We start from the raw sequence: 72,089 nt of genomic DNA, 5'->3' as shown, positions 1-72,089 counted from the left end.
ATTGCGCTCATGTGGAAATGAGCCCTTTGACTGTTTTCCAAACTGGCACGCTGCACACACTTTATCCATACCATCCACCTTGAATTTGGGCAAACCTTTTACAATCTGTTTTGATTGCATGCTGCGCAATCTCTGCTCATTGACATGGCCAATGCGTTTGTGCCAAATGTCAACATCAGCCACAACACCTGTGCCCTGTGCAAATAATGCAGCTTTTACCTCAGGCATGTCTACATTCAGCGTAAACATTCTGCCCACACATTTGCCCTCTGTGATCAGCTTACAGCCATTCTGGAAATCTTCTACATAATAGCCATTTGGATTGAAGCGAACCTGCAAACCGTGCTCAACCATTTGTCCAAGAGAAACAAGATTCTTTGTAATGTTTGGGACATGAAGTACATCTGCTAAGTACTTTGATTTCCCACTCTTCGTATTTAGAGGTATGTCCCCTACATGAGCAATGGGGTGAGTTGTGTCATCTCCTGTCTACACATAGCCTGACACATCTGGTTTGCGCATATCTCTAAACCACTCTCCACGAGACGTCATGTGATTAGAGGCACCTGAATCCACATACCAAACATCATCTTGGGTGGAATTCTCTGCAGTCATTGTATTCATTACATGCTGTATAACAAACATACGCTCGTTTTTGTTGTCATCTGCATCTCTGCTAGTAGATGCATAGTTGCCATGTTCTCTCTTTCCACTTGCTTTTCCCTTTGGACAGTCACGTGACATGTGACCTCTTTCACCACAAGTCCAACATTCTCTGCTATCTGGAGTATGTTGCTGCCTGCTTGATCCTGCACCACGACCTCTTTGACTCCCCCTGCCTTGAGACTGGTTTCCCCTGCCACCTGTATTGTTTTGATTTGATTGACCTTCCAGAAATTGGCCCCTGCAACCCCTTGGGCCTCGACCACGACCTCTACCTCTACCTCTGTTGGAGTTAGAATAGAAGGCCTGTTCAGAATTATTTCTGCCATGAGAAGAAGATGTGTCAAGGTTCTTCTCCTCAAGAATAAGCATAGAAATCAAATCTTGGAACACGGGGATGTCGTCTCTTGTATTCATGGAAGACCTAAAATGTACATACTCATCTCCTAGACCATCCAAGCATGCACGTACAATGTCATCGTCTTCCACTGAGACTTTAATAGATCCAAGAGCCTCAATGATACTCTTGATCTTCAAGGCATAATCATTGATTGAGAGGTTGTTCCTCTTAACCTGATTTAGCTCCGACTTTAGTTAAAGCTTCCTGGCCTTGGTGTTCACCTCGAACACTCTGCCTAAGTTTCTGCATGCAATGGCGGGGGTTTCAGCATCCTGTAGATAGCCCATCATGCCATCTGTGATGCTCATAGAAAGCCAATACATCACTTTGCTCTGGCCTTGTTGCCAGTCCCTCAAAGCTTTCCTTTGTTCTGCTGTAGCATTTGCCTCGGGAATCTCTGGTTCCTTTTCATTGTCTCCTTCTACATAGTCCCAATAACCTTTTCCTTTTAGGAAATTTGTTATTCTGAACTTCCATGCAGGGTAGTTATTTTTCTCAAGCTTCTCAGTAACAATCTGACTGAAACCGTCAGACATCTTGAAGCACTAAGACAAAATAGCTGCAATCTGCAAAAACCTGCAAATCTGCTGAACCTGCTATAGTGGTACCTGTAACGCTTTCTACACTCAACGAGTGTCCACGATCAAGCATACATACAACCATTGTACTTGTACAGTAAATCTTTGTATACTGCACTTTGGAGACCTGTTCAGAAACTTGTGCGAAAAACCCCTAAAAAAAATTTCACTGGGCGAGGCGCCTTCGGCATCTGGTCGTGGATTGCGAACGAAGGGATTGTGATGCTCTTGCTCTCTAAGCCTCTCTTGCCTGCACCAGGCTCTGATACCATGTAAAGAATGAGGATGCAAGAGAGTTACACAAGACAAGCACAAAGCACACAGAGATGGAAAGCTTCTTCTTCTTCTTCACAGAAAAGAGAGTACAAAATGACTAACTGCTAAAGCTGAAAAGTAGCACATATGTACATGCGGTCACTAAGTGTGAACTCGCTAGAAGCGTACTAGGCTGGCACTATAAGTGTAGTCCAGCTGTAGAATCACTGGAAGAGATCCTCCGTGTCGGTCACCTAACGCGCCAGTGAGTAAATGTCGTAAGCGGCCAAGACCCGTAGTGGATGCCAGCTCAAGGTGTAGAGCTCGACATCTCAACAGTCATAACTTTCAATTTTAACACTTAACTCTCCCTACAAGCATCAAAACATGTTGAGAACTATGAAGGCCTAACCTCTAGCCATCTAAACCTCACAAACATGAAGTTTAGAGTGGTAAAGTTGCCAAAATTTGAAAAAAAAGCTAAAGACAGGACCCGTTTTTTCACACAGTTTAGGTTCAAAAATGTTGTGCAAGAGTAAGGTTAATGGTGAGATCGATACTCAAAAAAAACTGCTAAGTTTTTTTCAGCTCATAGGGCAACTTTGTGGATATATAGCACCTAGAAATTCATTTTCATACTCTTCAAATACTTCAAGCAAAATGGTCACTTAACAAGACACAAAAGTGTCCAAGGACATAAAAGTGTCCTGTTACCATTCTAGTGTTAAAACAATCAATGAGATGGCCTATCAACTCAAGTTTCCCAACCATTGGCTCATTCACAGTGCTTTTCATGTGAGCCTACTTAAGCCAAGAACCAATCATTGAGGATCGACCCGAGATCGAAGATCAAGGAGAGTTGCTTCAGCCCGAAACGATTCTTTGACATGAAGACAAGGTATTAAGACATGGTAAGATTATCCGACGGTATCTTATTAAGCTCAAAAATTATCCTTTTGAAGATGCTAGATGGATGCCAGGAACACAGGTTAAGGATAGTATGAACCTTGTCAATACTTCCAGTAGAGTAAGCAAATGTAAATACTTTTTAACTGAAAAATGTTTTTGTCTTACAAGACTAGTTATCTTTTTATTGTAGACAAATTTAAGTAGTATGCATGTTTAGAATCATCTTTGTGATGCAGACGTCTCTCAAACACCAATAGAATTTGTCACTCTACTTTGGGAGTATGATATGGACTCAAGAGCAGACATGCTTGCGGCAGCTAAGTCTCCCAAGTCAAAAGAGGATTACTCATCCATTTTGGAATGATGTCATGTGATAAAATGGGATCCTCTACCCATTAAGAAACATAGACTAATGACTAAGGCTTTATCTTCTCTACCTCATAGTTGAGGACGACCATGATTTCAAGAGAGAGGTAATGTCATAAAATCTAATATCTAGCTAACCCAAATGATTTTCTCATATTAAATTGATCATTTGATGTGGGAGAATAAATGAGAACAAGAGTGAGAATATAGACATGTGCTTTTATATTTATCTCAGCACGGGACCAAAGGCAATGGGTCCAAATGGGAGATGGTCTAGCAAAGAGCAATGCCACCTAATGAAGCTTAAAAGACCTTAGGGTTAGCTTCATTAAAGACCTCCAAAGGTTAATGTTAAAAGTCACTAGACCTAGGACCTTAGTCAAGCTAGGGCTGAGATTGAGGTGGTAACCCGGCCAAAGCTTGAGGGTGCTTGTCGTGTTGCTGACTAAGGTGCTTAAGGTGCTTGTCATGCTTGCAGACTAAGGTGCTTGAGGTGCTTGTTATGCTTGATGATTAAGGTGCTTAAGGTACTTGGGGGCCAAGGTGCTTGAGGGTCTTGAAGTCAAAGCATTCCTACAAAGTAGGGGGCGAGCCATGCACGTAGGAGATGAGAGAGAATGACCTTCCCCTCACCCAAGGGACACCCCTTTCTCAAAGAGGCATATGGGACACATGTCAAGCTCCTAGCTAGGTTTTCCCCATAGTGTGCCTAAAGCCTATTGGATGGCCTTGAGGGAGGTCCAATGAGCATTTAGTTTAATTAAACAATTATCTGGTATATCAAGCCCTCTCTCTCAAAGGGGTAAGGAGGACACTTGTCCAAACACTACCCATGTTGCTTGAAATGCATTGTGCATGTGATTGGCTAGGCTTAGAGGGGTCCAATGAGCTTCAAGCTTGAGCTACAAGGAGGGGTCGACCAAAGCAAGCAAGGGGGGTGTTTGGGGTGTATACTCCCTCTCACACACACACACACTTTCTCTCATTCTCACTTTGTGAAAGTGCAAGAGTTCATCTCCTTCTCCAAGCTTGAGAAGTTGCGAGCCTACACCAACACTCTTGGCTATGGAATGCAAATCCAACCAAGAGCCATGCTTCAGTGCTATGCTAGCCATCTTCTTCATTTCCATTACTATGCTACTATGCTATGCTAAAGCTACAAGAGTAATACAAGTGAGGAGTCTATTTCTTTCTTGTATGATACTTCTTCTTCCTCTTCCCTTCCCTCACTCCCTGCTAGCTCCCTCCACCTTTGAAGGTGTTTGAGGTCTTGGGATTGAGGTCGGGGATATGTTAATGCTTTTGCAAGTTAATTAAGGGCATAATTTTGTTGTATGAAGTCTACCATCCTCATTGCACCAACGAGGTCTCAAGGAACACAATCTTGTATTGTACCAAGTCTATCTTTATGGGGGAAGCTATAATCCAAAAGCCTTTTGGAGGGGAGACCGGATCCACATAAATCTGGTCCTCAACTGTTGTCAATCTCTCTAACTTTTTCTCTCTCTCTTTTACAAGTATTGTTCATGCCAAACTAATTAGGTGTAATGTTCATTTTTCTACCTTTGATCCATTACTCTTCTTATGCTCTTTAAGAATTCTCTTAAAGGAAATGACATAATTCCAATTCCGCTAAAGTCAATGTTATATACATATTCCATTACATTGGTATCACAGCTATTAGTTTATCTTTTCTTGCTTAAGAAGAGAGGTCCTTAAGTTTTCCATGAAAGGTTGGACTTGTATATTGCAAGAGGGTAAGTGGGACAAGGGTCTGTTATCTTGGTTGAAAAGGACTTAGTTTGAGATACAATGTTGGGAACTGTAGACGTAATAATGGAGTCTTTCGGGGCTTGCCTTTGGCTGAACCATTGTTGAGCTACTAGCAAGCCCAACAGGAACCATAATCAAGCAAGTTACTCTTTGCAATCAACAGTCTCTAAACCACGGATGTGGCTGCTTGAGAGCTAATTTTCAAAGGTAAAGAAGAGTAGAAACTAAGGTTTTTGAGGGTACCAAAGCACACAGTAGTATATACATAAGTTTAGTTAGCATGTTTGACAATAATAAAGAGAGTCAAATGAATATTGACGAGTTTGATTTTGCAAATGAAGGTGCTATTGATGATGCCCCAATGTTTGAACTATCTTGTTACTAGGTTGCAACAAGCTATGTGCAACCCTTCCTTGCAAGCCGAAGTTACTCAACAACTTCGGGCTTATGGGATTTCCCTCTCTCTCCAAGAAGAGAGAGAGATTAGGAAGCCTCTTGTTGAGACTTCCAAAAGAAGACTCTCTCCGACAAGAGAAGAGGAGGAATCCAATGAAAGAGAAAGAAGTGAATCTCTGAATTCCTCTGAAGATGTGGCTCCACAAAGACGGCGGTCTCGACGATCCCCAAGTCCTCCCAAGAGGAAAATATCATCCTATAGTCCTTCTCCTCGTCACTCTAAAAGGAAAGAGAGGAAACAAAGGAAGAAAATGCGAGAAAGAGGTCACCCTCTTCTCCTTCCTCATCACCTTCCTCCTCTTTCCATGAAAGCAGCGGCTATTCTCCTAGAGAATACAAGAGGAGTGGACATCGCAAATCCTATTCTGCTTGGAAAAAGTCCCACAAGCTTAAGAAGTTCAAAGAGGGAGTAAAGAGTATCTCGTTTCTCACCTATGATGGAACCTTTGGTGCTACTGACAAAGTATTGGCCTTCATCCAGTAGTTTAATGCGGCCTTTGGAGATGAGGGCTTCACAGAGTCCTCCAAGCTATGTCATGTAGCTATGCACTTTCGAAAATCTACTCAACAATGGTGGGCTAGCCGTCGTGGCAATGACAAAGCTCCAAGTACATGGAAAACTCTACGAGTTTGAAACTACTCTCCAATGACTATCCACAAATATGTAAGCAAGTTTTGGGATTTACGTCTCAAAGCTATAGTCTTTCAGAAAATAGACTTTGCCGAGCAAAAGAAACAATTTTATGCAGGATTACCTGAAGAAATGGTCGAGTATGTCAACTCACAACGGCTTGGCTCTATCACCAAAGTCATCTATCATGCTATGGTTGCTTCTCGTATTAATTTCCAACAAGGGGCTAAAAGGAATGCCAAGCCCATGGAAAACAAAGATTGGAATGATTCGAGAGGGAAGAACAATACTCAAAGTTCTTCCCAAGGCAATTCCAACAACAGCAACAACAAGACCAAGGAGAAAGGAGTTTTCAAAGGTAAAAATAAACTCTCTCCTGAAGAGCTAGAAGCCTTTCGCAAAGACCATAAGTGCTTCAAGTGTGGGAGCAAGGGCATGGTTATCATTCTTGCCCCAAAAGAAATGCACGCAATGAGACTCCTAGACTTGGCACCTAAAATATGTTTTATAATAAAATTTATTACTTATCTCCACCAAGTGGTGTCGCGGAGTTTGGGGGCTAGGGATGCCAATTGTGTGCAAGATTCTTCTCTCTTACTCTTATGCTAAGTGTCTGTGCAAAAATCATGTCTACATCTCTCTCTTACATGCTTTCACTATCTAGTCTATTCTGTGTGGTGTGTGTGTGCGTGTGTGTGTGTGTGTGTGTGTGTGTGTGTGTGTGTGTGTGTGTGTGTGTGTGTGTGTGTGTTACAAGAGACCAAGGCTCTTCATGTAGACAACGTATGGAAAAATAATACCATTTCTAGTTTAGGGAAGAAAAAGCTTTAAATATTGATCATGATACATAGGTATGCCATCAACAAACCATAGAGAAATCACTTTGCAGAAGCATTTAGGGTAAGGTTTTCCTCTATACATGTCACCATCACAACCAACAAATGAAAAGCATGTTAGTAAGTGGAAGACAGGTGTCACAAAAGAAGCCCACATGTTATAGATGTCAAATTTAGAGCATTATTAATATGGGATTATAAGGAAGAAGACCATAAACATTTTATTATAATTAATGAGAAAAGAAATGGTTCTCAAGGAGATAGTAGGATAGACTTGGACAAGCTTTCAAGCCTTTCAGGTAAGCTCTGAGACATGTGCCTGGCACCAAGATTTAATAACTTTACAAGAAACCCTCTTTCTCTCTTATCTATGATTTCTTTGATGGTACTCTCTTTTATGGGTTGTGCCTTTAAGTCTTCAAAAGCCGCACTCAAAACCTTGGCATCACCCTGTGATCAGTAGTGCAAGGAACTATAGCTCTAGAAATAAAATAAAGAACGTCCATCATCCAGTCCAAAACAAAGAACATTTTTGAAAAGAAAAAAAGCTTTATTTAGACAAAAGGCATGCATGTTTGATGGCACCAGTTGATGGTGTCAGCCCACTGAGGGCAATGGCCTTCTCACAATCATTAACGCCTACCAATCATGAGAATGGAAAACACTTTGCATCACCATGCACCCCTAAGTTTGTACTAATCACATAGGTATGCCTAAGCAAGGATAGTACACTCACAGTCAGGACATACAAACTACTTTGTCTGGACTCTGCATGTCATTTTTGTAGGCACGACACCCTATGCAGATTAGCATCAACACATAGAACTTTGAAAATTGGAATTAAACTGGATTATTTATTTTCACTCAACATACAATACGTAGAATAGGCTAGGATAGGCCGCTTCAAAAAACTCGCACACTGCTAGTTCTTATGGTGTTGAAAAATGCAACCCATGCATGATGTACAAAAGGTCTAACTTAGAGCGATGTCCACAAAAACATGCGGCTTAACCTTTTTTTTGTTTACGCTTCATAAAGCCCTCCAAAAGCGATAGCAAGTCTGTTTTACTAAAACAATTTGGAAAAAAGATATATTCTATAAAATATTTATTTTTTATTTTTATTTTTTTAAATCACCATGTTTCATAAGGCTACCTTCCCACCTATATATATATGTATTTTTTTTTTGTATGCCATTAACAATGACTCAGTTTGTTATTACTAGAGTCAAACTACTTGCAATTCTTCATACTTCCGAGCCTTTTGAAGGAGATTCATGCACAATGAAAACTCGACATTAGTTTTAAAGGAAGAATTCACTACAAGAGGTTATGTGCACTTGAGACGCTTTTAGCGACGGAAATACATTGGGTTTTTTTACTCCTCGGCGTCGCTACCACCGTCGATAAGAGCGTCGCTACGGGAATGTAACTATAGGTGTCGCTAAATGTATCGCTAAATAGCGACTCCTATAGCAACGATTGCAGTTCTTCTTTAGCAACGCTCATAGCGACGTTGCAGAACCTTATATAGAGACGCTTATAGCGACGCTCGAGAGTAGAAAAATTTGGGTGGCAGAGCATTGAATGCCCTGCCACCCATCAACCATATTGAATGTTTCCAAGATAAAGTATACCTAAATGACTCCAAGATAAGCACAGATTCACCTTAAAAGAAAGTGCAAGGTATAGACCCAAAGTAATCACCCACAAGAAAATATAACCATTAACTCCATCATGCATAGTATTGTTTGCAGAATAAAGATACAAAACTAACAAAAGTAATTGGACGAAAGTGAATTGACGAAAGTAAATCAATGACAAAATTATACATATCATATGCAAAATCACTTGATGGTTAAGCTTTGCAAATGTAATAGTTACAACACAATTGTCATTGATTTGAGACAATACACCGTTTTTCAATAGTTACAAAAAGATGTATACACGTCATCTCATTATACATGCTAAGAAAAAAGAAAACTAGTGCTATTTGGCTACAGCTAGATTGACGTCGTCTAATCAGACGTCTCATCGCGCCCAAGCGGTGTATCTGTCGAATTCTGCAGAAAAAAACAATAAGACTTCTGTAAGTATAAACATATAATTACAAAACAATTTATTTTCTTAGCTTATCATTAAAATACAACAAATTTAAAAGAGTAAAGTGAAATATTAACCATGCTGCAGCGAGAATTAAGAATGTCCATCAAGGCGTTTAAGCCCTTTTTGCCCGCGTACTTGCGCTCGTACGGGGTGGGGTCACAACCTGTCATCGACCATATTTAAAACATATAAAGAATACATTATGTTAGAATTAAAAAGTACGAATAGACGTAACTACCAAACCTAAAGGGCAATGCAGAAACACTTACAAAATCGTCCTCAAATGATGTCCACCCGCCGCTCCCCAAGTGGTACGAGCTCCCTGCCTCTACTTGCGCTTTTGCTATCTCCTTTTGTTGCTTCCACTTGTCAGGATTCTCGCACGCTACGCGCTGCGTGCTTTGCATTCTTCCAATCTTCTTTGGCCAGCCAATCTGGTCTGTTCCACCCATGCTTTATTGATTTTTGTACTTCAAAACGCTTGTGCTTGCAGTATTCGCACATTTGAACCTTCATCAGGTCTTCATTGAAGCGCTCATCCCAACTTGACATAGGAAACTCGTCATGCAGCATGTTGATGACTCTATCTTTTAATTCATTTGGCACTTCACTCTAGGTGTTTAGTATGTAGTGTCGAAACACATGAGAGCAAAGACCGCACATGAGCGAGATCACCTTCTTGCCTTCGTCATCCAAGATGATGCCACTGCTGATATCAACCGAGTACGGTAAGTCCCCTTGCCTATGATACGTGAACCTGGGTGTCTTGGTAGGGGTCTTGAGTGGTGTCTCTAGTGGAGTCTCGATGGGGGTACAGACGCCAGGTGTCTCCACTGGAGTCCGGGCCCCGAAGCGAGGAGTGTCAACTGGGGTGACTCCCGAAGGAGTAGCTAGTGGTGTGTAGCCAGGAACGGCCGATAGCTGTACAAAACCTGGCATAGATGGCGAGGCCGTGGATGGTGTGGGGGCAGGCAAAGAAGGAGAAGGTAAGGAGCCTCGTTGAACACGAGGCGATGTCGAGGCATCAACGGTAGCATCCCCACAGCAACCGTCGTGGCCACCACTAGAGCGACGGTGCCTAGAAGATTGTGAAGATCGTCTAGTTGACACCGAAGTCTTGGAGGGCACTGAATGCTCCGAAACAGAGGGAGATGCTGAAGGAGTGGAATGATGTAATGGTGCTCTAGAGCGATGACGCTCCTTGTACCACCTCCTCCACTGGGGTGACAAAGAAGAAAGAAACTCATCATCATCCATACCTGCATTAAACATGTGAACATTTAATCTTAATATTGAACGAAGAAGAAAATGTGGACAAGTTCTAATGTATATTATAGATAATAGGGGGAGGGATTCCTGTGTAGAGAGAGAGAGAGAGAGAGAGAGAGGACTCATAATGGGGGAGGGATTTTTGTGACGAGGAGTTCAAGCCGGCTTCAAATTAAACCTTAGCGAGTAGCGATGCACGCTTCTTGATTCTTCGTTACAAGAGCGAGATCTATCTGCCCTTTTAGGACTCCTTCGACTTGGAGTAGCAGCTTGAGGCTCGTTTGGCACCACCTCAGCGGCTTCTGACAGAGCATCCTCTCCGATCCCCTCCACTGATGCCGCTGTGATTGGCACATGGTAACCCTCATACGTCCGTGCACTATGAGGGGCTACCTCTATGACGTACCACCAGTTTGATGCAGAGTTTGTAGGATGAAGTACCACCTGCCAGAGCCACATAACTTACATGAGTGCTTCTAGCCACATAACTTCTAAAATTTGATGTTAAATATGTACAGACTTACTTGTTCACAATTAAGTCGGTCCATTTTTTAGTTGAATCCACCTCAAGGAAACCAGACTCTCCTCTGCGCACGATAGCATTGCGACCCTCCGTGTTTATCTCGAACCATTGCACGTCGAACAAGTCAACAAAAAATCCTCTATAATCGATCCTCAAAATCTCTTGTAGCGTGCCGAAGTAAGTGAGTTCCGCCACCACAGGATCTGCATCAAAGGACCGTCGTCGACTAGACTGTTCAAATTTTTCCATGATTCCACAATCTTGTGTAAAACGCTTTTTGTCAATCCGTTCCACCCTAAACTATTGACCTTTACACCATACTATTGTGTATGCCTTATACTACAACCAACGAAGACTGTGAGTGGCCGTTGAAACATCTTGAAAGTTGTGAGTTGTACATTGCAAACTTACCTTGGTCCCGCAACCCCGAGAGTACTCCCACTCCTCCTCGGTCACTTCTTCACCGCACTGTTGTGGGCTTTTCAATTGGTTGTGCAACCATCTTAAGCTCATGAATGTTGGTAGGCTCTCCAGCCCACCGGATAATGCATCGATGGTCATCTTCCCCGTCTCCACTCGATCCGTGCCCTTTATCGCTCTTGCTTTGCATCCTCGTATTGTGAATCCACTTTTGCATCACTAGATTGTGAAGCATGCAAAATCGATTGATTTTAGCCTCTAGATGTTTCGTCATCTTCTTCTCAACACCGAGATTGCACATGACAATCCCAGATTGTGGTCTGCATGATCATCCTCCGAGCTGTCAGAGGCTACATCTTGTGGCCTCACGTATGCTACTTGACCAAAGCGCCTGTGAATATGTCTATTGGGTTGCAAGATTGCTGCCTATTGGCCACCGTCACAGTCTGACGAGTTATAATTGGCAACAACGCGATCTATAATATATGGATCAAACTCGCTAAATTCGCGAATGTGCTACAAAGAAACGCGGCTTGTCCATCGCATAGCATGTTTGCATTGATTACAGGACATAAAATCCTTGTTGAGAGATAGGTGTTTCGATTGGATGGTCCCACATCATCATCACTATTCATAATGAATGTAAAACCTTATAACTTGGACATAAATTTAATCTTCTATTGGCATCCTCCATCTTTTATCTCTCTCTCTCTCTCTCTCTCTCTCTCTCTCTCTCTCTCTCTCTCTCTCTCTCTCTCTCTCTCTCTCTCTCTCTCTCTCTGTCTCTGGTCACACTGTAAACTACCTTACATTCTCTAGTACATGCCCGATCCCCGCACACCTCGGTCTAGAGGTGCACGAAGATCAGAATCATCGGGTTATAATCTTGTCTTTATTGGTCAATGCCTATATTTGTCGATACAAGAAATGTACACACCCACGTCTACATGGAAATGCATGTAGTGGACAAAACCCCTTTGTCTCTTCTTTAACTGTAGCAATTCACAGCATCTTAACATCTCTTCACAGCAGATCCTTGTTCAAGGGATTACTGTGCACATCACATGTTGGCCTCCAATCTGAGTATCATGCCGTTGAAAGCTTTCCAGCTTAAGGTCGCAATCGTAGAGAGGAAGAGAGGGATCACCGTTGGACTAACTCCAATTTTTTCCCGTAATCCCGAAGGTAGACTTTAATATAAAAACTAAATCCAAAATCTAACTTAATTGAACATATGGTGATTCTGAGCTAATTGAACATGGTTAGTGGGTGAGTTAATAGGTGTCAGATTCTGATGGGACAGTTGTGTTGTGTACTTAGTGTTTGCTCTTTGGGCAAAGCCTTGAGCTTAGCTGGAACTCCCCCTTCATTGACATGCCTTAAAATCTAACCTAAATCTAAATTTATTACAATCTTAAATCTAACCTAGCTAATCTTAAATCTTGCCCTAATCTTAAATCTAGCATAAATCTAAATCTAATCTAATCTTAAACTCAACATAAACCTAAATCTAATCTAATCTTAAATCTAACCTAAACCTAAATGTAATCTAACCTAATTTAAATCTCAACATAATTTTAAGTCTAACCTAATTTTAACTTTAGCATAAATTTTAAATATAAATCAAATGTAATCTAACATAATCTTAGATCTTAATCTAACCTAATTTTAAATCTAACCTAACCCTAAATCTTAATATAACATTTCATTAATTCATATTTTCTCTACTTTTTTATTTATCTCTCTCTCTCTCTTTGTTTTCTCCCCTTACCTCACTCTTTTCGTCTTCTCCCCCCCTCTCTCTCTCTCTCTCTCTGTCTCTCTCTCTCTCTCATATATTCTCTATCTTTACTTTATCTCTCTCTCTCTCTCTCTCTCTCTTTACTTTATCTCTCTCTTCTATCAATGTGTGCGTATGCATTCTTTGTTTATACATGTGTGTGTAATTTTTTGTACATTCAATGTGTGTGTATGTGTTTTGTTTATGCATGTGTGTTTATGAAAATCCCCTCATAATTGAACCATACTTAAAGAATTGTATTAAACAATATATTAAATAACAATGTTTTAAAACAAGATGTCATAAACCTCAATTATCTTTTCATATACACCAATACAACATTCTGTATCTAATAGATAATACAATCATTTAGATCAAAGATTTGATCTTTGATCATTACAATTTGATATCTTAGTGTTGTATCTCAGTGTGTCCACCCTTTGGGATGAGCTTCCACTGCATCTACATAGATAAGGATCCAGTTGTTATATTGGACGATCTTTTGTTATCGCTGCAGTTGTCGTTGTAATCCCAAGGAAAGAATCTCTTACCTATCACCATCCAAGAAACACAAGCCTATCAGAACTAGCATTACTTGGGAAGACAGGTGTCAACGACTCCCTCCCCTTGTTATTGGTCTCAAAAATTACAACAAAAACTAACACCATAACAAAGATCAAATTTTAAGTTTGAAGAATGAGCCATTTATTTATGATAATGTTTACATAATTTAATTCTGAAAAAAATCGGACAACACCTCCTTTGTAAATTGGATCGATTCTCAAAATTCCAGTCGACTACCATGTCATTCAAGACCCCCAATCGAGGATTAAGGCTCTCTTAACATTTATTGAACTAATTTCAAAGTAAACATTTGTCTCAAAAAGTACGCATCTCCCCACCAAGAAGGGATAGCATCAAAAAGTACTTTACAATTGTGAAATCAACACTATATAGTTACCTTCCTCAAAAGTGAGTTTTATCATATAAAGATAGAAGTACATGTCTATAGGACCATTTTCAAAATGATCTCTATGTGATGAAAGAGAGGAACATCTGAAAAAAGTCAGCCAAAGTTCTATTTATAAGATGGAAATTTTCAAACTAACCACATCTCTCTTTGAGAGATACGTCACCTGCGTATTTTGTACAATCAATACCACACATAAAGAGATATTGTTTGGTATCTTATATGCCAATGATACCATGCCATTACCAACTTTCCACATCATAAAGAAAGCAATATGTTCAATTTCCCATTCTCAAATGTACAAAATTTCGTGAAAATAAATTGAATGTTTCAGATCTCCAGTCATCCTTATGAGAGTTTACAGTCTCACAACCAATCATCTTCCATTCTGAAATCATTCCCATGACCTATAAATTTTTAGTCCATACATGTATTGATACATACGTTATCGAGTCAACCACAGCTTGTGGCTAAAAAAAAATCCATATGAGAAACATATAGCATCCTATGAGCATACTACCAAATTATTAACAGTAAGCGTGTCTATGTGTGCTTCTGAATCGCATTTTTATGTGTTATATCAACCAAAAGTTGATACTATAAAAAAACCCAATTTTTATTCATGTCCGAAAGGCTTGCAATTCGTGTGCCATATCAACATAAAACTAATATGCAACCATCACCGTACCAACCCTGGAAAAAAGTACTTCAATATGACAAACTTAACCATTAACAATGAGAATTACTGTATTAAAACAACCAGTATTTGTATCATGTATCTGTGTGTGTGTGTATACAAAGTAGGTGCCAGGTTATCTATTTTTCATGTTGTTGCTCAAAGTCTAGCGGATTGGGGATTTTATCATGAGCTAACTATTGTATTTAGATCACAGTATGTTGATAATGCAGTGTATTAACACCCAAATTCATCGATTCATGAGGAACTATATTTCAAGAATATTTATTATTACTTGAGTTTTGCTCATTCAAATACACATGTACTGACTAGGTACGATGTACCTACCTGAAGAGCAATACGTTGAGTTTTTCGCACAATCCCGTTGTCGAAGCATAGGTTAAGCACTTGTCTTTGTTCATAATCCTCCCCATAGGTAGGGTTTTTCGCTGCCTTCGATTGTAGTTGAATCTGTGTTTGTGTTATGTGTATTAAGCAATCAGGTCAATGCCAAAGGGGGGTTCGCCATCTGTTGCCAGCTTTCAAAGCACCTGTGTGTGTGTGTGTGTGTGTGTGTGTGTGTGTGTTTCTGTGTGGGTGTATGAAGCAAACTGTGAAAGCCACACGCACGTGCGGGCCGATGCAGAGGGCAATGATGGAGTTTCGAACCTGCGAAGGTAGAGTATACAAGGGAAGCCAAGAGCGAGAATTACAGATAATACAAATACTGAATCGAATGTGTCTGTGAGACAGGGACTGAGGAGAAAAAGAGCAAGAAAGCCTTGCTCAAGAAACCCATGGTGGGTTGAGCAGACATGGGCGACAGTAGTTGATCGATGTGCAGTGAGGCAGATCAAAGGTTATGAGGGTAGAACCTGCAAGGAGGGATTACGTATGTGGTGAGCCAACACGATGGGTATTACCCCTCACGGCTCAGGGACACCCTATCACCTACGACGGACGTTCTAACCTACGGCGGACATTGTATTATTTATTTGGTAGAGTCAGGTACCGGGCTTGTCGGTCCAATAGGAAAAGGGTAAGAGTGATCACCGATGAGAGGCGCACTCTAACTGGAACATTCAAGGGATTAGTTGGCTAAGCATGGGCGCCCAAGTGTGAATGGGGCGAGCTCATATAAAAATCAACTAAACCTAAAATTTACTCATTCTCTCATTTGTGCAATAGAAGAGTGCTCTTGCTCCATCTCCATCTCCATCTTCTTCTTCTTCACCTCCTTGTGTGTGTGTGTATGAGTGAGAGAGAGAGAGAGAGAGTGTGCGATTGAGCATTGCGGCGGCACGGCGGCGGTGAGGCGGTTGAGCGCGGCGTAGCGGCGTCTCCTTCTTCTTCGCAGCGAGGAATCCTCCACGAAGCAAGCGTAGAGCGGTGAGTGACACACCATCGCCTTCTTTGAGCTTACTAGTTTAGGCTTGTTGTGTGCTTGGAGCCATTTGTGGCTCGCACACGGTGTATCGGCAAGTTCCTTGCATTGACACGTGCGAAATATGTGCACATTTTTGGCGCCGTTGCCGGGGAGTGCCATACATGAAGCTCGAGTAGCACTCTGTGCTTCTCCGTGGTGCAATTTCTATTGTAGGAAAGGTAAGGAAGGAGTGTGTGTGTGTGTGTGTGTGTGTGTGTTGAGAAGAGGGATTTGGTGTTATACTGTGTGTTTTTTTTATTAATGGAGTTTTCAAAGGTTCTGTGTTTATTCTCTGTGTATTAAGGTAGTTAGTTTTCTGTGTACAGTAAGTAGGAAGTAGATTAGTGAGAGTTAATAGAGTGTGTTAGTGTGTAAGAGTAGGTGTATTAGTTAGAAGTGGGTAGAGAGAGTGTGTGTGTGCTCTCGCACAGGCCGCGGCGGCCTTATCCTTTATAATAAAAAAAATTTTTAAAAAAATTAATAAATTTTAAAGGTAGGACCGGGATCGGGAATATCTCCCAGACCCAAGCCCAAGCTCACGCTCAGGCCTAGGCCTCAATCGCCTTTTAAAAAAACGAATTTTAGCTTCACACGTAGCTAAAAATTGATTTTTGAGGACCAACGAAACGTCAGATGCCCGAAAATTGTGTTGTAAAGCACACAGCGACCCTTTAAGTGATACGCTCATTTCGAGCTATCACACACTTCAATCAAAAAAATCAAACATTAAAAAAACATTCAAAAAACATCAAAAACAAGAAAAAATCAAGTAGAAAACGAGGTGCAAAACACCCACAAAACAAAGCAAGTAACCTTTGAGGGTACTTGCCGACACTTGTAGGGCACCCAAAGTACATGTATCTACGCTCTGGTCGTGTGCTAGAGTCCGAACAACTAGCTAGTGCTTCGATTTACGGGGGTACTCACTATCCTTCCACGCTAGGGTCTACGCCCTCGACGGGGACCCAAGGTAGTGCAACCCAAGACCCAAATATAGCGGCTAGCAACTCTTCCTCTGACTACGATATTATGGAAGAGCATCTTACACAAAGCCCCGGGGGAACAAATGAAACCGTGCCTAGCTGGGCCCAACAACCTGGAACTAGTGTTTTTAGCCGTTTGATGGAAACTTTTAGTAGAGCTACGCGCTCTGAACATACGGCTAGTGAAGTAGACGAAGGGGGTGGGGAAGTAGAATCACCACTCACATCTCCTGTAGACCCCACACTCCCTCAGAGTGTCCACATGGACATTCTACCTACCTCATTTAATGAGGGCCCTACCGAGCTACCACCTTCCAAAGTCGCCTCTAAGGTAGTGGTGACTAAAAGTCAAAACACGAGAAGCAACAGTGCATCCACCTCACGGCAACCCTCTAGTACACCAAGTTTGGACGGGGTATTTGTCAATGAAAATTGGGAATATGACCTACACACAGAGACTTTGACCGACCTATACATGGGCTACACATACCATGTGGGTTGGTTAGAAGTTGTACAATCCACATCTAGTGCCACTAGTCTAGAGGAACAACAACACATGATCTGCAATGTCATCCATAGGATTATCTAGTCCGAGAGGCAAAATCGAGGAATAAACATACCTTCGACGGGTCCTATGCGATTTTTAGACACGGGCAAAGGGAAACAACCCACTCTATCACAAATGGAGACTCCCCCAGCGAGTCCCATCGATCCCCCATATGTTGTTTCGCCAGGGGTCTCAATGCAATCTGAGCCCACAAGTGATAGCTTTACTTTTCCAAGTCTAGCTCATCTTTCCCTGGATGACACCACAAATACCGTGCCTACCCCAATGATGGGCATGCCAAGAAACACACCATGGACCTCGTTTGTTAGTAAAGCACCGCTACATGGTAGCTCAATGCCTGCAACAGTACCTACAAGTGTGTACCGATCGTATGCACCTATGGCTGACACTCATGTAGTCCCTACCCCTCCCATTGTTTCAACTACCTATGCTCCACAACCACAATACACAAGTTCTTATTTCCATGGGACTATACCGGCTAGCATTAGCATGTCACATCTGACGTCTGCTATGCCCAGGGCCACTCATATGAACTATGGACCACCACATGGCACAACATCGTACCCAACGTGAACCCAAGGGCTTCCTATGCGCCAACCCCAATGCCAATACCTACTCCACATGTAGTCTCTGGAGCACCTCCACCCACGGTGCCTGCTCACTTAGGTGACTTGGCAACATTTGCTCAAGCTATTGGTCGATCTATTGCTGAGAATATGCGTAACACGCCTGATAGAGAGCCTAGAAGTAAGGCAGTACAAATAGCCAAGCTCACACAAAAATTTAGCGGAGACGGGGATGTGAGGAAGCATATCGAAGTGTTTGAACAAATATGCGATTCTCTAGGAGAACACAATGACCTACATAAGAGCAATGCTTTAAGCCTAACCTTAAGTGGAAAGGCTAGGGATTGGTATAGAACCCTAAGGGTGGAAGAAAAAATGATTTACCCTACTCTTAGGAGACTTTTCTTGAAAGAATACATACGAGAGGGAGTGCTTTGGGGTGTAGCCTCTCAGCTTCAGAAAGCCCAACGAGAGGAAGGAGAGTCGGTGAGAGACTTTATAAGTCGCTTGAAGCATTTGAATTCTCGTTGTAATCCAAATGAGCGCTTCAACAATAACCAATTGCTTGATAGATTCATTAGGGGATTACGGCATGAGGATATCTACAATGGCCTAGTCATTAGAGGGAAGCAGTCACCACCAATGCGATCCAATTGGAGGATAATTTAATGATTCAAGGAGAAAGAGTGTCTGTTGAGTCCAAATCTATTAGCTCGCAAGCATCAGGGCATCAACCAATGACCCTAAAGCCTATTGCTAAGGAGCCAAAGATATCTGAGATGACTTTAGCAGATCTCACCAAGGCTATTCAAGAGAGTCTTAGAGACAATTGTGCTCCGCAAAACAATCATATGTATCCAGGAAGGGATCAACAATGGTGCTCAATATGCTATGGACCGCATAGTACCAGTGAATGCCCTACTTTTAGAGTAAAATTCAATGGGAACTGCAATGCATGTGGGAGGTATGGTCATCAATCTAAGGATTGCATAGTATTTAAGCGTGCGATGGCCAATAGACCAACCTTAGCATGGACAGACACACCTCGAGTGCTTGCCTTGATGCCGGCCCCACCTCTTGAACAAACAGCACAACACATGGTCCCTAGGGCCCAAAATGTTGTTCAAACAACACCCTTACCACCTCCAGTGCTAGGACCGCAACCACCACATCCGAGAATCACTTCTGTGAATCAAGTGGGTTGTGAGTCATCTATTTCTTGTTTGGAAGGCTATGAGGAAGATATAGATCCTAATATCGCCTATGGGATGGATGTGCTTGAAGAAAGTCCACAATACTACATGGAGGACTATTGGGGACAAGTCAAACCTGTATATCAAGTAGCTGCTCTTGCGGCAAGAGGCCAAAATATCAATTACACCCCTAAGAGACCACCTCTTCAATGCTATGAGTGTGGAGGTCCACATCGTGTAGCCGAGTGTCCTATTAGGCTACAAAAGAACGCCACAGTAATGCAAACCAATCAAGCAAGCACGTCTACAATGCCGATACTCATGTGTAATCGATGTGGCATAGATCATTTTATTGCCCAATGTCCAAATAATCCAAATGCACCGAAGATCACGCCATTAAACTTGATTGAAGTTATCGAGGAGCCATCACCAAGTACACCCATGGTACCAGTAAACGTACTCACACGATCGATGCTCCAAAAACAAAATTATATTCTTGAGGAAAGAGACACGGCATCAATTGCCCAATCTCAGAAAAAGAAGAAAACACGAAGAAAGAGATCGCAAAAACATAGGGACTGGTGATGACCCCGTATATATGAACGACGCTGAAGAAGATTCTGATTCAGGCGAAACCATGGAGACCAAAATGACCACTAACATAGAAACCAACAAGGAAGATCTTCATGAGCCACAATGGCCAGGATCCAAAAAGAAGATAGGAACTTATCCAAACCCTACAGAGGAGATCGAGCGAGTCAAGCAATTAAGGAGTTTGGTAGAAGATACCCAAAGGGATCTAGAACCAGCACCTAGGAAGATCCAGATTACAGACACCGTGTTCCCTACGCAACAACAACCTCACCAAGTCCATAGACCCTTGGACATACCTAGTGTCATCCAAGAAGAAAGTGACTTAAAGTCATGGGAAAGTGGGCGTACTCACTTCTTGATGGAAAGAATGTTTACAGAGGGACTACTTGATCCTATCGAAGAAATGGAGATCCCATCTTCCCCACGTCAAGGGACTCAAGGCCAAAAGGTGCCGTTAAACATTGCCAAACTGATGGATTTCATGTCTTCAGAAGTTAGAACCACCATCATGTCCAAACTATATAAAGACCCCGAGCTAGTCTCAGCTCTTCGAGCCTTCCTCAATGGAGAACTGAAGTTTGGGCTACCACAATTTGCACAGATGGATGGAGCTGGGGAGATGCCAATAGAGGAGGAATACATAGATCCACAACCGAACCTAGATGAGAATCTTGTTATAGAAATACCTGTTAACAAGTTGGGACAATACTTTGAGGGTGATGAATCCAATGCAACTATACCAATCACTACTAAGGGATTAACTGTGAAGGGAATCCTTGATGGTGGCGCTGGGGTTAGCATTGTGACTCAAAATTGCTGGGAAACTATGGGAAGACCTCACCTTGCGACCACAACCATAGTAGTGAAGATGGCCAATGGGTCTATTGTTAAACCTATTGGGATGCTAGAAGATCTCAAGATCAAGGTCTTTGGACATAAAATAAGGATTACCTTTATTGTTATGGATTTCTCCAAACACACTATGGCATCGGAGATGATCTTATTACGTCCTTTCATGAGGGAAGCAAAAATGGTGCATGACTGGTCTAAAAACCATGTCTACTTGCAGTTCCAAGATTCTGTCATTCGAGTGGATCTTGTGACGGGTCGAGCACATCCTCTAGGAAACAAGTTTATAATTGATCATAGATCTAACACCACAGTTCACTCGGCCCCATTGCAGTATTGTTACACGTGTAAAGCGGACACTGATGTTGGGGAAGATTCTCCTTATATGGATGTATTACTTGGGATGACTGAGTCGGACAATGTGGATTGGGTCCACCTAGCAGCAACCATAGGCACTTGGGGAAACAGGGGGACGACCTGGGTAACACCTGAGGGGGATGAAATGCATGTACCTTTAAATATGCTACAAGCAATGCATATAGCTTCTGGCAAGACTCATCGTAATATAACGAAGAAAACATACAAGTGGGTCTCTAAAGCTTCTTTAGCGACCATGGCGGATGCTAAAAAATAGAAGCCTTGTAAGAAACGTCCCACTCGCTCCAAAAAATGTAAGAAAATGTGGCGATGGATTCCTAAACGACTATTGGAAGCCCAAAGCTACTATCAAGGAAATGATCAAATCTGGGTGCCAAAACGTAGATTGTGTTCTTACCTGTCACCTGACCCATGTGAGCCCAATCTCGTAGCTCCAAAACAAATCAACGATCACGGAAAGAAAAAAATCACGGAATTCTATACACCCGCTCCAAAGCTAGTTTGGGTACCGAAGAAAGAACGATTTGTTCCACCTAGCTCAGGAAGGGGGGTGTCCCATGAAGCTTCTAGCTCCTCATGTAATGCATCCAGAGAGGTAAAAGCTTCTCCACAGCCTCCACATCCAATAGTGGACCTCAATAAAGCTACAAAGAAATCCACACCTCCCAGTGTTCAAGAATCACCTGATGAACCACTTCAAGTTCGATCCTGGGAGAGTACCTTACCACCCTTGCAACTCGATGAGGCACCTAAGGTAATAGAAAACTACTGGAAAAAATCCTCACCTAGTACCAACTGGAACGATTGGTTTCAAAGGGTGACAAGCTCATTTCAAATGGTATGATCTACCCAAGGAAGGGGGGAGTGTTTGTTGACATCCATCATTCACTTGCTTCCCTCTCAACCTTGTTTCCCTGACCTCTCAATCACCAATCTTAGGGAATTTATATATATAAAGCCTTATACTCACAAAAAAAATATAAAAATAAAGAGCAAGAGCAATTAGCAAACGAGTATGCACAATAAAAGTCAAAAGATTGACTCAGACCTACACATTCACATCCGATACATTGAAACTTGACTAGGTTTAAAAATCAAGCAGTCCGACTAAGCTAGTTTGACCAAGTTAGGTGTTAGAGATCTTCTCTTAATACCATGGGGAATGCCTTCCTAATAATCAATGGTTACTTAGGTTCTTAATCCGATTTAGGCAGCATTGTGTGAAATGTACTAGGGCTTTCTAGTGGGCTTGACCCTATTGACCTTTAGCTTAAGTATTATAAAGGGAGTTTACTAATGTGATGAGCCTGGGGAGGGTAACAGTGTTATATGACCCCCTAAAAGTTACCAAATTAAAATGCTGAAAACGAACAAACAAAAACAAATCAAAGTGCCACAATGTAAAATCTTAAGCTGGAAAAGAAACGTCAGCTTGATTGGGTACTTCACTCACATGTATCGCCTATGGTACTAGAGCCCTAGAGGTTCCCAGTGTGGGCGCTTTTCCTTGAAAAGCAAAAAACCCAAGGCATACAAAATAAGCACACACATGAAAATTGAATCACTGTGAAAAGACTTTGGGGGGTCAAAGAAAAGGTAACCAGTCAGGCGATGATTTCATGAGAAATTCCTTTTATCGTAGCTTAACTACAAGGTCTTCTAGGTATAGCCTCTAGTCAGCCCTCGAACATGAAATACTTCGCTCTCGCGATTAAACAACTTAATTGACCAGAGAAAATTAAGAAGCTTACCCATGGTATTAATAGTCGATCTCTAGTGCCTGTTGACCGTTAAATTAGCGACCCATACTTGTTTAATTTTTTACCTTTACATCTGTTTATGCATTTGATTACATTGCAATTTAATGTTTATTGCTGACAAATTGTTTAAAATTCTGTTACCAATCAATTTGTCTGCCTAAAACTACATATGCTTTTTAATCGCTTATGAGAATGCAATTACTGTGCCAATGTTGTTTGATTTTGCAGTGACTGAAGAAGGCTAAGGACATTCATCTCAAATGCTCTTCCACCTCGACGAACGAGCTTCAACTCAATAGCTTCAGAGGACAGAATCTACATCAGGAAGGGGGGCATGTTAACCCTCACGGCTCACGGACACCCTATCACCTACGACGAACGTTCTAACCTACGGCGGACATTGTATTATTTATTTGGTAGCGTCAGGTACCGGGCTTGTCGGTCCAATAGGAAAAGAGTAAGAGTGATCGTCGATGAGAGGCGCACTCTAACTGGAACATTCAAGGGATTAGTTGGCTAAGCATGGGCGCCCAAGTGTGAATGGGGCGAGCTCATATAAAAGTCAACCAAACCTAAAATTCACTCATTCTCTCATTTGTGCAATAGAAGAGTGCTCTTGCTCCATCTCCATCTCCATCTTCTTCTTCTTCACCTCCTTGTGTGTGTGTGTATGAGAGAGAGAGAGAGTGTGCGATCGAGCATTGCGGCGGCACGGCGGCGGTGAGGCGGTTGAGCGCGGCGTAGCGGCGTCTCCTTCTTCTTCGCGGCGAGGAATCCTCCACGAAGCAAGCGTAGAGCGGTGAGTGACACTTTTGGAATTAGGGTTGCAGAGAAACACACACAGCTTGGAGAAGACAAAGGAAGCTCAAGGCACACAATAGAGAGTGTGTTACTTAGTGTGCAATGGAAAGATAGATAGCCCTAAAGTGATGGGCGTATATACAATGCACGGGGGAAAAAACCTCCTAAAGAGGGAAAAAATGCCCCGACGGTCCTAGTGTGTTCACACACATCACTACCACATGTATATGGTAACAGACACACCATCGCCTTCTTTGAGCTTACTAGTTTAGGCTTGTTGTGTGCTTGGAGCCATTTGTGGCTCGCACACGGTGTATCGCCAAGTTCCTTGCATTGACACGTGCGACATACGCGCACAATGGGCACACGAGTCGATTAGAATCCCGATCAAGGGTGAGCAAAAATAGTAAGTTGTTGGTAGGAGAGAGTAATCAACTTCTAAATGTGGATAGTGGCTGAGAGGAGAACAGCTTACACAATAAATAATCTAGCATGCGTGTGGGTGGAATATTCATGTAGGTCAGCAAGGTGGCACTAGCAAATGCATGTGATCATTAATAACTAGGAGCATGACTTGCTTAAAGGCGAGCATGTGTAGGTGTATGCGGGTATATATGATTTTCATTAAAAGAGTGTTTAGAGCTAGGTAAATGCCAAGTTCGAAGCTGCGCAAAATAGTGCAGCAAGTCAGTAAGTTTGAGAGAATGGAAAATTATCTTCTGCCCATGTAGATATGTGTGTGTGTGTGGCCCTCCCCCATCCCAGAGGAGAGATCCCATTGGTGGAGGTTGGTCCACCAAGTGGACCAATCCCCCACCAATTGTAGTAAATGCTTCCTAAAAATTTCAATGTTTATAGCTCAATCACATGTACTGTTTTTAAAAGGTTTAAATGGGAGACTACCCATCTATAATGTGTTGAACCAGGTTTAGATGTAAGAATACCCAATTTTTGTATGATAAAGGGGTCCTCCAGGGAGGAGAGTAATGTGCTATGAAACTACATACCTGACATCTCATGATTTTGGTTGACGTGTGACCCCAAATTTGTGAACTATGTCGTCATGGTGGTTACTATACAATACTCCGATCATGCAAGACAAAGATCACTCGAAATTCCACACCTGCTCGAGGGTGGACATTGATTACAATATATGGATTATACGTAAGCATGTAAATAGATGTTTGACCAATTTAGGAGCTGAGAGCCCCGACTCATCCCTTTGGATTGGGTGGATCAAGCTAGTGATAATGTAACTTGTATTAGAGAGCAGGAAATCTAATTTTTAGGGTATGAATACCCATATCCTGACAAAAACCGTTTGATTGAAGTTAGGATAAATTGAAGTAGCTATATTATTATCTAATTCCAATTGTTAAGTATGGTTCAATTATGAGGGGATTTTCATACTTAAACACACACTCCTTTTCCCTACTAGTCTTTGGTCGGACTAGTGCCATACTTAGACAACTGTATTAAATAATATATTAAATAACAATATTTTAAAACAAGATGTCATAAACCTCAATTATCTTTTTATATACAGCAATACAACATTTTGTATCTAATGGATAATACAATCATTTAGATCAAAGATTTGATCTTTGATCATTACAATTTGATATCTTAGTGTTGTATCTCAGTGTGTCTACCCTTTGGGATGAGCTTCCACTGCATCTACATAGATAAGGATCCAGTTGTTATATTGGACGATCTTTTGTTATCGCTGCAGTTGTCGTTGTAATCCCAAGGAAAGAATCTCTTACCTATCACCATCCAAGAAACACAAGCCTATCAAAACTAGCATTACTTGGGAAGACAGGTGCCAACGACTCCCTCCCCTTGTTATTGGTGTCAAAAATTACAACAAAAACTAACACCATAACAAAGATCAAATTTTAAGTTTGAAGAATGAGCCATTTATTTATGATAATGTTTACATAATTTAATTCCGAAAAAAATCGGACAACACCTCCTTAGTAAATTGGATCGATTCTCAAAAGTCTAGTCGACTACCATCTCATCCAAGACTCCCACTCGAGGATTAAGGCTGTTTAACATTTACTGAACTAATTCCAAAGTAAACATTTGTCTCAAAAAGTATGCATTTCCCCACCAAGAAGGGATAGCATCAAAAAGTACTTTACAATTGTGAAATCAACACTATATACTTACCTTCCTCAATAGTGAGTTTTAGCATATAAAGATAGAAGTACATGTCTATAGGACCATTTTCAAAATGATCTCTATGTGATGAAAGAGAGGAACATCTGAAAAAAATCAGCCAAAGTTCTGTTTATAAAATGGATCATTTTCAAACTAACCACATCTCTCTTTGAGAGATATGTCACTTGCAGATTTTGTAGAATCAACACCACACATAAAGAGATACTGCTTGGTATCTTATATGTCAATGATACCATGCCATTACCAACTTTCCACATCATAAAGAAAGCAGTATGTTCAATTTCCCATTCCTGAATGTACAAAATTTCATGAAAATAAATTGAATGTTTAGTCTTGACAAATGTTTCAGATCTCGAGTCATCCTTATGAGAGTTTACAATCTCACAACCAATCGTCTTCCATTCTGAAATCGTTCCCATGACCTATAAATTTTTAGTTCATGCATGTATTGATACATATGTTATCGAGTCAACCACAGTCTGTGGCTATTTAAAAAAACCCATATGAGAAACATATAGAATCCTATGAGCATACTACCAAAGTATTAACAGTAAGCGTGTCTATGTGTGCTTATGGTTCGCATGTTTATGTGTCATATCAACCAAAAGTTGATACTAAAAAAAAACAGTTTTTATTCATGTCCGAAAGGCCTGCAATTCATGTGTCATATCAACCTAAAGCTGATACACAACCATCACGTACCAACCCTGGAAAAACTACTTCAAATATGACAATCTTAACCATTAACCATGAGAATTATTGTATTAAAACAACCAGTATTTGTATCATGTATCTCTATGTGTGTGTGTCTTTGTGTGTGTGTACCGAGTAGGTGCCAGGTCATCTATTTTTCCTGATGTTGCTCAAAGTCTTGCCGATTGGGGATTCTATCATGAGCTAACTATTGTGTTTAGATCACAGTATGTTGATAATGTAGTGTATTAACAACCCCAATTCATCGATTCACGAGGAACTATATTTCAAGAATATTTATTATTACTTGAGTTTTTCTCATTCAAATACACATGTACTGAGTAGGTACGATGTATCTACCTGAAGACCAATATGTTGAGTTTTTCGCACAATCCTGTTGGCGAAGCATAGGTTAGGCACTTGTCTTTGTTCATAATCCTACCCATAGATAGGGTTTTTCGCTGCCTTCGATTGTAGCTGAACCTCTATGTGTGTGTGTGTGTGTCTGTGTGTGTGTGTGTGTGTGTGTGTGTGTGTGTGTGTGTGTGTGTGTTTCTGTGTATTAAGAAACCAGGTCGATGCCAAAGGGGGGTTTGCCATCTGTTGCCAGCTTTCAAAGCACCTCTGTGTATGTGTGTGTGTGTGTGTGTGTGTGTGTGTGTGTGTGTGTGTGTGTGTGTGTGTGTGTGTGTGAAGCAAACTGTGAGAGCCACACTCACGGGCGGGCCGATGCAGAGGCAGTGATATAGTTCCGGACCTGCGAAGGAAGAGTATACAAGGGAAGCCAAGAGCGAGAATTACAGATAATACAAATACTGAATCGAACGTGTCTGTGAGACAGGGACTGAGGAGAGAAAGAGCAAGAAATCCTTACTCAAGAAACCCATGGGTGGGTTGGAGCAGATATGGGCGACAGTAGTTGATCGATGTGCAGTGAGGCAGATCAATGGTTATGAGGGCAAAACCTACAAGGAGGGATTACGTGTGTGGTGAGCTAAGACAATGGGCACACGGGTCGATTAGAATCGTGATCAAGGGTGAGAAAAAATAGTAAGTTGTTGGTAGGAGAGAGTAATCAACTTCTAAAATGTGGATAGTGGCCGAGAGGACAACAACTTACACAATAAATAATCTAGCATGTGTGTGGTGGAAATTCCTGTACGTCAGCAAGGTGGCACTAGCAAATGCATGTGATTATTAATAACTAGGAGCATGACTTGGTAAAAGGCGAGCATGTGTAGGTGTATGCGGCTATATATGATTTTCGTAAAAAGAGTGTTTAGAGCTAGGTAAATTCCAAGTCCGAAGCTGCGCATAATAGTGCGGCAAGTCAGTAAGTATAAGAGAATGGGACATTATCTTCTACCCATGTAGATGTGTGTGTGTGTGGTTGAGAGGGAGAAAGAGAAAGAGGGGAAGGGAACATGAGAGGGAGGAGAAGGAAGGAGCATACCTGGCTCTCCTTCTTCTCCTCGTGTGTGTGTGTGTGTGTTGGGGGGGGGGGGGGGGGGGGGGGGGGGGGAGAGAGAGAGAGAGAGAGAGAGAGAGAGAGGGAGAGGCGCGGGTTTACCTGTTTTGATAGAGCGCCTAAACTCAAATATGAGATCTGAGCTTTTGGCGCTCTCGATTTATTTTCTGCCCCTGTCGGCATCGTTATGCAACAAAGAAAATAGTGATGCTCATAGCGACGTCGTGGATTTTAAATTTTGAGCGTCGCATTGCTAGCGTCGCTAATATGAAGAACCTCTTGTAGTGATTCAACTTCTGTACCTCTTGTATACCAACACCACACCATTTTCAAATCGACAACATCGAGTGACTTCAAACTTTCCCTTGTGCCTATGAAAGTTTGATCTATTTAGTTTTTGTTTCTTTTTTCATCCCTCAAATTCAACACTAGTTGCGGCTCATTATTATGTACCATGAGGAAGTCTGGATTGTTTGTTGTCCATTTATAGTTATGCATGAGAAGGAGTCAAGGACTCCCAATCGATAAGTATTTTGTTCCAATTCTTCTTATTTACATAAATTTACTATCTTTTCTTATAGGTCAAAAATATATTTTCATTAACACTAACCAAACTATTAAATTATGCATAAAATGTGACTTTATAGACCGAGTTTGACACAATCTGATAATTGTCAATTAAGTATCCTATATATTTAAATAATCGATGGTGGTCATGGTGGTTTATGCATATTGACAATTCCATGTGATATGCTTCCAACCTTAATGCCTCTAATCAAGGCAAACAAGTGCATGTTTAGATATAATTTGGAAGCTATGTCATACACCAACCGCCTTCACAATTGAAGCTCACACCGAGCAACTTTGTTCTTCTTGTTTGAACATGGCCACCGAGTTGACAGGTCAATAATAATTTTGCAGATGGAACTTCAAACCAAAATTAGATGCTTCGAAATTGCCTAAGCACAAGCTGACCTACCAAAAAATTCATATAAGTATTTTTAAATTGTTCATAATTGGTTTTTATGTTTATTTAGCATAGTTTTCAACTGTAGACTCTTAACTTCTAATCAAGAAAACCACTTGTGCGTTATTAATTTTGATTGAGTTGTATGTCAAAAAATCATGCCAACTTCTGCTATCCAAGACAAGGGATAAGCCTATTGATCAGGGTCTTATCAAGGTAAGATTAGTCATGTCGAGTGTGCGTCTGTGAATATGATTGTTCACATTTGTAAGTCTCTCGCCCTTCTTTGTTGACATCCATTCACGATAATATTCATTTTCAATTATCATTTATAAACAATTGCTTGTTATATATTCTTCAATCTTGATGCTACTAATCAAGGCACAAAGGCCACTTTTAATTTCAACGTTGATAGACCATAAAGGAAATCTCTCTTCAGTACAGATTCTCTCAAGAATTCTGAGATTCAAAATCAATAGACTCAAGATAAGCATCCAATTTGCGATGGTTTCCACGCTTTATTGAAAAACCAAACACCAAGTGACTGCATTACTGATAAACTTGCATGATATTTTCTACTAGTGCGCTAATTCAATTTGAATGAAATACACCAATTGATCAATAATAGCATTTGAGTTTTTGAGAAGTGCCATTCAAAAAGTCGATAGGGTATTGTATATCTTGTAATCATTTAAATTGCAATATTGGGCTAACTAGCCCTCTGACGTACTAGCTTTTTTTGAAGTTTTCTTGCCATATATCCATACAAGTGGCGACTCTAGGTGCTACTTGTATGGATTCTAATGCAAGATATGCTAGACAAGAGGAATGCTAAGATTTTGTCATTTCTCTTGACCTTAGCTCATGCTTGGATAGTCGCAATGTTTTTGGTTCTCATCAAGCATATCAAAATATGATACTTAGACTTGTAAAGTATTTAGAGATGCATGGTGTCCTTGTCTAGTATGTACTTGGGTTTTGAGAGAGATGGTGAAAGGTTGAAGGATTTTAGCTTCGGTTCTCCCGAAACCCCATCAAACACCAACTATTTGCTATGGAAAGTGGATTGTACAATACCCATTTAGGGGCCTATGCACGGACAAAGTTCTCAAGGAAGCCATCAATTTGTTTGGCTTGGTATTGTGAAGCCAAAAGCAAATACACGCATTTGCTAGAGGACACAAGCAAAGGCGAGCTTGAAAAGGACAACAGTACTAGTACTCAGTTAGTTGCGGCGATACCCACAAGGTCCGACAATTGTAGCTATAAATGTGACATGATGCTTTGTTTGGCTCGAGAGTTTGAAGCCAAAGACAATAGTAGGAACTCACAGGAGGACAAAGGAAAAGGCAAGCTGGACATAGATAACGATGATAAAGAAAGAATAGAGGAGATCAACATGGCACACGTGGTGGGGTGACCATAGTGGCCAAGACGTCACATTTCTAGTCAGGTGGTGGTTGCCGTAACTAGCTTCAGCCAAAAAGAGGCTTGTGTGCAATAGAGAGGGGCAAAATGAAGCTCCCTACAAATAATGTGGACCCTTGTGTTGGAGTTCAAGTTATCGGTGTTTGAACCTGTGGGTCGGAATTTAAGGCACATGCATCTGGAAAGGAACCAATTAACATATCTAAAACACTATCGATGAGTGCACCAATCCATTGTTGTTGGCTGGATTATGAACAAGATGTGTTTAAAAGTTCATTGTGTGGAAAGTCTGGACTTAATGTGCTCACAGTTGACGAATGGGGATTCTTGGACTTAGTGTGGTCTATAGTTCAATTTTTTATAAGGCAATTGATGCTCAAGATGGAATTCTTCTAAGGTAAAAACTTGAGGGTTGCATAACCAAGGTGTATCCACTAGTCGGTCACTTTTAGGGTGTCCATGGTAGCTTCTTCATTGACTTGGTCTCATTGTTTATTTCCACTAGGAGTTGTAAAGAGGGTGTTAAAGTCATGGCATCTTAAATGAATTACCCAATTTGATCCCAATAATTTATTTTGGCTTTAGGTATTTATTTTACTTACTTATCAAAGTTTGACAGGGAAATTTGTTAAGGTGACTATATAAGGACACCTAGCCCCCATTGTATAGTCATCAATTCATTTCCAAGGTTGGTTGGTTGGTTCATCTCTCTCTCTCTCTCTCTCTCTCTCTCTCATTCATGTATTTTCCCCATTGCTCTATGCTTCCGCACTGTTGGCTTTGACACAATGTTCCCCCTTGGGATAATACAACCCAAGATGTATAGTATCAATGAACCAAGGTTGGTTGGTTCATCGGTGTATCTCTCTCTCTCTCTCTCTCTCTCTCTCTCTCATTCATGTATTCTCCCCATTGCTCTATGCTTTCGCATTGTCGCCTTCAACGCAATGTTCCCCCTTGGGATAAAACAACCCACGATATATAGTGCCACTCAAGTAGAGAAAAATCTGTGTGAATGCCTTCCAATGTGGAGACCCCAGGCTATGCATAAATTTGCTCACTTGTGAGACTGCGTACTAAACATTTGACCTTATAATGCATACATAAATTAGACAACCAACAAGCTACCGATAGAGAGTGACATCAAATTAGTATGCAATGTCATGAAGACTAAGCTTAAGGGCCTCCCTCCACAGGAGTAGCAATAGGCTTGCAATCTTTCACGTCGAGTATACACAACAATGTCTCAATGTACTTTATTTGACACAAAGCAATACCTCCATCAACCTACCTAAACCAAATCAATCTTAAATGAAAATGTTTGGTCTAGTGAGCAACATATCATCCACATAGAGTACACTAATAAAAAATACATAATCCACACGCTTGACATACAAAGTGCTTGCAATTGGTCTAGTCTGAAAATGATGTGCAACCAAGTATGCATGATTTTTTTTTCATACCAAGCACATGTAGCTTGCTTCCAACCATACAAAGCCTTCTTAAGCCTACACACCTCGTTTTCCTACCCTTTTGAACAAAACCACGAGGCTATGCTACACCAACTTCATCATGCAAATCACTGTTCCAAAATGCAATCTTTATATCCAAATAATGTACATTTTAACACATTCTTGAGATTCCATCCTCCTCCAACTTTCATGCAGCTCCTTCAATCCTAATCATATTAGATATGACGAGTGTTCAGAGAGTGTCTCCTCTGTGCAACGACTTCAAGCCTCTCCATGAATTGAGAGAGAGAGAGAGAGAGAGAGAGAGAGAGAGAGAGAGAGAGAGAGAGAGAGAGAGAGAGAGCACCATTATGACAATGGAAGGACACAATAATGCATTCTTGAGATTCCATCATCCTTCTCCAACTTTCATGCAACTCCTCTCAAGCTAGTCATATTATATATCGAAGTCTAACTCTAGGGTTGTAATATGACATTTATGAGAATCCAAATTTGAAGGGTCTAGTACAACATCACATGAAGAAAGTGTTTGTCTACTTGTAATGAATAATGATGCTACCCAATTATAAGGTTGGGTTCATACCTAGGTTGCATGCACACTTGAACTTCAATTACATGCCACCCCCTTTGCATAAAAAGTTGACAATGCATGCTCCAACAAATAGACAAGAGCTCATTCACCACTCCATACACATTGTAGCAATAATTATAGACTTGCACAATCCAATCACAAATTAATTTTTTCAGACAAGACAGTCCTTAATGCCTCTTTGAGTCATAACAACACCAATTCAATCTTGAAGTAGGCTAAACATTGAGGAAGTAAATGATCAGGACGTTGATATATTGCTGAAGTCAAACAAAAAATATAAGATGGTACAAATTACAAATGATGCCCTCAAGTTCGATCAAGTTATGTTAGTGCAAATTAAAATGCAATAGGGTAAAGACCCCGATAGAAAGCCGTCCCCGAAAAGGACGACGCAGCTATCATCTGCATAAGTACAAACTTGCACCAATGATAGGACAAGGAACCGCTAGTGGGTGGGTGGTTAGGGCAATACACTATGCATCTTGATCGTTGGATGAGGGGTTCAAACCCCTGTGGCGCTACGACTGCTTTCATTGCCATCAGTGGTTCACTTTATACACTCCAATTTTTTATACAAGCAATTTGCATTTGGTCGCCATTCTGCATCTGTGTTTCTCTGTTGTGATTCAAATTTTTGCTGCGTGTAGGGCTCTTGCTCCGCTTTCAAATGCACCTCTCCAAGGCGAAAACGGTGCAGCATCCTCTAGGAACGACGTATCCTCTCTTAGGTGGCCTTAAGTTGGGGGTTTTACCCTAGGAAGTTCTTCGTTTTTTGAAGGGGGATGCGGCCAAGCTTATGGTGGGTTCGAAAATGCCTCCCATCTTTCGACCAAGCGTTTGGTACGCCTTATACCCTATTGCCCAATATGCGCAAGATATCATGGGACATTCAACATATGAAGTAAGTTTTTTCAACACAATCTATACTATATATTAAGGAGACTGATTTTCCAGTGCCACGTGTCGCAATTTCCTTTATCCGGCTATAGTGAGGACAGTGTGCACGCAGGGGGGGAGAGAGAAAAAGAGAGAGGCGGCCGAAGGCTGCCGGCCACACTAGTAACCTATAATAGCCTATAATAATGAAGGTCACATACGTGGGGCAATGGAATCTGCTAGAGTTCGATGCACCACTCACAGTGTGCTCAAAATGCAAGGACTGTTATCCACCAAAAAGGACACGTGTGTCACCACACGTGGCAATTCAGTTGTACAATCTGAATGTGTAGCGCCCAGTGAGGAGAATCGAGACGGCGATCGACCGAAGGACTCTTTCGTGCCGCGAGACGTATAGACTCTGCACACTGTATCTGCTATATCCTTCTTCTCGGCAGGAGCAAGCACTCAATAAGTAAGCACTCCCTGTCTTCAAGGCCACCAGGTTGAGCGAAGCGCAATTGAAGTCAGGGTCCGTATATGGCACCTTCGCCTTCAGACCTGCGGTTTTCCCCTCAGCTGTCCCCAGGTCTCGTTTGCTCCACTCACAAAGATGCATTCCACAGTCTGGGCCAACCACAGATGTTCAGCCCAGACACTGTTTCAAATTGCCATATGGGCAGGCCAAGGTGTCTCCGAGAAGATATGTCACGACAGCTTAACATCCACTATCATCATTCAGCCTGTGCTTGTTCTGCCAGCCCTACGAATCTCACAACCAGACATGAAAGTCCTGCCTCTTCTCTCATGTATGAGGTGAGATTAATGTTTGCCACATGTCTGCTGCAAACAGTGGTGCTTTGTGCACGTAGTGTAAATGATGTGATTGCAACATTGGTATTTCTGCTATCAGTGTATATGATTCTTATTCACATGCCCCACTAGCAGCATTATCCCAACTGGGATACAAGAAATGCTGCCTTGTCAACAGTACCAGACGACGATTCTGATGTCTTGATCGAATGTCGAAACGTACATAAATACTTTGGAGAGAAGCACATTTTGAGAGGCGCTAGCTTTAAGGTAAAAGAGCATCCTGTTCAGCTTTTTGATCATGGTTATTGCAAACTCGTACCTGCACTAGCAAAGTGTTTATTAAAAAAAAGCACGCGCTTGCAAAGTGAAAGGTGACATATGTGTATGGTTTTCTGATAGGATAGATTCGTTATGGTGAGGCTGTGGGTATTATTGGACCCTCTGGTACAGGAAAATCCACTATCTTGCGAATAATGGCAGGGCTCATTTCACCGGACAAGGTCTATAATGTTTTGAACATGCAACTTGGTTTCTTTCCGCTAATGCATGTTGTTTGTTGGATTTTTTATGCATCTTTACTTCTTGTCTGGGCAGTGTGCATGTACGGACATGCATGAGTTTTTGGCACGATTGCCTTAAGTGTGTGTTTTTGGGCAGGGTGAGGTTTACATATGTGGCAAAAGGCGAAAGGGATTAATAAGCGATGAAGGCACTTTGGGTCTTAGGATTGGTTTGGTAAGCTGTTTGAATTTTGGAGCAGTTTTGTTTTATTATCCCTTTTTAATAGAAGCTGCCACTTGTATGCTTGTAGAGTTCATTTGGCTAATCATTATGTGCTTTTGGTAATGAGGAGGTTTCTGTACTACTATAAAAGTTTCTGGCTGTAACGTAGGTTTTCCAAAGTGCGGCGCTTTTTGACTCGCTTACTGTTGAAGAGAATGTTGGCTTTATGCTGTGAGACACAAACCATTCCTTCTTTGAGTCAATCAGTGTTTCTATAAATGTTATTAAATAAAGGATTAAATGCCTAAGAATTGACTTTCATTCACATCAATTGAATCCAGATATGAGCATTCCAGTCTTTCTAAGGAGAGGATATCTGAGCTAGTCACAGAGAGTTTAGCAGCAGTTGGTTTAAAGGTATGAAGTCTTCTGACGATGGTTGATATCATATGACATTTTTTTGTTATGTGAGACGTGTAAGTGTCAACGTGTTGAGTTAAGCTTGAATCGTAATTTGACAAGAGTATCGTATATTATTAAACATGCAGAATTCTTTGGGTTGTGCATTAACCACCTGAGGTCTTGAGTGTCACGTCAAAATTGTGGATTTTAAGTTGGCAAAAGGGAGGATTAGACTTGGAGCCCTGAAATTTCATGCAGGAGCTCCTATGGACAAGGAGAGACTATGTAAGATGATGAGATTGCAAAGGTATAAGGCAATATGTGTATTATAGGATCAAATTACAGCAGCATTAACATTCCCCTGTCAATGGGGTGAACCATTTTGAGTGATGGAGTCTGGAAAGCTTTTACATCTGCTTGTTTTCGAGTTGCATGCTTCATTCTACCTTCATGGTATTAAATTAATATGAAGGAGACTCCACCTAGTACTTAAGTACTTTTTCTATCGGGTCTGTTGTTTTCTCTCAATTTCATGCTCGGTTCCACCCTTGTTTTTATATAGGAGAGGGGTGGGTTCAGGAATTTAGATGCATTGGGTTTCCCAGGTTTCTACCATAATGCGTCCTTAGGGTTCTGTGCGGAGGATAGTGCAAGCATCATTTATTGTACAGGATAGTGCAAGCATCATTTATTGTACAGGATAGTGCAAGCATCATTAAGACTTGAGAGCTTGCTTCCACAGTTTACAAAGCTTTCATTATCCGTCTTTTGCAGTGCAGGTTGATGCTTTGCACTGCTGAAACATGGCAAATGTCCACGTCTGTGGACGTAGGAAAGTAGTGATTGTTGTTTTCCTAACAGCTTTATTCTTGTATTGTAAACTCTTGCAGGGTGTGGAGAACCGTTTCCCTTCTGAACTGTCAGGTGGCATGAAGAAGCGTGTGGCACTAGCACGGGCTATTATTTCTGATGAGAGCCAAGAAGTCAGAGAGCCAGAAGTATGTTAGTCAACAGCATGATTTATCTAAGCTATGTGTTTGAACAGCGCTATGTCATTAAAAAAAGGAGTTTTTAACCCCTCCCCCCCCCCCCCCCCCCCCCCCCCCCCCCCCAAAAAAAAAGAAAAAAAAAAAGAAAAAGAAAAAAGGGAAGTGAACACGCACACACACGCTTGCATGCGCATGCATGCTCATGCATGCTTGTTCTTTTAGATTGCTATATTACGGTGGAAGACCTCCCCAGAGAACCATAGGAAACATAAAATCCAAATTGAAGTAGCCAGTGAACCATCAAAAAAGGCCAACCATCAAAAAGGTCTAAGCCGACAATGACAATAGACACAATCAAGAAAGACATCTAAACGATACAAAGGAGTATTCCTGTTTATTATTTTGAAAGACCGAGGTTGTAAGTATGGGCAGCTGATATGCCTTGGACACCTTTGTAGAATCCATCGATTGGTAATTGGTATGGAGTACTGCTCTTCAATTGGCAGAGCTGGGTGTAAAAGATTGTCTGCAAAATGAGTGCAAGACAATGTCATCTTGTAGATAAGGTGGGCACATTTATTAACTTTTTTGCCATGTGTCATCTTTGTATAGTGTGGCAGGTTTTATGACTGCATAGGGAGCCTCAAATCTGGGCGGCCTGTTTTTTTGCAGTCTTTTAGTTCACTTATAATGGTATACACTCTCTTGAGTTATTGGGTGGTTGTTCTTTGGTCAATCTCTACATGTGGAGGCTGAGGCAGCGGGAGCGGTTCGCACATCAGAGGATAGGGGGCCAGATTGAGGTCACTATGGGGACCATTTACTAGAGTTGGGGGCGTGCCATCGTCTCCTTATTTAGACGAGATGGTATACTGGCTAGAATTGGGAGGCTTGAAATGCTTTTCATATGGAGAGCACTCCACAACCTCTGTGGTGGACTATGTTATGGGATCATTTGCTAGCATGCTTGTATCCCCTACCTCCAATCGTATGGTGTCGACTAAATTACGATCTACACCAAATGCCACCAAACAACAACTCGGTGTGGCTCTCATTGTCCACGAGTTGTGAGAGAACCCCTTATAAGGTCAGGGGATAAGTCTGATTGTTGTGAGGTTACAAAGTGTGAGTGTAAGCAACTGTGAATGGAACAACCCAATTGATCAGGAGGGAAGAAGAGCAACTGCACTGCTAAACAAGTCAATCTCCGGGGTAGAAGCATTTGTGAGTCCGAAAGGCATCACCAAATACTCGTACAGTCCATAGGACAACTTGAACACAGTCTTTTATACACCTTTAGGAGCGATCCTTATCTTATGATAGCCACTTTTAAAGATCAAATCTGCTAAAGCAAGGAGAACCTTGTAATATGTCAAGTATATCATTGGTCTTGGGTATTGGAATCCTCTTCTTGATGGTGATCTTGTTGAAAGCCCTATAACCAACGCGCATTCTCCAGTATCTGTCTTTCTTGAACTAGCAATATTGGTGAACAAAAAGGTGATGTATTGTGTTAGATCAATCCTAATTTTAAAATGTCTTGTACTTGGCTCATTCTCTCTTCCTGTTGAGCTTGGCTCACTGTGTAAGGGTGTCTATTCGGAGGAAAAATGCCAGGAATCAGATCTATGGTGTGATCCTTATGGTCATTTAGGCGGTAACTTGCCAGGCAAAGCCTCAGAACAACGATCGGCTTGAGCTTGTAGAAAACTTTGCCGCTTTGACTCTTTAATTCTGGCAAATTGGAATCCTATTGTCATCCACATTATTGAGAAAGCTCGAGTAAACAAAGACTTGATTTCATTAATGTAGAAATGGCCAAAGCTAATACAGGGGGTACAGGCTCGCCTTTCAACTTTACATCAATCACCATTTCTCAAGCTTGCTATTCTTCAATAGGATTTTCTTTGCCCCATAGTCTATGACCACTTTGTTCTGCGTGTGTCACAACATCCCTAAAAGAACATCGCACCCTTGAAAAGGCACGAGGTTGAAGTCCTCATGCCCTAAGTAACCTTGAGAATGTAGCCACAGCTTCCCAATGACGAGCATTACGACAACTCCATGTCCTTGTGCTGCCAAAATTGCAACCATTTGTGGTCCCATGTAACAAACTTGGACACTCCAAGTCAAGAATCAACCGCGACAGCACCAAATAACCACTTCAAAACAATTCACAGATCACAATAGATTTGCACTGGCCCGGCGGAGTTCCGTGCCTAGAGATATTGGCCCCAAAGACTGGCGCCCCTTTCGGTATTTCTTTTTATATTAATCAATCATCAAAGTACAAGAGAGCGGTTAGGGTTTCACTCTCAGACTCTGCGTCCAGATGCTCTGAGAAGTGAGGCCCTCACCACTAATTTAAAGGTTACAAGGGATGCCCAAAAGCAGAGCCCCAAAAGCTTTTAAAATCAAAAGCATCAGTTCTCTCTCTCTCTTAGAGAGTCTTTTCTCTTTTTTTATAAAAAAAAAAAGCAAAAGCAAAATTCGCGTCGCTCATCATTTTCCAAAAAAAAAAAAATAAAAAAAATTTAATAATCCGCCTCCGCGATTTCCGGAATTTAGGGTTTTGGCAAAAATTAGGGTTTGCAGGAATTTTAGGGTTTTTGGTAGAAATTAGGGTTTTTGCTGTTCGCCACGTCATCACTTTGTGACATACCCCCCTCTTGAAAGCATTGTAATCGACCGCGATTACGCCTGCAAAACCGACAAAAGCCATAAACCGTCTTAGCAGACACTGACTGTTAGTACCTACGTACTAGGAACGCACATCTAGCACATGTACAAAATCGACAGTCACATCACACGACATCACAGGACATCACCAGACATCACAGGACATCACATGACATTCAACATTCATTCGGATCTTAGACCATGATTTATCGGCAATGTAGCTAGCAATCACATCTAGGTCCAATCGGGACCTCAACGATGTCCGATTGACTAACCCCTATTGCAACCATGTCTATTCGAGATCAATCAGACCAAAATGCTGCAGTCATTTCGTCTATCAGTTCCTGCACTCACAAGAAGTCAAGAACAAATCAGTATCATAATCAGGAATTCCATTTCATAAAGTCATCCAGCAGAATACTGTCAGCTCTCAGTATCCCTGAAGCTCAAAGAGACATCAGTGACTTTAGTATCAAAATCGAGGCATCTGTTGACAAAGGAGCGGAGTAACTCCCCTCTTGTGCATCCCATTGCACCAGATCTTCGGCCAAGCTGAGTTTCTGGGTTCCGTTTGGAGTAGACTATGCTAAACCAAAACATCGAGGTAAAGTTTCACAATCCGAGGAGTATCTGCTAGGTCCTCCTCCTCCATCCACTTCGCATCAAATGCAGGAAAGTTCTTGAACTTAACGAAGAACCGCCTTCAGACTTTACCTTTCTTCGTATCATTATGTGCCAAAATGTGTTCAGGAACAAGGATCTCCTCGTTTTCTTCCACTTTGGGTTGCTCATCAGGCTCCCCATCATCAGGCACATCACCCTTAACAGGGTTCAAGAGACTCACATGCAATGCATTGTGAATCCTCCAAGTATCTGGCAGTTTCAGTCGGAAGGAGACATCATTTATCTTGTCAGTAATCTGGAAAGGTTCGTAGTATCACATACTAAGCTTTGGAAAAAGCCTCTCCTTTCCCTTTTGCTTTCTTAGGCGTGCCTTCTCAAAAGTAAGAGCACCCAATCATCCTCCTTCAGTTTCCAGTCGCGATGATGGCGATCCGCTGCCTTTTTCTGTCGTTCTTGAGACTCCTGCAAAGTCTCGCGAACCTTGGCAAAAGCCGTATCCAAATCTCGCGAATATTCATCCGCTTCAAATTTCTAAGCTTTCGTGCTCAGGAAGGATGGAACCTTCGCAGTAGTTTCAACAATCTCTCATGGCGTCTTCCCCGTCGAAGAGTGTATCGTGTTATTGTAGGTAAATTCCACCAAAGGTAAGTTCTTTTCCCATCGAGTCTTCTGATCCGAGATACAAGACTTCAATAAATCTAAAATCACTTAATTGGCAATCTCAAATTGCCCGTCAGTCTGCAAGTGGAACGATGACGAGAACTGCAACCGCGTGCCAATGTTCTCCCAAATTGCCTTCCAAAACAAACTCATAAATCTGGGGTCTCTGTCGGAGAGAATCGTCTCAGACTTGCCATGTAATCGGAAAATCATCGTGATCATTCTGTGTTCTCGGGAGATAAAAAAAAAATGAAATCCATTTCAATATTTTCCCAGGGGCGGGTGGGTATGGGTAAAGGCTGTAACAATCCCTGTGCCTTATGCCTGTCAAACTTGACCTTCTGGCATACCAAGCAACTGCGCACAAACTCTTCCACATCCTTCTTCAATCTCCGCCAAAAGAAATCTCTCTCTACCCCTTTCATGGTGGTAGCAATGGCGCGGTGACCCGTAAAAGGTGGACAGTGGCAATCAGTCATAACCTTTTCCCTCAACGGCTGTGTAACGCACAACATAGTCTTTTTCATCAAGTAGCCTTCCCGAAGGGAGTATCCAGCTACTGTCTCCCCATCCCGTATCTGTGTGAAAATATCTGCAAAATCTATATCTGTGGCACACTGATCGACCATATCCTCGAAGCTCCTATGATGTATCGCGGAAATAGCCAGAACCAACGGTTTCCTAGACAAAGCATCTGCCACCACATTCTTCTGTCCCTGCACATGGACAATTTGGAAGTGAAACTGTGACAAGATGTTCGCCCACCGCATCTGCTTTTCCGAAAGCTGCTTCTGTGACAAGAAGTAGCGCAAACTCTGATGGTCTGTAAAGACAGTAAAATCCGCTCCGAGTAGGTAATGCCGCCACTGAGTAAGAGCGTGGATAACCGCCAAAAGCTCTTTCCCATAGATCTGTGCTGTCATCTCCGGCCTAGAGAACAAACGGCTCTCGTAAGCTATGACATGGCCTTCTTGCATCAAGACCGCACCCAGACTACGACCACAAGCATCACAAAATACTTCAAATGACTTCTGCAAGTCCGGCAAAGTCAAAATAGGTCCCGTAGTCAATTTCTCTTTCAACGTCTGAAAGGCAGTCACCTCTGTGGGTCCCCACGAAAAAGGTACTCCTTTCTGTGTCAAGGTATGCAAAGGGGAAGCAACCTCTGCAAACTTTCGTATGAACCGCCTGTAGTACGAACACAGTCCCAAGAAGCTTCTAACTTCATGGACATTCCTCAAATCGGGCCAATCACGGATAGTCTCTATCTTGGCCGGGTTCATTTTCACTCCTGCTGTGCTGCTGACACAATGTGTCCCAAAAAGTGTATCTCTGGTAGGAAAAATTCACTTTTCTTAGCATTAATCACTAATGTGTGATCTCGTAATTCCTGAAAGACTTGAAGCAGATGATCTCTGTGTTCTGCCTCATTCTTGGAGAAAACAATGATGTCGTCAAAGAAAGTGCCAACAAATAGCCTGTACTCTCGAAAAATCCTGTCCATCATCCGGTTAAATGTCGCAGGAGCATTGGTTAAGCCAAAAGGCATCACCAAAAACTCAAATAACCCAAAAGTCGTTCGAAAAGCTGTCTTGTAGACATCTCCTGGCGCTTTCCTGATCTGATGATATCCACTCTTCAAGTCAATCCTGCTAAAGCACGAGGATCCCTGTAACTTGTCGAGTATATCATCGATCTTAGGAATTGGAAATCTGTTCTTGATGGTGATTTCGTGGAGAGTGCTATAATCGATGCACATTCTCCAAGATCCGTCTTTCTTCAAAACCAACAACACTGGAGAGCAATACGGTGAAGTACTAGGCTGGACAAGACCTTTTTCCAAGAGGTCTTTCACTGGGTTCATAATCTTTTCATTCTGTACTCGGCTCACACGGTAAGGTGGCCGATTCGGTGGCGTGCTTCCAGATATCAGATCAATGGTATGATCTTCAGGCCCTCTCAAAAGCAATCGGCATGAGCGTGGAGAAAAAAAATCTTGGCGTTCTTTTCTTCAGGTCAAAACATATTCAACTTTTATCCATCGTTCAGTTCTCCCAAAAGAATGAGTAAGAAAACTGAAGTTCATCAAGTACAATCTCTAAGCCCTTCATTTATCAAAGTCGCTTTCTCGGCCCGGTAGTCAACCACGGCGTAGTTCTTGTGGTACCAAGGGATCCCGAGTAGAACGTCACTTGCGTGCCCTGAACACCCCTGTCATTGCAAACAAAGTTTGCCAATGCTCGGTGTAATGGCAACATCCCATCCGGGTGCCAGTCGAACTACCTCTGCCTGTGGCGTCAGTCTGTCGGGCGTAGTTCCAAATCGAGCCGCCAATTCCAAGTGAAAAGAAGTTGGCCTTGGCTCCTTCAAAAGAGCTTCCTGATCCTTCACTTTGCCCCAAAAAAAAGCGGCAAAGTTTGTACTTTCATTCATTTGATTCGGTGCAAGTCCCACGCCATGTGGTACCAGTTCTACTTTTCTGTCTGCCTTTTCTGCCACATTCCTCAGCTGCTCTCGAACTCTCAGACCTGTCGTCGTCTTTATCATTCTGTTCTTTCTGTGCCTTATCAGGGCACTTCGCGGAAATATGTCCATGTTCCCCGCATCCAAAGCACTTCCCCTCTCTGATGAAGCGAGCTCTCTACTCAGGAGTAAGCTTGGGTCGTGCATCCTTTTTTTTCTCTGGGTTGCTCTTTTTCATTCTACTTTCATTCCCAGAAGTCTGTTCGGCTCGTTGTGTCATGGCCTCATCTGTGGGGTAGGTCAGACTGCAAGAGTGAATGGCAAAGCCTCGCTTCGCATGACTCATCAACTCCTGAATAGAAGCTGACTTCTGTTCCAAGCAGTGATTTCGGATCTCTGTAGGTAGACCCAAGGTAAACCGCTCAATCTGTTCTCTGAACGAGATCTTCTTGAATGAAGAGGCGGGTAGAAAAGAGCTCCAGAATCTTTCACAATAAGAATTCACTGTATCGCTCTTGGTCATCCGGAGATGGTTCCAAGCAGCTCGTATATCTCGCTCAAACTCTTGAGTCAACCAAGAAGAAATAAAAAGCCTCTTGAATTTCAGCCATGTAACTGGCACAGTCTTGCTTAATAGAAGCGTGGACCACCAAGTGCGAGCATTCCCCTTAAAATAAGAGGCAGCTCTCCGAATCTTGGAGTGCTCTGAATAGCGTCCTCCCGCGAAAGCGATGTCAAACTGCTGTATAAAAGACAAAGCCTTCGAAGCATCGGAGTATCCCGAAAAAGTATCAAACTTAAGTGCTAGGCCACCTTCCTTAAAATCTCGAACTTTCTTGCTTTTATCTTCGAGAAAGTCATACTGGTTGGCTTTGTAAAAATTCCTCTTGTTCGTATAAAAGTTTCCGTTGTCAGAGTCTGAACTGTCCGTAGACGAGTCCTCTGTAGAAGTGTTAGTCTCTGGGCGAGATTTAGCCTTCTTTGCCTTTCTCTTGCCCTTTCCAAAGCGTTGCTTCTTGCTTCGCTTTTTACCTTGTCTGTCTTCTTCGCTCGAATCCGAGGAGCTAGAAGAACTGTCAGAAGAAGAAGAAGAAGAACTGGGTACTCCTTCAAATCGAACACGCTTCTTCCGTTTCTTTGCCTTGTCAAATGTCAACCGACGACCCAAATATCCCGGGAAGTCAGTGCCTTTCTTCTGCTTTTTGCCGTGCTTTTTGGCTTTCTTTTGCGTGTCAAAAAGCTGAGCAATCCGTGCATCAACCACGTTCTCCAGTTCCTTCTCCGTATATTTCTTGGAGGCAGAAGGTTTCTTGAGAGCGGGTTTCGGGAGTGGTGTTGTGGTTCTCTGCCACTCCATCTGTACCTCTTTCAAAGAGGTCTGGTTCATATATTTTGCCATCTTCGAGTCCTTGGCAAAATTGAGTATCATCTTTGTTGCATCGCCGATCAATTGAAGACGCGTCATCTCTCTTTGCTCCGCTTGAGTAGGCCGAGGCAGGCCATACTCTCTGCCAGAATCTTCGTTGTGATCCTAGCCCGCATCTCCAGATGCAGAGGGAGTCGACTGATCATTGCCTGAAGCCATAGGTGCCGCGGAAAAAAATTCGGGGATCGGATTTCCCGTAGAAGAGAAATCGGCCGTGCTCTGATACCACTGTAACAAACTTGGACACTCCAAGTCAAGAATCAACCGCGACAGCACCAAATAACCACTTCAAAACAATTCACAGATCACAATAGATTTGCACTGGCCCGGCGGAGTTCCGTGCCTAGAGATATTGGCCCCAAAGACTGGCGCCCCTTTCGGTATTTCTTTTTATATTAATCAATCATCAAAGTACAAGAGAGCGGTTAGGGTTTCACTCTCAGACTCTGCGTCCAGATGCTCTGAGAAGTGAGGCCCTCACGACTAATTTAAAGGTTACAAGGGATGCCCAAAAGCAGAGCCCCAAAAGCTTTTAAAATCAAAAGCATCAGTTCTCTCTCTCTCTTAGAGAGTCTTTTCTCTTTTTTTATAAAAAAAAAAGCAAAAGCAAAATTCGCGTCGCTCATCATTTTCCAAAAAAATAAAAATAAAAAAAATATAATAATCCGCCTCCGCGATTTCCGGAATTTAGGGTTTTGGCAAAAATTAGGGTTTGCAGGAATTTCAGGGTTTTTGGCAGAAATTAGGGTTTTTGCTGTTCGCCACGTCATCACTTTGTGACATCCCATCTCTTCAGGTTTAATCCCTAGTTGAGCCGCCATCTCTGTCAAAATAAAGTTGGCCTTGGTTCAAATGTCAAAGAAGATAAGCGCTTCTTGGTCCTTGACTTTGCCGCATGTCTTGCAGAGCTCAATGTTGGGATCAGACTGACTCTCAGGTGTCCCCATGAAATCTGGAACAAGCTCAGCCTTGGTTTGCCCTTTCTTTGCTCGCTGCTCAGCCGCTTTTGAGTTTGTCTGTCTTCTTCTCCTCCTCCTTTAGACACTTCACCAAAATATACCCGGTCTCCACACTCAAAGCACTTGCCTTGCCTGTATTACTCGGGTAGAGGATTTCTTCTTCTGAGATCTCTCGCCTCTCTCTCTACAGCCTTGTTCACTAGCTCATTTGTTGGATAAGTCAATGACCCTATGTGTAAGGAAAAACTATCCATTGCATGTTCCATCGGTTGCTGAGTTATCGAAGACCGCTGTTTGAGACAATATCTCAGTATCTCTTTAGGTAGTCCACAACAATAGCATTCCATCTGCTCCTTATAAGAGACTTTCATGAAAGAACTAGCTGGTAGAACTTTGTCCTAGTATCTTTGATTGTAAGTGATTCCAAGCAATTAGCACATCTATTTCAAACTGGGTGAGTCAGCCAAAGAGAGGAGAACAGCTACTTGAACTTCACCCAAGTTCCTAGTGCTTTGCCATGCAGTAATCGCATGGACTGTCACAAAAATACGGAAGTGTAAACTAACTTTTAATTGTACTTCAAATACTCAAGAGAATTAGAGAGAGAGAGAGAGAGAAAGCTTGACACTTCATTGGGGACCAGAAGATGGGCTGGTCCCCCCCCATAAAGAGAATATCTTTATTACTAAGGGAGAATCTTTACAAGCACAGGAACGGGGCGAAAGCCCGTCCTCTATTCTTTCTTTGGTCTTTTTCTACTGCTGACTGAGAGAGTAGAAGAACTGCTCTCTGACTACTGAGAGGATCTATCCTCTTCTGCGAGATTTTGGGAAGCTCTCGTAGGGGAGAGTCTACCTTCCACAAAACTCATCGGAAGCTCTCACGAATGAGGGTCTATCTTCCGCTAATTGTGCCACTTTGGACGTAATCATTCCTGCAATCAACCAACCACAGAAACATGCAAAAGACACACACACACACGCTTGCTGTAATTTTCTGCACATAACCAGAAATTGTTACCTGAGCGCGTTCCAATGCCAAAATGGAGGTCCTTTTCGTGATGGAAATGCTCCAAACTTGGTGTATGTGTAGAGTAGGTAGTGGGGAATAAGATTCTATTAAGACTTTGCTGAAATTCAGCCTAATACAAGTGAATAGGGGCTGAAAACAGGGAATTTGCAGCAGCTAGACAAGGGAGAAAGAGAGTTTTCTACTACTTTACGCGATGAAACTTCTCCCAAAGCTGCATGCAACCATGAGAGGCCTTGTTCTAGGTGATGGGTGCTCAGAGCCTCCATATACACCACAAGGTGCTGCTCTCAAGCTTCAATGGAGAGCTTCACTGCGTAGAGGATGGTCAACTTGGGGGGGGGGGGGGGGGGGGGGGGGGGGGGGGTGCACTGCCAACCTGGCAAGAGGGGGATGGGCTGCTCTCTTATAGCCTCCCAGAAGAGGGGGCGCTCGCATGAAGAGAGGGAGTGAGGGGGGGAGAGAGAGATTGCATGGGAAAGTGTGCCAAGTGGCACACTTACTTTAAAATTTAAAAACCATTCAACTTTTGACTTTAAAAATTCTATGCTAGTTAATGAAATGTGCAATTAAGTGCACAACTGCACACATAGATGCAACAAATGAAAACGTTAGCTGCTCCCTAGCGCATTGCTATACTAGCAATGCTCTGGCATTACCTGTTCGCACTTGTCTGGCCATTTGGTCCAGTGCAAATCATTTAAGAATACTTTTAACTAACTTATCCTAAGGCTGTAAAATAATCAGTCCTTAGGGTTATTATTCTAAGGACCCTATCGTATTCCTGTGCTTGCACTAGCGCGCGTAATTTTCTGAGCCTGAAATCTGAGGCTACTATCTACCCCTTCATTGAAGACCTGATTTCCCAATCGCTAGGGCTTCAGGGTATTTTCTGCTAGGGTCTCCCTGAGGTGCACTGGCCCAAACTTGGGCGCACGTGAGGCCCCAGAACTGCTAAATCTATTCTAATGTGCACACAACTAATTAGATAATTCTTTTCTCGTAAATAAATTAATTATTTACAAAGTCTGACTTAGTTACATCCCTCTTGGTTCTAAACAGTTGACCTCAACTGTAGAGTGTCAACCTAACTGTGCAAGATGTCTGGGTAGTCCTTAAGATCGGACTTAGTCATCCACTTTGCATCTAAAGGAGTGTAATTCTTGAACTTGACTAAATACTTTCGATGTAGACTCCCCGACTTGAGTTGTCTCTCCGAGTGGTGTATTATCTGGTCAGGTTGAAGGATTTCCTCAGTCTCTTCGACTTCTGGAGGATCTTCTTGTACTGGCGCCACTGAAGGAGGTCCAACATATGGTCGGAGGAGACTGATATGAAAAGCATTATGGATGCGCCAGTTAGAAGGCAAATCCAATTTGAAAGTCACGTCATTGACTCTATCTGTAATTTTGAAAGGGCCGTAAAATCTATGGGAAAGTTTGACAGCTTTCCCTTTGCCGACCCCGCTTTTTCAATCTAGCTTTCTCAAACCGAAGGAGGACATATTGTCCTTTTTCAAGATTGAGATTCCTTTTGTGCTTGTCTGCTTTTCTCTTCTGTTGCTCTTGAGTACGAAGAATCGCTTGCTTTACTTCTTGATGGGCAATATCAATATTGTGCACAAATTCATCGGCGGCGAAGATGTTTTCTTTGGTCACCATAATAGGAAGTAAGAGTGGCTTCCCATAAATAATTTCGAAGGGAGCTTTACCAGTTGAGGAATATATGGTATTATTATACGCAAACTCAACTATTGGTAAGTACTGTTTCCATTCGGATTGTCGTTCCGAAACATAGTGTCACAAAGTGATGACGTGGCGGACAGCAAAAACCCTAATTTCTGCCAGAAACCCTAAAATTCCTGCAAACCCTAATTTTTGCCAAAAACCCTAAATTCCGGAAATCGCGGAAGCAGATTATTAAAAAAAAAATAAATTTTTTTTTTTTAAATTTTTGGAAAATGATGAGCGACGCGAATTTTGCTTTTGCTTTTTTTTATAAAAAAAAAAAGAGAAAAGACTCTCTAAGAGAGAGAGAGAACTGATGCTTTTGATTTTAAAAGCTTTTGGGGCTCTGCTTTTGGGCATCCCTTGTAACCTTTAAATTAGTGGTGAGGGCCTCACTTCTCAGGGCATCTGGACGAAGAGTCTGAGAGTGAAACCCTAACCGCTCTCTTGTACTTTGATGATTGATTAATACAAAAAGAAATACCGAAAGGGGCGCCAGTCTTTGGGGCCAATATCTCTAGGCACGGAACTCCGCCGGGCCAGTGCAAATCTATTGTGATTTGTGAATTGTTTTGAAGTGGTTATTTGGTGCTGTCGCGGTTGATTCTTGACTTGGAGTGTCCAAGTTTGTTACAGTGGTATCAGAGCACGGCCGATTTCTCTTCTACGGGAAATCCGATCCTCGAATTTTTTTTCCGCGGCACCTATGGCTTCAGGCAATGATCAGTCGACTCCCTCTGCATCTGGAGATGCGGGCTGGGATCACAACGAAGATTCAGGCAGAGAGTATGGCCCGCCTCGGCCTACTCAGGCGGAGCAAAGAGAGATGGAGCGTCGTCAATTGATTGGTGATGCAACAAAGATGATGCTCAATTTTGCCAAGGACCCGAAGATGGCAAAATATATGAATCAGACCTCTTTGGAAGAGGTACAGACAGAGTGGCAGAGAACCACAACACCACTCCCGAAACCCGCTCTCAAGAAACCTTCTGCCTCCAAGAAATATACGGAGAAGGAACTGGAGAACGTGGTTGATGCACGGATTGCTCAGCTTTTTGACGCGCAAACGAAAGCCAAAAAGCACGGCAAAAAGCAGAACAAAGGTACTGACTTCCCGGGATATTTGGGTCGTCAGTCGACATTCGACAAAGCAAAGAAACGGAAGAAGCGTGTTCGATTTGAAGGAGTACCCAGTTCTTCTTCTTCTTCTTCTGACAGTTCTTCTAGCTCCTCGGATTAGAGCGAAGAAGACAGAAAAAAAGCAAAAAAGCGAAGCAAGACACAAAGCTTCGGAACGGGCAAGAAAAAGGCAAAGAAGGCTACATCTCGCCCAGAGACTGACAGTTCTACTGAGGACTCGTCTACAGACAGCTCAGATTCCGATGACGGAAAGTTTTATGCGAACAAGAAGAATTTTTACAAAGCCAACCAGTATGACTTTCTCGAAGATAAAAGCAAGAAAGTCCGAGAGTTTAAGGAAGGTGGCCACTCGATCAAGTTTGATACTTTTCAGGATACTCAGATGCTTCGAAGGCTTTGTCTCTTATACAGCAGTTTGACATCGCTTTCGCGGGAGAACGCTATTCAGAACACTCCAAGATTCGAAGAGCTGCCTCTTATTTTAAGGGGAATGCTCGCACTTGGTGGTCCACGCTTCTATTAAGCAAGACTTTGCCAGTTACATGGCTGAAATTCAAGAGGCTTTTTATTTCTTCTTGGTTGACTCAAGAGTTTGAGCGAGATATACGAGCTGCTTGGAACCATCTCCGGATGACCAAGAGCGATACAGTGAATTCTTATTGTGAAAGATTCTGGAGCTCTTTTCTACCCGCCTCTTCATTCAAGAAGATCTCATTCAGAGAACAGATTGAGCGGTTTACCTTGGGTCTACCTACAGAGATCCGAGATCACTGCTTGGAACAGAAGTCAGCTTCTATTCAGGAGTTGATGAGTCATGCGAAGCGGGGCTTTGCCATTCACTCTTGCAGTCTGACCTACCCCACAGATGAGGCCATGACACAACGAGCCGAACAGACTTCTGGGAATGAAAGTAGAATGAAAAAGAGCAACCCAGAGGAAAAAAAAAAAAAAAGAGGATGCACGACCCAAGCTTACTCCTGAGGAGACAGCTCGCTTCATCAGAGAGGGGAAGTGCTTTGGATGCGGGGAACATGGACATATTTCCGCAAAGTGCCCTGATAAGGCACAGAAAGAACAGAATGATAAAGACGACGACAGGTCTGAGAGTTCGAGAGCAGCTGAGGAATGTGGCAGAAAAGGCAGATAGAAAAGCAGAACTGGTACCACATGGCGTGGGACTTGCACCGAATCAAATGAATGAAAGTACAAACTTTGCCGTTTTTTTTTGGGGCAAAGTGAAGGATCAAGAAGCTCTTTTGAAGGAGCCAAGGCCAACTTCTTTTCACTTGGAATTGGCGGCTCGATTTGGAACTACGCCCGACAGACTGACGCCACTGGCGGAGGTAGTTCGACTGGCACCCGGATGGGATGTTGCCATTACACCGAGCATTGGCAAACTTCGTTTGCAATGACAGGGGTGTTCAGGGCACGTGAGTGACGTTCTACTCGGGATCCCTTGGTACCACAAGAACTACGCCGTGGTTGACTACCGGGCCGAGAAAGCGACTTTGATAAATGAAGGGCTTAGAGATTGTACTTGATGAACTTCAGTTTTCTTACTCATTCTTTTGGGAGAACTGAACGATGGATAAAAGTTGAATATGTTTTGACCTGAAGAAAAGAACGCCAAGATTTTTTTTCTCCACGTTCATGCCGATTGCTTTTGAGAGGGCCTGAAGATCATACCATTGATCTGATATCTGGAAGCACACCACCGAATCGGCCACCTTATTGTGTGAGCCGAGTACAGAATGAAAAGATTATGAACTCAGTGAAAGACCTCTTGGAAAAGGGTCTTGTCCAGCTTAGTACTTCACCGTATTGCTCTCCAGTGTTGTTGATTTTGAAGAAAGACAGATCTTGGAGAATGTGCATCGATTATAGCACTCTCAACGAAATCACCATCAAGAACAGATTTCCGATTCCTAGGATCGATGATATACTCGACAGGTTACAGGGATCCTCGTGCTTTAGCAGGATTGACTTGAAGAGTGGATATCATCAGATCAGGATAGCGCCAGGAGATGTCTACAAGACAGCTTTTCGGACGACTTTTGGGTTATTTGAGTTTTTGGTGATGCCTTTTGGCTTAACCAATGCTCCTGCGACATTTAACCGGATGATGGACAGGATTTTTCGAGAGTACAGGCTATTTGTTGGCACTTTCTTTGACGACATCATTGTTTTCTAGAAGAATGAGGCAGAACACAGAGATCATCTGCTTCAAGTCTTTCAGGAATTACGAGATCACACATTAGTGATTAATGCTAAGAAAAGTGAATTTTTCCTACCAGAGATACACTTTTTGGGACACATTGTGTCAGCAGCACAGCAGGAGTGAAAATGAACCCGGCCAAGATAGAGACTATCCGTGATTGGCCCGATTTGAGGAATGTCCATGAAGTTAGAAGCTTCTTGGGACTGTGTTCGTACTACAGGCGGTTCATACGAAAGTTTGCAGAGGTTGCTTCCCCTTTGCATACCTTGACACAGAAAGGAGTACCTTTTTCGTGGGGACCCACAGAGGTGACTGCCTTTCAGACATTGAAAGAGAAATTGACTACGGGACCTATTTTGACTTTGCCGGACTTGCAGAAGTCATTCGAAGTATATTGTGATGCTTGTGGTCGTAGTCTGGGTGCGGTCTTGATGCAAGAAGGCCATGTCATAGCTTACGAGAGCCGTTTGTTCTCTAGGCCGGAGATGACAGCACAGATCTATGAGAAAGAGCTTTTGGCGGTTATCCATGCTCTTACTCAGTGGCGGCATTACCTACTCGGAGCGGATTTTACTGTCTTTACAGACCATCAGAGTTTGCGCTACTTCTTGTCACAGAAGCAGCTTTCGGAAAAACAGATGCGGTGGGCGAACATCTTGTCACAGTTTCACTTCCAGATTGTCCATGTGCAGGGACAGAAGAATGTGGTGGCAGATGCTTTGTCTCGGAAACCGTTGGTTCTGGCTATTTCCGCGATACATCATAGGAGCTTCGAGGATATGGTCGATCAGTATGCCACAGATACAGATTTTGCAGATATTTTCACACGGATACGGGAGGGGGAGATAGTAGCTGGATACTCCCTTCGGGAAGGCTACTTGATGAAAAAGACTATGTTGTGCGTTACACAGCCGTTGAGGGAAAAGGTTATGACTGAATGCCATTGTCCACCTTTTACGGGTCACCGCGGCATTGCTACCACCATGAAAGGGGTAGAGAGATATTTCTTTTGGCCGAGACTCAAGAAAGATGTGGAAGAGTTTGTGCGCAGTTGCTTGGTATGCCAGAAGGTTAAGTTTAATAGGCATAAAGCACAGGGATTGTTACAGCCTTTACCCATTCCCACCCGCCCCTGGGAAAGTATAGCGATGGATTTCATTTTTGATCTCCCGAGAACACAGAGTGGTCACGATGGTATCTGGACTGTTATTGACAGATTTAGCAAACAGGCTCATTTCATTCCAGTGAAGAAAACAGTCAAGCCGGATCACTTAGCGAGACTGTTTGTGGCCCAGATTTTCAGATTACATGGCATGCCTGAGACAATTGTCTCCGACAGAGACCCCAGATTTACGAGTTTGTTTTGGAAGGCAATTTGGGAGAACATTGGCACGCGGTTACAGTTCTCGTCATCGTTCCACCCGCAGACTGATGGGCAATCCGAGATTGCCAATTCAGTGGTTCTAGATTTATTGAAGTCTTATATCTCAGATCAGAAGACTCAATGGGAAAGATATTTACCTCTGGTGGAATTTGCCTACAATAACACGATACACTCGTCGACGGGTAAGGCGCCATTTGAGATTGTTGAAGGTGCTGCGAAGGTTCCACCCTTCCTGAGCACGAAAGATAAGATCTTTGAAGCGGATAAATATACGCGAGATCTGGATACGGCTTTTGCCAAGGTTCGCGAGACTTTGCAGAAGTCTCAAGAACGACAGAAAAAGGCAGCGGATCGCCGTCGTCGCGACATGAAATTGAAGGAGGATGATTGGGTGCTCTTACGTTTTGAGAAGGCACGCCTACGAAAGAACAAGGGAAAGGAGAGGCTTTTTCCAAAGCTTAGTATGCGATACTACGGCCCTTTCCAGATTACTGAAAAGATAAATGAAGTCTCCTTCCGATTGAAACTGCCAGATACTTGGAGGATTCACAATGCATTTCATGTGAATCTCTTGAAACCTTTTAAAGGCGATGTGCCTGATGATGGGGAGCCTGATGAGCAACCCGAAGTGGAAGAAAACGAGGAGATCCTTGTTCCTGAACAGATTTTGGCACATAAGGATACGAAGAATAAGGGTAAAGTTCGAAGGTGGTTCTTGGTTAAGTTCAAGAATTATCCTGCACTTGATGCGAAGTGGATGGAGGAGGAGGACCTAGCAGATACTCCTCAGATTGTGAAACTTTACCGCGATGCTTTTGGTTTAGCATAGTCTACTCCAAATGGAACCCAGAATTCAGCTTGGCCGAAGATCTGGTGCAGTGGGATGCACAAGAGGGGAGTTACTCCACTCCTTTGTCAACAGATGCCTCGATTTTGATACTAAAGTCACTGATGTCTCTTTGAGCTTCAGGGATACTGAGAGCTGACAGTATTCTGCTGGATGACTTTATGAAATGGAATTCCTGATTATGATACTGATTTGTTCTTGACTTCTTGTGAGTACAGGAACCGATAGACGAAATGACTGCAGCATTTTGGTCTGATTGATCTCGAATAGACATGGTTGCAATAGGGGTTAGTCAATCGGACATCGATGAGGTCCCGATTGGACCTAGATGTGATTGCTAGCTACATTGCCGATAAATCATGGTCTAAGATCCGAATGAATGTTGAATGTCATGTGATGTCCTGTGATGTCTGGTGATGTCCTGTGATGTCATGTGATGTGACTGTCGATTTTGTACATGTGCTAGATGTGTGTTCCCAGTACGTAGGTACTAACAGTCAGTGTCTACTAAGACGGTTTATGGCTTTTGTCGGTTTTGCAGGCGTAATCGCGGTCGATTACAATGCTTTCAAGAGGGGGGTATGTCACAAAGTGATGACGTGGCGGACAGCAAAAACCCTAATTTCTGCCAGAAACCCTAAAATTCCTGCAAACCCTAATTTTTGCCAAAAACCCTAAATTCCGGAAATCGCGGAGGCGGATTATTTAAAAAAAATTTTTTTTTTTTTTTTTTTTTTGGAAAATGATGAGCGACGCGAATTTTGCTTTTGCTTTTTAAAAAAAAAAAAAAAGAGAAAAGACTCTCTAAGAGAGAGAGAGAACTGATGCTTTTGATTTTAAAAGCTTTTGGGGCTCTGCTTTTGGGCATCCCTTGTAACCTTTAAATTAGTGGTGAGGGCCTCACTTCTCAGGGCATCTGGACGCAGAGTCTGAGAGTGAAACCCTAACCGCTCTCTTGTACTTTGATGATTGATTAATACAAAAAGAAATACTGAAAGGGGCGCCGGTCTTTGGGGCCAATATCTCTAGGCACGGAACTCCGCCGGGCCAGTGCAAATCTATTGTGATCTGTGAATTGTTTTGAAGTGGTTATTTGGTGCTGTCGCGGTTGATTCTTGACTTGGAGTGTCCAAGTTTGTTACACATAGCACTTGAGGAGATCTAAAACAGAGGCATTAGCGATTTCGCTTTGACCATCTGTTTGAGGATGATAAGTTGATGAAAAATCAAGCTTAGTTCCCAAGTTTTCGAACAATGCCTGCCAAAATAGACTAGTCATGCGGGGATCTCTATCGCTGACAATAGTCTTTGGCAATCCATGGTGTTTAAAAATCTGAGCTAGAAATATTCTAGCCATGTGATCAGCTTTGATCGTCTTCTTTACGGGAAGAAAATGTGCTTGCTTACTGAATCTGTCTACGATAGTCCAGATTGCATCATTTCCATTCTTGGATCTAGGAAGATCCGTAATAAAATCCATGGCAATACTTTCCCATGGCGTGTTAGGCACAGGGAGCGGCTGAAGCTTGCCATAAACTTTATGTCTGTCATATTTTACGTCATGACAGAAACTCAATACGCTGAACTTTGTGTTGATGTATGCTCATGTGTGTGTGCGTGTGGTGTGTGTTGTGTTGGGGAGCATATGTTAGTACCTAGTTCTACACCCACTATTGGGCACTGACGACGTTAGTGGGGATGTCGTGGTATTTAGTCAATACTATGCATGATGGAGCTGATGGTTATATTGTCTTGTGGGTGACTACCATGGGTCTATACCTTGCACTTTCCTTCAAGGGTGAATATGGGCTTATCCTAGATTCATCTAGGTATATATACTCACGTACATGTTTTTCAATGTCCGCACGGAGTGTTGGCCAAAAGAAATACCTTTCGAGGACATTAGTGGTGGAAGCAATTCCCCGATGCCCGGCATAAGGAGAATTATGTGCTTCATCCATCACCTTCTGTCGTAAGGGCTGAGCTATGCATATTGCTTGTTGACGATAGAGCGTATTATCCCTAATGGAATAAGGTGGCCTTGAGTGACGAGCTTGAAGATCTGCCCAAATTGTGGCGAAGTTTGGATCTTGAGGATACATCTCGCTGAGAGATTCTAGTTCCTCATGATAAATTGTTGTTAGTGCATTGATCTTTGGACGTCTGGAGAGAGCATCTGCAATTGCATTCTTCGTTCCAGAAGTGTGTAAAATCTGAAAATGGAACATTGAAAGAAAGTTGGCCCACCTCATCTGCTTTTCTGATAACTTTCTGTGTGAGAAAGTAGCAAAGACTTTGATGATCTGTCTTGATAATAAAATCAGCTCCTAATAGATAGTGTTTCCAAATGGAAAGAGCATGAATTACTGCTATTAGCTCTTTCTCGTATATGGAGACATGCAACTCTGCATCTTTAAGGCGCCGACTTTCATAGGCTATCGCGTGACCCTCTTGGTTCAAAACTGCTCCTACACAATCTCCAGATGCATTGTAGTATACCTCGAAAGGTTTGCGAAGATCAGGGACGGTGAGAACAGGTTCGTGACTGAGTAGATACTTAAGCTTTTCGAAAGCTTGTTTTTTTCCAGACCCCCAATGGAATGGAATCCGCTTCTTTGTCAGGTCATGGAGGACCTGCTATCGCGGCAAAAGCTCGAATAAAACGCCGATAATAGGAACAGAGGCCAAGGAAACTTCGTACATCATGTACTGTAGTTGGCGTAGGTCATTCTACAACTGCTTGAATCTTATCAGGGTCCATCCTCACCTGTTTGTGAGACACTATATGGCCCAAATAGTGGATTTCTTTTAAAAAGAACTCACTCTTCTTAGCATTCACAAATACTTTGTGTTTCCGTAATTCTTCAAACACTAAGGCGAGATGCTTATAGTGTTCGTCTTCCGACTCTGAGAAGATTAAGACGTCATCAAAGAAAATGCCTGTAAAACTTCTATATGAGTGGAAGATTCTATCCATCATTCTGTTGAATGTAGCTGGTGCATTAGTTAGTCCAAAAGGCATTACTAGAAATTCATACATCCCGAAGGTCGTTCTAAATGAAGTCTTATGCACATCCTGAGGAGCTATGCGGATTTGATGATAACCGCTCTTCAAGTCTATACGACTAAAGACACTTGCTCCTTGTAACTTGTCAAGAATGTCGTCAATCCGAGGGATTGGAAATCGATTCTTGATTGTGATCTTGTTTAGAGATCTATAGTCTATGCACATGCGGAATGTGCCATCCTTTTTCTGCACTAGCAAGACAGGTGAACAATATGGAGAAGTACTAGGCCTTATTAAGCCCTTCTCCAAAAGTTCGTTAACGTGCTTGAGAATTTCCTCTTGCTACATTAGACTAACTCGATAAGGGGGCTGATTTGGAGGAGAACTTCCTGGGATCAAATCAATTGTATGATCCTCAGGTCGCGAAGGTGGGAGTTCATTTGGAAGTTCATCTGCAAAACAATCTTTATAACTCTAATAACTTAAGTCTTTTTTGCTCTAAAGAGGAAGAAAGTTGTGAAACAGACACATCTCTCTCTCTTGCAAAAATCAAGTACGCTGAAACACACTTTTTCATTTCTTTCTTGATGGCAATGTGATTGGCGATAGGAATATGCCAATCACCTGCATCTGCAAGTACAAGATACTCCTTTCCTTTATGAGCAAAAGATAAGGTTTTCTGAACATAGTCAGGAATGGGATGCATCTTGTAGTGCCAAGGCATTCCCAAGATAACATCGCATCCTTCAAGTGAAGCTAGTAAGAAAGACTCTTGATCTTTGTAGTCGTCGACCTTTATATTCAACTTCCCTATGATGGAGTAGAGTTTGAGTTCTGCCCTTTGAAAGCAGATTGTGCTTGAATAGAAACTCCAAAACGATTGGGCTGCAAGTTCAGGTCATCAGCTAGCTTGGTAGAGATGAAGTTGTCTGTCGGTAGCTCTTTCTGCCTCGTTTGGATCTGCTCCTCATATTTTCGCTTCCTTGACTCCTGTCGATCTTAATCGGTGAAGAGGGAGAAGAAGGGCTTATGTTATCCTCGAAATGAATAGGTCGTCGATGTATATCCCTTCTTTGCAAGTTCTTCAAAAGTAGTGTTTGTCACAAACTGGTGATGTGTCAAGCCACTGAAGACCAATTGGGTTAGGGCTCCTTGAGCCTAACCCTAGCCAACTTGGCGAGGGGCCTAAACTCTAGCAAAAGCAGAAGAAGAAGTCTTGACTAACTTACAGACCTCGCTGAGTGACCCAATAAGTAAAGAAGGGTTAGGATTAAAACTCCTAATCCCCAACAACTTATGGGACCCCGTCCGATGGGGCCCAAGATAATAAAATAAAGCAAGCACCCCCCCCCCCCCCCCCCCCCCCCCCCCCCCCAAATCTTGCGCAAAAGATGATGACATGGTTGTTGTACGAACGACCCGTGAAATGCGGAGACAGGCTGATGATGTGGCAGTTGTATGGACACTCACATTTTATGCTGGTTGCTGATGTGGCAGTTGTACGGATTTCCATATATTGCGTTGGCAGTTCTTGGACACACCAAATGCTTATGAGCTAGATGCTTTTCATGTAAAATTGTTTTTCAAGGCCAAGGGGCCTTTAAATATGTGACAAGTGCTCACTCTCTGGCATGCTCGTGCATGGAGATGCAGAGCAGTTGTGCAGCCGTTGTACCGAGTTGAGGCAATATAAAGAAATACCGAAAGGGGCGCCATGGTTTGGGGCTAGTAATCTCTTGGGATAGAACTCCGCCACTCTGTGTCTCGTGTGTCGTGCATCTCTTTCAGTTCAGTTGTTTTGAAGTGCTAGAAGTCTGTTCAGTGTGTTCTTTTTCCTTTTGCACGTGGTGCCCTCCTGTTACAGTGGTATCAGAGCTTCAATCGTGTGCTTTTTTGAAAGCATATCAGTCCTTCCAAAGAGCAAACAGAGCAAGACGACGCTTCCAGATTTCACATGAAATTTTTTTTCTCCTTTTTGGGGGAGAAAGATCCAAGGAAAGCTTTACAGTTTATGCAACATTTTGACATTATCTACGCCATGGGGAACTACTAAAAAAATCAAAGATCTTTTGAGCCACCACTTTTCTTAGAGAGAGTGCCATGCAGTGGTGGTTGTTTATAGCTACCAAGTCGCACACTCCAAGGACTTGGCAAGCTTTCGAGAAATTTTTTGTCACAAAATGATGAGGTGGCGTGTTTGCCCGAAAACTGACAAGAATTAAAGTTATAAGTTGATCCATTTTAAAGGGTCCCGTTCGATGAGGCCCTGGGAGACACAAGAAAAATAAAAAGAGGAATCGCGTGAAGGCTACTGAGGCGTCCCCACGTTTTACGCTGACTGTTGACGTGGGAGCGTACAAAAAATTTGGCAAATCGCGCTGGCTGGTTTGGCACAAGCCTTTGGGATTTGAAGTTTTTGAGTTTGAAGCTTTTCATGTACTGCTTTTGAGAGGCCATGGGCTTTCAAATGTACCTAGAGGGCCTCCTGCACTCAGATTTGCTGACGAGCACTGAGAAGAGAGGACCCTCGGAATTTGTAACTTTGCTCAAGCATTAATATAAAAATAAATACCGAAAGGTGAACAGACTTTGGGGCCAATACCTTTGGGCGCGGAATTGCGCCGGGCCGTGTCGACTCTATTGAATTGTGATGCTCCGATATTCGAAGGATCCTCAATATGCAAATTTTTTGACCAAGCATCCGTTCGACGAAATGCATACTCAGTGGCGTACAACCATCAACTCACCTTTAAAGTCGGCATTGAAGAAATGACCTGCCCCGCGGGTGTACACTGAAGATGAACTTGACGATGTGATAGAAGACCGAGTCAGCCAAATATTGAGGACCACAAAGTATTTAACCGAGGAGCAGACTACCCTGGTTACTTGGGTCGTCGGTCTTCTTTTGCAAATGCGCGAAAGCCAAAGAAGCGCGTACGTTTTGAGGGTGCTCATCCTCTTCTAACAGTTCAGATAGCTCCTCTGATTTAAGTGACGAGGACCGAAAGAGCAGGAAGCGAAGAAAGACTTAGAGACACGATAAGAATAAGAAGAAGGCCAAGAAGAGCATACCCCACCGAAGATCTCGAAAATCTTCTGACAGTTATGAGGAGGATTCATCCTCTTTTGAGAGTTCAGACTCTAATGACCATATGTTTTATTCAAAGAGGAAGCACTTTTATAGAGCCAATTAATACGACTTTCTTGGGGATAAGAGCAAGAAGACTAAAGATTTCAAGGATGGTGGACAAGCACTAAAATTTGATACCTTTTCAGGTTTGAGATGCTCACAAGACCCTCGCTTTTATTCAACAGGTTGACATAGATTTTTCTGGAGGGCGCTACTCAGAGCACTCCAAGATCAGGAGGGAAGCATCATATTTGGAAGGAAATGCTCGCACATGGCGGTCCACTCTTGTGTTGTGAAAAGAAGCACCTGCCACCAACAAAGTGGTTAAAGTTCAAGCGACTTTTTATTTCCTCTTGGCTCACTCAGGAGTATGAACGTGATGTGATTACCGCTTGGAATCATCTTCGGATGACCAAGGGAGATACTTCGGATGTTTATTGCGAGAGATTTTGGGATGCTTTTCTACCTGCCGCTTCTTTTGAAAAGATACTTTTAAGCAGCAAATTCAACGATTTTGTTGTGGACTTCCCAAAGAGATACAAGATTATTGCTTATTACAGAAGTCCGAGTCCATACAACAACTAATGGGACATGCTGAGCAAGGGTTTGCTATGCATTCGGGTAATCTGACTTATCCAACAGATCAACTTTTGACATTGCGGACCAGACAAAATTCGACAAATTATACCAGAAGAAAAGGACGTTTCTGAAAAAGAAAGATACTCGTCCCCGACTGGCAGAGGAATAGACATCCGAGTATCTCAAAGCGTGGAAGTGTTTTGACTATGGGGAACAAGGACATATATCCACACGGTGCCCCAAAAAGGCACTCCGTGGACAATCAGAAGATAGGACAGAGAGTTCTAGAGCAGCCAAAGAACGTCGAAGGAAAGGAAAGGCGAAAGTAGGACCGGTACCAGATTGTGTGGGGACCGACCCAAATCAGATGGATGAAAGCACTGAACTTTGTCGCGCATGGGGCAAAGTACGAGATCAAGAAGCCCTCATCTTCTTTGATGGAGGAACCAAGGCCAACTTTATTTCACCCGAATTGGTGGCTTGACTTGGAGTTACGCCCGAGAAAATGGGGCCATAAGCAGAGACTGTTCTAACGGCACCCAAACGGGATGTTGCCATTACACCTGTCATTGGCAAACTCTGTTTGCATTGTCAGGGGTATTTAGGGTGCGAGGACTTTTATATCATGCCTTTGGAAGGGTGTGATGTCCTCCTAGCAATCCCTTGGTTCCACAAGAATAGTGCCGTGGTCGATTATAGGGCCAGGAAAGCTACTTTGAAGAATGAGAAGGGTAGAGAAATTGTACTTGATGTAAAGCTGAAGGGCAAGTCTGTCCCACTTGTATCGGCTTCAGCCATTTCCAAATTAATGAAATCCAGTCTTTTTGCTTACTCGATCTTCTTGAAAGAATTGAATGATGAACAAGGATCAATTATGTCTTATTTAGAAAAGAAACGACAAGAATTTCTACATGCACAAGCTGACTGTTTCTCTGAAGGCTTATCAGGCGAGTTTCCTCCTTGTTCTGAGGACGATTGATTTGATTCCTGATAGTACACTACCGAACCGGCCACCTTGTCGAGTTAGTCGAGCCCATAATGAAGAAATAATGAACTAGGTAAAAGAACTTCTTGAAAAGGGTCTCATCCAACATAGTACTTCGCCTTTCTGTTCACCGGTATTGCTAGTATTAAAGAAAGATGGATCTTGGAGAATGTGCATTGACTATAGAGTTCTCAATAAAATCATCATCAAGAACAGATTCCTTATTCCAAGGATCGATGATATACACGACAGGCTTCAAGGTTCCTCTTGTTTTAGCAGAATTGATCTGAAGAGTGGATATTATCATCCGAATTGCTCCTGGAGGCGTCTACAAGGCAGCTTTTAGGACAACTTTTGGTTTGTATGAATATTTGGTTATGCCATTTGGCCTTACGAATGCTCCGGCGACATTCAACTGAATGATGGATAAGACTTTCAGAGAGTACCGATTGTTTGTGGGCTCTTTCTTTGACGACTCATTGTCTCCTCGAAGAATGAAGTAGAAAACAGAGACCACCTGTTGCAGGTCTGCCAGGCTTTGCGGAAGCATAAATTGGTTATAAATGCGAAAAAGAGCGGATTTTTCTTGCCTGAGATACACTTTTTGGGACACATCGTCTCAACAGAAGGGATAAAGATGGACTCTGCCAAAATTGAGACTTCGTGATTGGATTTAAAGAACGTTCATGAAGTTCGAAGCCTTCTAGGCTTGTGTTCATATTATTGGCGGTTCATTCAAAAATTTGCAGAGATAGCTTCTCCTTTGCATGTACTTACTCAGAAAGGGGATCCTTTCACTTGGGGAGCGACATAGATTACCGCTTTGCAGACCCTCAAGGACAAGTTGAGTACAGGACCAATGTTGGCCTTGTCAGACTTGCAAAAGCCATTCAAAGTTTACCGTGATGTTTGTGGTCGTAGCCTGGGAGCAGTTTTGATGCAAGAAGGCTATGTCATTGCTTATGAGAGCAGGATGTTTTCACGTCATGAGCTAGTGGCACATATTTACGAGAGAGCTATTGGCAGTTATACATGCTCTTACATAGTGGCGACACTATCTATCGGAGCTGATTTTACTGTCTTCACAGATCATCAGAGTTTACGTGTCACAACTTGCTGACGTGTCAAATCACTGAAGAACGGAGCCAACCTTCAGATCCTGGCCGAGGGGACTAAACCCTAAGAAGCAGAAGCTGTAGAAGAAGAAGAAACGGAAGAAGTTCCCACCAACTTATGGGACCCCGCCTGATGGGGCCCAAGTGAATAAAGGCATTAAAATAAAGTTGGACCCACACACACACACACACACACACACACACACACACACACACACACACACACACACACACACACACACACACACACACACACACACACACACACACACAAAGGCTAATTTGCGAGTAGCTTGATGATGTGGCAGCTGTTGTGCGGATTCCCAAATTTTGCGCTGACTACTAACGTGGCAGCCTATTCAGATTTTTCGTTGACTGTTGACATGGTAGATTGTACGGATTTCCGCGTTTTACGCTAGCTACTGACGTGGTAGAGTTGTAGGATTTTCCTGCTTTTGAGCTGGTAGCTTTTGGATTAGTTGCTTTTGAGTTTGAATACTTTCCTTGTAACTGCTTTCCAAGGCCAAGGGCCTTTAAATATGTGTAGAGGGCCCGTCTGGCATGCTTCGGTACGAAGGTGCAGAGGGTGGAGTACCGTCATTGTACTAAGTTCAAGTAATATAAAGAAATACCGAAAGGGGTGTCAACGTTTAGTGCCAATTGTCACGAGGACGTGGCAACTGTTAACTATGTCATGAGGATGTGGCAACTGCTAACCTTAGTTGTTGGTTTCTTTCCAATGATTTTTGTTTAATTTTTGAGACCCTCTTTTTGAAGTTGCAAATGGTCGGACATTGTATGGCCAATGTGAACGGTAGTTTCACCCGCAGACGGGAAGTTGGTCGGCACTGGAACTCGTATAGTAAAAAGATGTCTAAGCTCAGTTCAAGATCATGCAGGTCCTGCCATTGCACCTAGCAAGTTGGTGGATACTAGGAAGTGAACTCAATAAAGGCATAATGCCAAGATGGGGTTACCAAAGGAAAATACCCGATAGCTGGGCCACATTGCATTTTTGGATGCGGTCCCAGTGGGGATAGGTGGTCAGACGACCAGTGGGAGTCCAGCGGCAGCATCCCCTAAAATTTAGGGAACTGCTAATTTGGACCATAAAATTTGTTCGCGTCATTACCTCCAGAATGACAAGGGGAACATTTCAGAACTCTACTGCAAAGTCAACTGGGCAACCAATCGGGAGATTTTTAAGCGACAACCCCGAAACAGGAAATTGCTTGTAAAAGTGCCAAATGGCACACTGTGGTTCACTTTCCTCATGCAGAAGAAGGGGCGCTTGATTTCTAGCTGGGAGAGTCTCATTTGCAAGTTTGTCACAGGTTAAGAGCTATTGACTGCAAGCTTTCCCTCTCGTGTACAATGTAGTGCAAGAAGTCATGTCCTGCACACCTTACACTGCTCTCTCTCTTCCCTACGTGCAATATTGTGATGCCCCTCAAGAGGGCTCTTCATTTGACTCATGTACAACTGTGAAGTCTTATGCGTTTTTGCTGAGGCAAGAGCCGCTCTGAGCAGGAACAAGAGTAGCTAACTGCTGCTCCAAAAGCATGCACCGGAGAGGGCGATAACCTCACCGTACAGGTGCGTTTTCAGTGCTGGTTATGCGCTGAATTTGAACTGTTTTTCAGCCATAGGGACGCCAGAACCATGGGGAACAATGCCCCATTGTTAGAGGACAGTTCAGGAACTGTTTAGGGCTGAAAACAGGGCAAAAACCAGTAAATACAGTGTGCTGAATTTACTGTTTTTCGGCAGAAAACAGAGGTTATGTCGGTGGAAGTGAGTGGAATAGGTTTCGGGCTGTTATGCCGCCGAACAGGTGGTATCTAGTTGGATACATGTAAAGAATTCCCAGGACTCTTCTTTGTAATCTACCCTCTTAAAGAATAAAGAAATATTGAAAGGGGCGCCAATTTTAGGGCCTACAGGTTGTCGGCGTCTGCTTGGAGCATTCTAGCTTTCGAGCCGTGTGTGCTTTAAGTGTTAATTCTCGTCGGAGGTTACCTTTGCAAAGTTCTCTGTGTGCGTCTAAAGTAAAGTAAAGAATTTTGGGTGAAAGCCAAAGTCTACTGCCCTATGGGCCGGTTTCATGGTTCCGTTGCTGGGACCCAATCACTTTTTCCTCAAGAAGTAAGCCTCAGCTGTTTTGGAAAAGACACAGAGTATAGGAACGTGGGATTACACTATGGCTGACAAAGGGAAAGGCATTATGGAAGAGGGTTCCTCTTCAAAGGACAGATAGGAAATTCCTACAGTATTCGAGGCTGGCGAGAGTTCATAGCCACGCCTGTCTGTACCTCTTGTTGATGTGAATGTTCCTCCAGTACAGGGCTTTTGACTGGGCAACTAGAGGATGACATGTTCAGGACTTAGTTGCCGTGGTGAATGTGTTTTCGCAATTGGTGCAGAACCCAAGGTTTATGGAGTTCTTGCAAGCGCCACCAGTGCCACAACAAACAAGGCAACCTACACCGCGAACAGAGATTGTTGAGGCTCAAGCCCAAGTACTTCATGCGTCCCAGCAGGACAGGGAGCACTCACATGTTGCGGAGTCGGGGGCTCCAAAACAGGTTCCTCGCGTCCTTGAACAGGTGGTTAGGATGCCTATTTAAACAATCTCGTTTTATGTGCCCTTAATGTGACATTGATAACATCTTCCTTCCTTAGAATAAATGACTTGTTCTTTTGCCATTATGTATCCTCCTATAATTCGTTTTGCGGCTTTTTCATCCGGGGTTAGCTTAGGTTTAGTAGGTGTTTTAGCTTTACCCTTAGATTCATTTTGAGTGTTCTTTTCCGAAATACTAGAGGAAGATTGGTTAGAAGCGTGACCATTCTTACCATTCTTACCGTTCTTACCATTCCAAGGGTTCTGAGGAGTCTGAGAGGTACTTTGAGAAGATTTGTTCTCCTTAGGCTTTCCCTTATTGTGCTTCATCTCCTGTGCAAGAGCAATCGCTACCGCCTCGTTGAGATCTATCCGATTGAGTACCTCAACATCATACTTGATATACTCGTACAATCCATAAAGGAATGCCTCTTTGCGCTCATCATCCGATTTGCGTATATGATGTTGAGTACCTCAACATCATACTTGATATACTCGTACAATCCATACAGGAACGCCTCTTTGCGCTCATCATCCAATTTGCGTAATTGGGTGCCGAGTTGCAAAACACGATTAGAGAAAGATATAACTGACATACCATTTTGCTTGAGACTGCACCAATTGTCTTTCATCCGTGCTAGGTACTGAGGTGGTATAAACCGCGCCTTGAGCTTGTCTTGGAAGTTGGCCCAATTGAAAGAAAGGGACACGCCTTCCTCGGCTTCCTCTAGGTGCACGGCCAGCTGTGCCTCTTGCCATGCTTGATACCAATTAATGGCATCATCGACAAGATACATGGCTGCCGTCAAAACCTTGCTATTTTCTGTTTTCTTAGTTGTCGCATAAGTAAGCATTAAATTGATGCAACCAAGAATGAATAAGATTAGCATCCATCTAACCGTCATACTTACTGAACGTCAACTTTTTAGTGATGGGGTTGTTGGAATCCGCTTCTCGACTTGTGCTACCTGATGATTCGCCTACGTCCTTGAGTGGCTCGGTTTTCGAGGTGAGTACCTGTAGGACCAACTCTTGTATGTGTTGATCTCTTTGCGCCTCACGTTCTAATTCCAAGGCTGCTTTTCTTTCTTCGCGCTCGCGCTTCAGGTGGCGCGTTGCGCTTCTTGTCGTAACATCATGTCCATCATCGTCTTGACCAAAGCCCCATAGGATTTGGTGCAACCCTTGGTGTAGATGGGGAGGGGGGAGGGTCGGAAAAACCTCCTGGTGGGGAAAATTCTTTTTCGCCACCTCCATGCTCATCACCTTCACGCAAAGTATCCATTCCGCTTCGGGTGATGACCATACACTGAGGTCTTGGTACTTACTCCACGAGGAACTTGGGTTCTTGAGGTTCTTGGGTTCTTGAGTCCTTGAGTTCTTGAGGTTCTTGAGGTCTTTCTTTAGCTTGCAATCTATGTTAGAGAAGGATCTTGTCTTGCCCGAGCTCTACTCTTCTCTGTGGGCGCACCCCTTGGCGGCCTTGCGCTCACACCAAGGTTGCTTTTTCCCACCTCACGTCGATTGGCCGGCGGCTAAGTGCACAGTCCGCTCTCAATGAGTGAAAAGAGGCACAAGGGGAGGCCGGACAAGACCTTCTTTCTTGGGTTACCTGTCACTCTTCAAAAACAGGATTAGGAATCGACATGATCAAGTGGGCTTGGGTTACGTGCGACCGCAACAAGCAAAAAATTTTGTGTGGTTCTTTCCTTGAGTGATACAGAACATTGGCAAAGCTCTGATACCAATGTAAGGTGCAATGGAAGTGAATGTTGAACTTTGCTCAAGATGAGTGCTCCGAACTGTACTCAAGGGTTCCTTCTACTTACGGAAGGGAGAGCCTTTCGTTCCTTTAGTGAGAGAGTGAAAATGATCACAAACAAAGTGAATGCCAGTGTGAATGAAGGTACTGAGACTGAGAGAGAGAGAAGAATACGACACCAGAAACCCTCCAAGGGTCCCACTTGCTATGGCGAGAGAGGTCTATGCTATTGATTGCACAAATCTGGTACAATGGTCTAGATGCAAATGGACTTGCCGATGATGTTGACGACAAGACGGGCTGAAATCTGAAAACGCTAGTGGCTGAAATCTGCAAATTTACTAACTGCTGAATTCTGACTCTTATGTCGGCAAGGACGGCAATGGCGACGACACGACGATGATGCGTTGAAAACGCAGATGCTGAAATCTGCGAATAGCAGGCTGAAACTGAAAACACTGGCTGATCTGGCCGTGCGGCGAGGATGTGCTGCGGGTAGGTGAGATCTGCGAGGTTTGGGGCTGTTCTTGCGGAGTCTAAGTGCTGAAAACTGAAAACGCTGATGCTAGGGCTGATTCTGTCGCCGGGAATCTGCAAAACGCTGATGTTGATTTGCAATTGCAAAAATGCTAGGTTGATCTTGTATCTGCAAAAACGCTAGCTGATCTTGGGAATCTGCTAATGCCAGGCAGTCTGCTGCAGAAACGCCAAGGCTGATCTGCTGTTGAAAAATGCTGGCTGGTCTTGATGGCTGAAAACGCTAAGGAAATTTGCCGGTCTTGCTGAGAAGGTGCACTGCAAGTGTAGGTACTTCTTCTACCTTTTCTACCAGAAAGTGCTAGCGCTAGGTTTCTTTTATAGAGACTTAGCAAATTTGCCCTACCCACTTTTCAACAGAAGTCGCTTATTAATAAATAAGCGAAAAATGTGTAAATTGGGAAAAAGGGTTCTATGCACTGTAAAATGCTCATGATGGGTACTAAATGTCATGCTGATGATCATGCTGTGTGCAACCAGAGGATTTGCAACTACTCTAAGTGCCTGGACATACACGGTCCGCTCGCAGGCTCACAAAGGTGCCAGAACACTTCCTAAGCTGACTTGAACCCTGAACCTAAAGTATCTTGTCCACATGCACATAGGGCTAGATGTGCACGTGACAGGAGAGGCTTTTCCAAAGCTAAATATGCGATACTATGGACCTTTCCAGATTCAAGAAAAGATAAATGATGTATCTTTCGGATTGAAGCTAGGAGATATTTGGAAGATTCACAATGCATTTCATGTGAGTCTATTGAGACCTTTCAGAGGGTGTTAGTGGACAAGGAGCCAGATGAGCAGCCCGAAGTGGAAGAGATAGAGGAGATCCTCATTTCCGAACAGGTCTTGGCTCGCAAGGAAAGGAAAGTGAAAGGCAAGCTGACACGCTGGTATTTGGTCAATTTCAGAAATTATCGGGTTTTGGATGCCAAGTGGATAGAGGAGGAGGACCTATCAGATGCTCCTTAGATATGAGAACTTTTCCTTGAAGCTTTTGGTTTAGAACAAGAGTTACGGATGAATCAACAGGTTTAATCCGGTGTGGTGCGGATTGCACAAGAGGGAATAAAGTCACTAATTCTTTTATTCCCTCTTGTGCGGATTGCACAAGAGGGAATAAAGTCACTAATTCTTTTAAGATTATGGGGATATTGACGGGTTGATAGCATTTTGCTAAATGACTTTATGTAAAGAAGTACTTTGAAATGGGAATTCCTAAAATGAATCTGTTACTTGTGTTCTCTCATGTGTATATTGTTTGAGTACATGCTTGAAAGACGAATTGATTGCAACATTTTGTACTATTCACGTGGATATGATAGTAACGAGATTTAGTGGATCAAGACATCCGTGAAAAGATCAGCACGGTATGGATGTGATTGCTAAATAAGTTACAATGATCATGATTCTCATCTAAGATCTCGACGGGGATAGTGATGTGAATGTTTAGTGATTGTCGTCTTTGTGCAAGTGTTGGATATATGTGATCTAGTACGTCGGCACTTAGAGTTAGTGTCTACTCAACTAGTTTTTTTCTATGTCTATTTTGCAAGCATAATTGAGGGCGATTTACGATTCTTTCAATAGGGGGGTATGTCACAAAGTGATGATGTGGCTTGACCTAAAGGACAAAAGGGGACCTAAACTCTAGCAGAAGAGTCAGAAGAAGTTTTACCAACTTACAGGAATTTTTTGAGTGGCCTAGGAGTGGGTTACGTCTATAAACCTAACCCATTTGTGTACTAACTTATGGTATCCCTGGCCAAGGTGCTTAAACCTTAAAAATAAAAGTAGGGACCAAAGTTTGCGTAGCCAGCTGATCGTGGTAGGCTGTACGGACGCCCGCGATTTGCAGCGCAAATCGTGTTGGCAGTTGTACTGACAGTGGCGTTAGCTTTTGGGTTCCCAGATGCTTTTAGACTTATGTTTTCATGTATTTGCTTTTGAACTATGCCAAGGGTCTTTATAAGTGTACCAAGGCGCTAGCTTTTGGGTTCCCAAATGCTTTTAGACTTATGCTTTTTCATGTAATTACTTTTGAGCCAGGCCAAGGGCCTCTATAAATGTGCCAAGGCCTCTTCTCCGGGCAAATTAGCTTGGGATCTTGCAAGAGAGAGGGACCCTCCAACATTGTACTTGTTGAAGCTTAATAAATATAGAAATACCGAGAAGGGGTGCTAGTCTTTGGGGCTAGTGCTTTTGGGCGTGGAACTCCGCCGTGCCATGTCGTCTCTCTCTCAGTTTTGTTCATTTGTTTCAGTTCCTCTCACGTGTGTTTCTCTAGATCTTCGGCTGGGAGTGTCCAAGTCTATTACAATTAGTATGCCATGTTATCACTTTGTGACAAGCTGCCAAGGAGCATTCCACTGAGGTCACGAGAAAAAATTGAAATGGTAAAGTCATACTGCAAGTGATGGAAGTCTAGGTTTTTCTGCTCAAGTCAATGCATGACATAAATTTGCTGGACTTCATAGGTTTTCCTAGTCTTGTGTGTATCAAAGGCAATTTAATACATGACAAATTTTGCGGGACTTCTAACTGCTGATGAAGGCTGAGCATAATCCGCAAAATAGACCCTTTTGATCACTTGAAAATGAGGCGGGTGGGCCCAAATGATTTTTGGCTGTTGCTTACTGTGATGCTCCCTCCCAAAGCTAGTGTTTGTAGAAAATATTGAAAAAATTATCTAGTTTTCACTATTTTTACATGATTTTCTCAAAATCTAGGTGGGATTTTTCCTTTTTTTTTTCTTCTCTCATCTAACTTTTTAAAAATTTAAAGTGGCATGATTGTAAGCTGCAACTCTCTCTCTCTCTCTCTCTCTCTCTCTCTCTCGCCCGCGCGCGCACGCTCTCATTTCTTTTAAATACAAGAAGATGCATTGATATGTATTATTAACCTTGTCTGCAAACATAGGAGGTGATGGTATACAAGTAGACTCCTTTAACTAAGGCCAGTTCTTTCCAGGTTGTCATGTATGATGAACCAACAGCTGGGCTGGATCCCATTGCATCGACAGTTGTGGAGGATTTGATCCGTTCTGTTCACATCAAAGGGAGGGATGCAAGGGACAAACCTGGCCAGATTGCATCATACATAGTGGTTACTCATCAGCACAGCACTATAAGAAGGGCTGTTGATAGGTAAATAAATGCGTCTTTTTATCCATTATTGTTTTAAAGGTCTATTGGTAAAATTACTAGAGTAGTTTTGGTTGGGTGCAGGCTTCTCTTTCTCCATGAAGGTAGGATACTGTGGGAGGGAACAACAGCAGAATTTGACACGACCACTGATCCCATTGTTAGACAGGTATTTGTTGTTTTTAGCTCATGGGAATGTTGAAGAATTTGATCGTGGATACCCTGAGCTAAGAGAGTTTTTGTCAAGCAGTTCGTTGACGGGAGTTTGAAAGGACCTATTAAATATTAGCTCAATCAAATAAGCAGAACAACTTTGGTCCTTGACCATGCCTCGAGAGGGTGGCTTCGATTATGAAGGGGGGCTGTCTTGTGGATAAGATGATGCGACAAGGTTGCTTTTTGCCAGTCAATCTTCACATTCAAACCATCAATTTTTTAGTTCTTCCATGGCTTCTTTTGTTGAGTTTACTCGGTGTGCTTATTTACATATCTAGCATAAAGGGATGTTTTCCTGCCAAAAAGCATGGAGATCAGACCATTTATGTGTGTATTTTTGCCATTAATTTCCTATGCTTTGTAAATGCTGAAGCGAAGCCATGGCAGATGAGATTTAATTTTTCCATTCGTCATTTATGAGTTGTATGATTGTAGTGAATCAGTATGGTTTCTTCCATTGTTTCAGTTATTAAGCACGTTTGAAGTCCTCATGGCAGTAATTTTATTCATTCATGTTTCATGAGTATTTAGCCATGTCACTCCTAGTTTTCATAATGTGATGCGGAATCACGTGGGTGTAAGGGGACGGTGTTATGAAGAGGGGGGGGGGGAGGGGGGAGGGGGAAGACATTGTTTTTACAAAGGATTGTTTTTTCACGTATATATGGTTTAATGTAGGGGCTTTTCGTGCGCACGAGTGAAGTCCTATCAAGACATGTGAAATGCAAAAGTGTAGATTAATGGTGTAGGAGATGACAAGCCTCATAACATCGGAAAGTCATTTTTGACTTTGTACTTGCTATATAAATAGGTTGCCTAGCATTCATGTAATGTGTGTACCTATTCCTTGGTGTTTCGTTCTTATGGAGTTGCCTTGCACTCTGTAACCTGTGCGCATACCTTTTGGGGAGCCATTACAATAAGAAAGTTATGGTTACCTAGGCCAATTCACTTATGGTGTCACAGAGGCGAAAGGCTCCTCCCCTCGAACCACGAGTCTCTTAGAACCATGTTGTTTACATAGACTGAGTTTTCTTTAAATATGACTTTAAAAAAAAGGTCGAGGTTCATCAGTATTTAACCTACAAGTTGTCACTATCACTGCTAAGTCACGAGACACTGGCAGTGATAGTCATGAAATAGTGGTTGCACTTCCATCTCTCTCTCTCTCTCTCTCTCTCTCTCTCTCTCTCTCTCTATGTTGTTGCTTCGACATTTGGAAGAGGGACGTCTCATTTTCCATAGTGTGCACATTGTTTGAACCTCTTAACAATCCTTTGCTATATGTTTGGACTTTCTACATTCATAGCGTTTCTTGATACCTTTATTGGGTGTATAACTGGATGCACTATTGGGAAATGGAAAACTAAATGTACGATTGGTTGATGATGATAATGCTCCTTTTCTTGAAGATGGGTTTGTGTTTTCTCTCATGGTGCCAAACGAAGCTGTCTTACCATTTGAAGACTCTCTAAGGGCAGTTTTAATCTCCTCA

General features: G+C 42.6%; 2 protein-coding genes across 4 annotated transcripts; one reads left to right on the top strand and one right to left on the bottom strand.

Annotated features, from left to right (window-relative positions):
• Window positions 1–8,884: 8,884 nt before the first annotated feature.
• On the bottom strand, window positions 8,885–9,424 carry LOC147434609 (uncharacterized). The gene is made up of 3 exons (XM_086489993.1): window positions 9,242–9,424; window positions 9,047–9,148; window positions 8,885–8,929 (listed from the first exon to the last, which is right to left on the bottom strand). Exons 1-3 carry the CDS (start codon window positions 9,422–9,424, stop codon window positions 8,885–8,887), a joined length of 330 nt encoding a protein of 109 aa, XP_086346119.1.
• A 24,333-nt stretch (window positions 9,425–33,757) lies between these two features.
• Window positions 33,758–71,033, top strand: ABCI13 (non-intrinsic ABC protein 11). Of its 3 annotated transcripts, none has more exons than XM_086491060.1 (10): window positions 33,762–34,227; window positions 34,360–34,494; window positions 34,632–34,727; window positions 34,885–34,962; window positions 35,120–35,181; window positions 35,292–35,367; window positions 36,243–36,350; window positions 70,206–70,381; window positions 70,463–70,547; window positions 70,629–71,033. In XM_086491060.1, the coding sequence occupies exons 1-10, from the start codon at window positions 33,952–33,954 to the stop codon at window positions 70,665–70,667; spliced, it is 1,131 nt and encodes a 376-aa protein (XP_086347186.1). In that variant the 5' UTR covers window positions 33,762–33,951; the 3' UTR covers window positions 70,668–71,033. The 3 variants fall into 3 exon arrangements, with proteins under 3 accessions (XP_086347187.1, XP_086347186.1, XP_086347185.1); XM_086491059.1 differs by having other exon boundaries at window positions 34,357–34,494; XM_086491061.1 differs by lacking the exon at window positions 36,243–36,350 and having other exon boundaries at window positions 33,758–34,227; window positions 34,357–34,494.
• Window positions 71,034–72,089: the final 1,056 nt, after the last annotated feature.

The sequence above is a fragment of the Adiantum capillus-veneris genome, chromosome 19 (genome assembly GCF_014529385.1).
Source record: "Adiantum capillus-veneris isolate H3 chromosome 19, ASM1452938v2, whole genome shotgun sequence".
Taxonomy (NCBI): domain Eukaryota; kingdom Viridiplantae; phylum Streptophyta; class Polypodiopsida; order Polypodiales; family Pteridaceae; genus Adiantum; species Adiantum capillus-veneris.
This window is presented reverse-complemented; position numbering and strand designations above follow the sequence as displayed.

Bases quoted from the DNA above. Each gene is read 5' to 3' on its own strand.
- LOC147434609 (XM_086489993.1), bottom strand. From the start codon at position 9,424: ATGGGTGGAACAGACCAGATTGGCTGGCCAAAGAAGATTGGAAGAATG. The intron at 9,149-9,241 runs GTAAGTGTTTCT...ATGTTTTAAATA, and splicing joins CATCATTTGAGGACGATTTT to TGGTCGATGACAGGTTGTGA. The intron at 8,930-9,046 runs GTTAATATTTCA...TTTTTTCTGCAG, and splicing joins TTAATTCTCGCTGCAGCATG to AATTCGACAGATACACCGCT.
- ABCI13 (XM_086491059.1), top strand. From the start codon at position 33,952: ATGGCACCTTCGCCTTCAGACCTGCGGTTTTCCCCTCAGCTGTCCCCA. The intron at 34,728-34,884 runs GTCTATAATGTT...GTTTTTGGGCAG, and splicing joins GGCTCATTTCACCGGACAAG to GGTGAGGTTTACATATGTGG. The intron at 35,368-36,242 runs GTATGAAGTCTT...AAACTCTTGCAG, and splicing joins TAGCAGCAGTTGGTTTAAAG to GGTGTGGAGAACCGTTTCCC.